Source organism: Camellia sinensis, chromosome 7 (genome assembly GCF_055761805.1).
Source record: "Camellia sinensis isolate YWXY chromosome 7, ASM5576180v1, whole genome shotgun sequence".
NCBI lineage: Eukaryota > Viridiplantae > Streptophyta > Magnoliopsida > Ericales > Theaceae > Camellia > Camellia sinensis.
Genome location: NC_138967.1, coordinates 49,766,056 through 49,838,144, shown reverse-complemented (window position 1 = coordinate 49,838,144; position 72,089 = coordinate 49,766,056). Strand labels below are relative to the sequence as shown.

Here is a 72,089-nt window from a genome sequence, read left to right as displayed (position 1 = left end):
TTCAGTAGAAGTTATGAAGATAAACCTCATCTTGACAATTATCAATAATCTTTTTGATCCTCAAGACCTCCCAAAAAATTTGACTCTCTTCTTCAATATCATCAGTCAATGCCTCAGCTTCTCCATAGCTGTAATTGCTCACTTGGTTGATATTGAATCTTATCATATGCTTCTCCATAGCTGTAATAGGTTCGAAAATAACCCAGAAATCAGAATTTTTTCTAGGAGAAATCTATGTGCTAATTCCAGGAATACTATGCCAAAGAAATAGTGAAATACAGGGAAGGAAAATAAACTCTCAGGATTCCAGCATTGTTTCTAACGCTTCAAGAATTAATTACCACAACAATTGAGTAATTGATGCTGAACCTAAAGGTTTTGCATATGGATAAACCTAAATGCCGACAAACATATGCTAGATAAGGAAAACTTAAGACATATATAGACAAAATGCACAATTCAACATCCCAAAAACACGAGAGAATAAGTTCAACAACCGGACCTAAAAGCAGATCAGGGTATAAGTAAATAATTCCTCAATTTTTTTTAATTTTTTACGTCTACCTTCCGTTTGAGAGCAGCTAGGCTCTTGGTGTGCATCAGAGACTGTGGGATGACCCCATTTGAAGGAGGAAGTCCAATCAGTCCACAAAGCAAAGTCTGATAACACATAAATTAGAAGAAAACATAAGCTCTAGGTAAAGCAAAGCAGATAAGAACAACTACTAGGAATAGGAGAAGTCCAATTGTATATACCATGAATCCCAACAAGATGATGTCATAATGGTAAGCAGAAGAATTCTTGAGATTGAACTCTTTTTGTTGCGCCATCTGTGAAGCAACACTGTGGTCAAAGAAGTAAAGCCTTGCTATCATTACAGCTGGAATAAAGGCAGCAAAGATGTAAGCGAGAGGAACTTTGGCCATATCCTGCAGTTATGGTGTAAAAATAATCATCCAATGTACAAAATGTTCAGAATGAATAGATAACATTTGGTTAAAGATATAGACTAAAAGGGGACTTGATGGACAGTCATAGATTGGTTGGAAGTTCATGAAGGCCATTATTGGATTTGGATTGGTGGCATTATTCTCCATTAGGCCTACACTATAGGCTATAGAGCTTTACCTTGATAACAGTCCAATGGTACAAAGATGCAGATACCCAAGGAAAAAGGCTAAAGAGCCTCACAAAGATGCAGATTCACAGAATAATAATAATAATAATAATAACAATCGAAGCAAAACCAAAAGCCTCACAAATTGTAAGACTAAAGTTTTGATAAGAAATGAAGAAAAAAAAAAATTGCAACCTTGGAACGATCAAAACCCCAGATGAAAAACAACATTACCTGCATATAAACTCAAGTTAAAATATCAAATAGTATGTAAAGCCCCAGAGGCAGCATTTTCAAATTATGCAATTAGCTTTCCAACAACTTCAAAACAGAGAAAACCACCTTGTTTTATTTGTGAACTCTTGGATGAGATATGTCCAATCAAGAGCAATTGAGGACAGTTAATATGGTCTAGCAATTGATTATGTTTCTAAATTTTACATTAAAACAACAAATTAAGATCTTTAAAAAAATAAAAAAATAAAAACTACTTCTACCACACTCTTCCAAGGAATTCTGCAAATTCTTTGAAATTTTAGAGTTTATCACAGATCAAAGGATAAAAAATTTAATCCTACATGACAAAATTTTCAGAACAGTGTAATTATATAAATCATTGTGTTTTATGATTTGTAACAGGTTCAGAGTATCTAAATATATCCACATACCATAACAATATCTTGGGGATCCACCTGCCAAGAAAACAAATATTCAAATGTCATTTAACCAAGTTAAGAGATAATTCTAGTTTCTAAAAAGAAATAAAAATTCCAAAACCATTGAAAAATGAATTTATAATGAGCCATAACACGCTACTAAAATTATAAGCATAATGCTTGAAGATGATGTTCCTCATATAATCATTTAAACTAAAAATTCCAGTAACCTGATCAACCAATCACTTTGAAGGCAATTAGTTGTAAACAAGTAAAGCTACCTGAAGATCATTGTGAAGGAGTGTGATGCCATCAGCCAAAATCATGTCAACATATGGATTGCGCAAACCCACAATAATTTCAAAACAACAATACAAAGCAATCACACTTCTCTGAAAAATAAATAAAGATCGACCGTACAAACAACCTTGGAGTTGTAGAAACATTACGTTAATAAATTTGATGGGACAAGTCACAAGAGGATCAAGATACATTCTAAATATCAAACCTAAGACTTTGACTTCGAAGACCACCAACTCTCTCAAACCCTTATTTACATCCTAAAAGTTAACTCTTAATCAAGATACATATTCACCTGCATATACTGAGGATCAAGATTAGATATATACTCTTGTATACCATAATCTCCTTGAGTTTTCATCATTTCAAGAACATCAAAAAAAATTGATGAATCCTGGAAAATTTGATTCAATGCAAACGCATTGTGCTTAGTTGGTGTTACTAGTGAAAAAGAAGATGCAGAGTCAGGGAATTATTCATCGTAAGATATCTAAAGAGTTGTGGGTGTTGATATTGTTCCTACAAATCTACAAGGGCAACTTTCTCTTCTAGAGCCTTTTACTAACTTAATTTGTCTTGTCAAAAGTTTAAAAGAAAAAGAAATGACAAATTTTTGGATACTCGTGAAAATTAATAACATTACCAAAAGTAAATTATACTAAAATTCTTAGGAAAAAGTTCTACAGATTGCTACAACACTTATGTCCACTAAATGGAAGAAAAAATAGGAAGTATAGTGTACGCACCATCACTGAGGACCAGAACTAGATCACTGTCAATAACAGTTGGGATACGATGAGCAATAGTGCACACAGTGCAGTCCCGAAACTCTGTTCAGATGATCTTCTGGATAAGATTATCTATAGTTGAATAAACTAAAGCAGTGGCTTCATCAAGAACCAAAATTCTTGCCTGTTTTAGTAAAGCTCTCAAAAGTCCTGCTAATATTTCATTGTTTACTCCTGAATATCTTAGATTGTAAAGAGTTGACATCTAGAAAACAGAATACCAAAATGGCCAATATAAAAGATTGAGCTCAGCGTTCAAAACTAGCACAAAAAATCATATATAAAAGCGTACATCTCAACAGCTGAGCGGACATCTTCGATCCGAGCTGTGCTTGAGGGTTTTAAGCAAACTTTGACTAAAACAAGAAAAAAAGTTGAAACTTGAAGCTTGAAAACACCATGAAATTGTTCGATTAAACAAACAGAAATTGAGGGATCGAATCGTATGTGACCTGAGACAAGAACTTTGTCTTCGGCGAGTGGTGGCGGCGGCGGCCCTGAGACGATGCCGTTTTGCTCTGAGGTATCGGCGCCGCAGTTGTCAGTGGCGCTCTGCAGAGAGATCTCCATCGGCGCCACAGAGAGACCTCTACTACTTTTGCGATTCTTCTCCATCTACAATAAGATACACATTAGATGCATTATGGTATAAAAAATGTTAAAGGAATACATGAGCAGTAGACACCATTGACAGATACAAGTAAATAAACGATGAATATTCATCCCATTGACATGAACAATGACCTACCGTGGATGATCTTGATATTGTGATGGGTTGACTTTGAGGTCTTCCCCTCTGAGCAAGTGTAACCAGAGGCGTCTCATCATCCAGAGAAGGGAAGAGAGGGGTGTCAGGAGGAGTTAATAACCTTTAATTTAACAACACCAGATATTAGATCAAAACTCAAGAACAGTGAGGTAGTGAGATCAGCTACAGAACAGTGAAAAAGGATTAAAGGAATTTATATAAGGATTAAAGATCAAACCCAAGAACAGAAAAGTAGGGAGATCGCCTCCCGCCTCCGTGAGTGAGAGTGAGAGAAAGAGAGAGAGAGAGACTGTGTTGTTTCGAAACTTAGGGCTCTACAAACCTGAAAGGAAATGAAAAAAAAAAAGAGGGAAAGACGGGGAAAAAATTGGGGGAAATTAAGGTTTTGTTTGGCTTAGATTTTCTCAATATTTTTAATATTTTGATTTTTGAAATATTCTTAATATTTAATTTTTGAAATATTTTTAATATTTTAATTTTTTTAAATATTTTTAATATTTATACAGGCTTAAAAAATTAATTGACAAAAAAATTAATTGACAGAAAATAATTAACATAGAAGTTGTTTGAAAAAAAAATGATTTGAAAAAAAAAATATTCAAAAAAAATTATTTAAAAACAATTAATTGAAAAAAAAATATTTTTTTATTTGAGTATTTTAAAAATAGTTTGGTTATGACTGTTGATCAAAAATACGGATATCGAATTATGAGTTGTGTGTTTGATTATCAATTATAAGTTGAATTAAGTTTTGAAAACTATTTTAAAAACTTATCACTACACAAATTTTCTTATTTCACATGTCACATCAAACTTTCAAAACTCAATTCCACATACAATTCAAAACTCAATTCAACACTCTATTAAAAAACCATAATCAAACAAATTTTTTGTAGTATAGGAGAGGGAGTGGCAGTAGTGGTGAAGGTGGTGGATAAGAGGTGGTGGTGGTGGTGGTGGTGGTGGTGGTGGCGAAGGAGATTAGTGATGAAGTTGTGGTAGTGGTATGGGAGATGGAATGGTGGCGGTAGATGAGAGGTAGTAGTAGTAGTAGTAGTAGTAGTAGTAGTAGTAGTAGTAGTAGCAGCAGTAGTAGTAATGGTAGTGGTAGTGGTAGTGAAGTGGTGGCGATGGTAGTAGTCATGGTAGTCATAGAGGTAAAGTGGTGACAGTGGAAGTAGTGGTGGTGGTGGAATGGCGTTTGCAGTAGTGGTGAAGGTGGTAGAAGAGGTGGGTGGTGAGAGAGAGAGATGAATGCGAGACAGATAGAGGAGAGAGAGAAAAAGAGACAGAGTGATGAGCAAGAGAGAGACAAAGTGGTCGCTAAAAGTGCATTTTCTTATAGTGGACCGATAAATCGAGAGGGAGCTCAGTAAATAGAGAAAACGGGAGGGAGAGGGTGAGCAACGTAAACATAGTGGGAGAGAGAGAGAGAGAAAGAGATAGAGAGTGAGGGACAGAAAAGAGACAGAGAGAGAAGAGAGATGGATGAGGGAGACAGAGAGAGATAAAGAGAAGAGAGATGAACGAGAGGGACATAAAGAGAAAAGAGATGAACGAGAGAGACAGAGAGAAAGATAGAAAGAAGAGAGATAAGCGAGAAAGTTAATTTTTTGTCATCAATGAAAAATATTTTTATGCGACCCATATTTTTTTTTGTTACTAAAAATCAAGAACTAATTTTTTGTGGTAGAGAATAGGGAGCGGCAGTAGTGGTGAAGGTGGTGAATAAGAGGTGATAGTGGTGGTGCTGGTGATAGCGAATGAGATTAGTGGTGAAGTTGTGGTAGTGGTAGAGGAGATAAAGTAGCGGTGGTGGATGAGATGTAATAGTAGTAGTAATGGTGGTAGTGGAGTGGTGGTGATGGTGGTAGTAATGATAGTCGTAGAGGTGGAGTGGCAAAATGTTTGGTAATTGACAAAATGTTTAAAAATTTTAAAAATATAAAAAAATAGTGAGAAATGGCAAGTGGCGGCGGAATACGGTGGTGAAAAGTAGTGACGGTGGGTGGTGGGTAGCTGGTGGTGGGTAGGTGACAGTGGCGGGTAGTGAGTGGTAGGGAGTGAGTGGTGGTGGTGGTGGTGGTGACGGGTGGCTGGCGGATGGCGGGTGGTGGTGGCGGGTAGGTGGCGGGTAGGTGGCGGGTAGTGGGTGGTAGCGAGCGGTGGTTAAATAAAAAAATAAAAAATGTTGAGTTTTTATTTTAAATATAAAATAAAAAATTTAGAAAATTTAGATTGGAATATTGAAGCTCCCACAGACCTTGGGGGTTAAAAACCCCCTTTTGCTTAACACGGAATAATTATAAATATTTATATTTGTATTAGATTTTTTTAATATATAAATTATGTTTTTAAGATTTTTTATAAAAATAATTTAACAATCTTATCACTAAGCATAGTGTATGAGAGAAGTTAAAAAGGGTACTGCAGTAACTATATACGGATTGTATCTATAATTATTTGTATGAAGGGATTTCAAATGCTGATCATGGGATTGTATCAATAAATGCAGGCATGTGGAAAAACATGTGGATTGAAAAAAGTTAATAAATGTTAATCAGGGGATTTTGACCAAATCAATAAATGTTGAGTTTTTCTTTTTTTAATAAAAAATATAAAAAATTCAGATTCGGATATTGAAACTCCCACAGGCCTTGAGGGTTAAAAACCCCTTTTTACGTAATATATAGTATAGATATAGATAGATAGATAGATAGATAGATAGATATATAGATAATATAATATAGATAGATAGATGTGTTGAAATTTTCAAGAAATTTTGTTTATGCTAGTTTTTAATGCATTAAAGTTTAATTATGAGGGGGTTTTGAACAAATCTCCCAAAAGGTATGGGGATTGGAAGAAATTAATAAATGCTGAGGTTTTTTTTTTTAAATCAAAAAATTAGAAAATTAGGATTGAGATATTGGAGCTCCCACAACCCTTGGGGGTTAAAACCCCCTTTTGCTTAATATATAGTATAGACTAGCATATCACCCGTGCTATGCACAAATTGTGTTTACAATTATCTATATATGTGAATTGCGATTTTTAAATGTCTTCTTTTTTTTTTCTTTTTTTTAAATGTCTTCTTTGTTTCCTTTTTTATATTATATTAAAGTTTAATATTTTGATAATAATCATATGTGTTAGACTTTTCAAGGAATTAAATGTCTTTTTTTTATTATTATATTATATTAAAGTTTAATATTTTGATAATAATCATATGTGTTGGACTTTTCAAGAAATTTTTTTTATGCTTGTTCTTAATGCATGAAAGTGCTATTCTGAGGGATAATAATCATATGTGTTGAGACTTTTCAAGGAATTCATGTGTTGGATTTCAAAGAATTTTTTATGTTTGTTCTTAATGCATTAAAGAGTTATTATGAGGGTAAGACTTGGGGTTGAGAGAAGTTAATAAATGCTAAGGTTTTTTTTTTTTTAAATAAAAAAAATCAGGAAATTTAGATTGGGAGATTGGAGCTCCCGCATGGCTTGGGGTTAAAAACCTCATTTTGCTTAATAGATAGATAGATAGATATAGACATATAGATAGATAGATAGATAGATAGATAGATATAGATATGGCACATACCATTTATATGACACAAAGACCAAAGTACCGGGACAATTGCTGCAATTTGCCCTCATCTAAATTAAAAGGATTTAAAAAGTAAAAAAAAAAAAATTATAATATTAAAAAATGTTTACTAAAAAAATATAGATTAAAAATTAAAAATTAATTATAGAAAACTCCATACTAAACAAGGTAATGTTTTCTATTAATTTTGAAAATTAAAAAATTATTATTAATTTTTCCTCTGTTTTTTTTTTCTCACAATTTTTTTTTTTTTTTTTTTTTTTTTTTGTGGAGAGGGGTTTTGACCTGCGATTTTTCTAAAATGAGTCTTCTAGACGGAAAGGGTAGAATTGGTTCAGACAATGAGAAAAGTGCTTATGCAAGGGGCGCCTTCACTATGAGAAAGAATAGTCGGTTTTGCATAGGGTGCCTTCTTGGATAATAGCTTCAATACTGGCATGCATGAAGGGCTTAAGTGTGAGACATATGAGAGGGGCTTTAGTGCGAAAATAAAAGAAATGGTTTACAGAGTGTCTTCTTGCTTCACGACTTCAATACTTGTGAGAGAGGAGTAGGCTCAAGTGTGAGAGAGAAATGAGGGTTTCTAGGAAGTGTCTTCTTGGGTCGCGACTTGAGTGTCCGTGCACATGAAAATGAGTGATAAAGGTCAGAGTGTGTCTCTTGGGGTGACGGTTTCAGTGCTCTGAAACACAAAACCATAGCATTTTAATAAAGAGAAATAATTAGTGATAAAATATTTTTGTCTCCTTAAATACAAGAACAAAGAATTTATTATTGGTGACGAAATATTTTTGTCTTCCACAACATAACCTTATGAGACGAAAAATATATTCATCGCGCAATCAATCAGAATTTATTAGTGGCGAAATATTTTCATCTCCCACAACTTATTCTTCCAAGACAAAAATATATTTGTCGCCCATTTAATAGAAAGATGAAACGGCATCGTTTGTTTGATGGAGTGTTTATTGGTGATGAAATATTTTCGTCTTCCATAACTTATCATTCCTAGACAAAAATATATTTGTCGCCTAATAAATGGAAATATGCAACGACATTGTTTAATAGGTAGGGAATTTATTGGTGACGAATTACGTTCGTCGCAAAAAATATATATATTTTGTGACAAAAATGTTCGTCTCCAATGAGCTAAAATAATTTGCGCCAATGCAAATGAAATTGGCGCCTGAATTTTGTAGACGAAATTTTTTTTCGTCTCCTATACGTTTGAGAAAAATTAAAACAAACGACAAAATTAATATTTTGTCATCTTTGGGTTAAATTTTAAGTCACCAAATTTTGTCACAATAGCCTAGATTTCTTGTATTTTGTTTCCTTATTTAATTATTATTATTATTTTTTTCTTTTTGTCGAGAGGGGTTTACTGTGAGAAAGAATAGTAACTTTGCACAAAATGTCTTCTTGGATAACAATGTTTGCATGCACAAACGGCTTAAATGTGAGAGAGAATAGAGAACTTCAGTGCGAAATAGAAGAGATGGTTTATAGAGATTGTTTTCTCGAGTCACAGCTTCAATACTTGTGAGAGAGGAGACTCAAGTGCGAGAGAGAAATGAGGATTTGTAGATGGTGTCTTTTCGGGTCACGACTTTAGTATTTGTGTGTGTGTGAAAGTAAGTGATTAAGGTAAGAGTGTCTCTTAGTTTCTGACGACATTTTAATAAAGAGAAATAATTAGTGAGAAAATATTTTCATCTCAAACTCATATGTTCGTTGCCTAATCAACAAAAATACAAAAACAATGTTGTGTGGAGATGGAGAATTTATTGGTGATGAAATATTTTCGTCTCCTTCAACTTAACCTTATGAGACGAAAATATATTTGTCGCACAATCAATCAAAATGCAACAAGACACATGGAGAATTTATTACTAACGAAATATTTTCGTCTCCCAAAACATATCCTTCCGAGACAAAAATATATTTGTCGCCTAATTAACAGAAAGATAAAATGAGCATGAAGGGTTTATTGGTGATAAAATATTTTCGTCTTCCATAACTTATCCTTCCCAGACAAAAAATATATTTGTCACCAAATAAATAAAAAAATGAAACGACATCGTCTAATAAGTTTGGAATTTATTGGTGACGAATTCCTTTTGTCGCAAAAAACTTTAAATTTTGTGACAAAAATGTTCGTCTCCAATTAGCTAAAATAATTGGCGCCAACAAGAAAAAAAATTGGTGCCTCTTTTTTTTCTGACAAATTTATTTTTTCGTCTCCTATAGTTTTGAAAACAATTAAAAGAAACAATAAAAGTAATATTTGGTCATGTTTGGGTTACATTCTAAAACGAAAATAAATTTTATCACCAAATTTTAAAAATTAATTATTGAAAACTCCATACTAAGCAAGGTAATGTTTTCTATTAATTTTGAAAATTACAAATTTTTTATTATTTGTTTCTCTGTATTTTTTCTCACCAAAAAAAAAAAAAATAGCTACATTAATTATCTTTTTTTTTTTTTTTTTTTTTTTTGGAGAGAGGTTTTGACCTTCGATTTTTCTGAAATGGGTGTTCCAGACGGAAAGGGTAGAGTTGGTTTAGACAATGAGAAAAAGTGCTTGCGTGCAGGAGGGGTCTTCACTGTGAGAAAGAATAGTGGGTTTGCATAGGGTGCCTTCTTGGATAATAGCTTCAATGTTGGCATACACAAAGGGCTTAAGTGTGAGACAGAAGAGATAGGCTTTAGCACGAAATAGAAGAAATGGTTTACAGAGTGTCTTATTGAGTCACGACTTTAGTAGACTCAAGTGCCAAAGAGAAATGAGGATTTGTAGAAAGTGTTTTCTTGGGTCACGACTTCAAGGTCCTTGTACATGAAAATGAGTGATAAGCATTAGAGTGTATCTCTTGGGGTCACAGTTCCAATGCTTTGAAACACAAAACCACGACATTTTAATAAAGAAAAATGATTAGTGATAAAATATTTTTGTATCCTTCAATACCAGAACAAAGAATTTATTATTGGTGATGAAATATTTTTGTCTTCCACAACTTAACCTTATAAGACGAAAAATATATTCGTCACACAATCAATTAGAATTTATTAGTGACGAAATATTTTCGTCTCCCACAACTTATTCATCTGAAACAAAAATATATTTGTCACCTATTTAATAGAAAGATGAAATGACATTGTCTGCATGATGGAGTGTTTATTGGTGACGAAATATTTTCGTCTTCCATAACTTATCCGTCGCAGACAAAAATATATTTGTCACCTAATAAATGGAAATATGCAACGACACCGTTTAATAGGTATGAAATTTATTGGCGACGAATTACGTTCGTCACAAAAAAAATTATATTTTGTGACAAAAATGTTTGTCTCCAATGAGCTAAAATAATTCGCGCCAATGCAAATGAAATTGGCGCCTCATTTTTGCACACGAAATTTTGTTTTCGTCTCCTATACTTTTGAGAAAAATTAAAACAAACGACAAAATTAATATTTCGTCATCTTTGGGTTAAATTTTAAGACAAAAAAAATTTCGTCACCAAATTTTGTCACAATAGCCTTGATTTCTTGTATTTTTTATTGATTTTAAGCATTTGGTGACGAAATTTGGTTTTCCTCTCTAAAAATAATACATTTGGAGACGAAATTATTTCCTCTCTAAAATTTTTTACAATGGTGACGACAAATTTCGTCTCCAAAATGGCGCCACATCTTCCACCAAATTTTCCAAGGGCGGGAAATTGTTTTGTGACGAAAAATAAAATTTAGAGACGAATAAAATTTTCGTCACCTATTGTTTTATTTGATTTTAAGCATTTGGTGATGAAATTTGGTTTTCGTCTCTGAAAATAATATAATTGGAGGCGAAATCTTATTTTCATCACTAAAACATGCATATTTGGAGACTAAATATTTTTTCGTCACGCGTTTTCGTCACCATAGACCTTTTTTGTTGTAGTGAAAAGTAGGATTTGAGTGCGGATTGTATTTTGAAAGATAAATTTTTAAAATGAGTTTTGAAAAAGGAAAACTTGTTTGGTTATGAGTTTTGAAAAGAATTTTGAGTTGTATTTTAAAATTATTTTGGATTTCAAATTTTACGGTAAATATTTAATATTGTAAATATTTTTTTAATGTACGTTGCATTTATTACATTTGTGCGCTGTATTTTTTTATAAATATTATAAATATTTTTTTTAATATATAAAAATTTAATTTTTTTTATTTTTTGATTTTAAATATATAATTTTGATTTTAAATATTTTCTTATTTTAAATATTTTAAATTAATTTTTTTTTTGAATCACCGATATATATCTAAATCATAACAAATTAATTGGCCAATATTTAAAAAAATAACAAAATATTTCATTCAAAAAAATAAAAAATATATTTTTCTTCAAAAATAAAAATAAAAAAATTTTGAAAAAATATTTTTTCAGAAAATAAAAAATAAAAAATAATTTTAAAGAACAAAATAAAAAAATATATATATTTTTAAATTTTTTTTAATAATAGAGTTTTGAAAAGAATTTTTTTTAAAAAAAATTGGTTATGAGTTTTGAATTGAGTGTTTGATTATGAGTTTTGAAAAAAAAAATAATTTTTTTTGATTAGAATCATTATTTCAAAACTTAACCAAATGCTATGTCACACCCCAAATCCAGGCATGACCAGCCGTGGCCTACAGAGACTTAGCCCAAGGCACATGTAAGCCTAAACATGAACCCAAAATCACAAAAAATAATGTGACGATAACCCAGAAATAAATAAATCAAAACCCAATCCAGTGAAAAATCACAAGTATAAATGGTAAAACCAGCTATGACCAACTTCCAAAAATATATACTAAATGGAATACAAACCGCCCATAAAATAAAATAATTCTAAATAAAATCTGTCACACCCCAAACCTGGGTATGACCGGCCGTGGCCCACAGGGCCTTAGCCCAAGGCATACGTAAGCCTAAACACGCATTCAATATCACCTTGAACAATTAAACCATAGTCCAATAATAAATAACCAAAACTCAATCCAGGACATGCCACAAGTGAAAAACAAGTCATAACCAACTTCCAAAAAAATATATATATATAGTAAATGGGACACAAACCGCCCACAAAATAAAATAATTCTAAATAAAACCCAATCACAATGTATGCACAAAACTCGACAAAGCAACCTAAAAGAAAATTAAATAAATGCCCTAGAGGTCCATGCAATTGAGTCCCCGCTACGCCATGAATCCACTCTAAGTCCTTCTAACACTTGGAAGTGATAAAACTAAGTCAGCTGATAGCTCAGTGAGTAGCAACATGGATAGTAAATACAGTTTTGAAAACAAGGATAAATTCCAAAATAAGATATATATCACAGAAACTAGATTGACATACAGTTTGGTAAATACAATCTGTTTCAAAAGAAGGTTCTACAGTTCAACACTTAAAATACTCATGTCTCACAAGAACATGATAAACGACATTTTCCACTTAAAACAGATTATAACATGAACACCAATAATTTTCTGGGTACCAAGAAAAACAAATAATCTGCCACACAGTTCTCAGGCTATAAGCCTCGTTGGATCCAATACCAAACTAAGAGTCATCCTCAGGGTGGCACCTGGGCCTTTTCTCAAAGACGATCCGATTGAAGGTCACCTAGTTGTTTTTAAAGGTCTTTTCCTTAATATCGTTGAGCACTAGAGTCATCACGGCCCAACCCGGATCTGTTCCCTAGTGGCCAGAGTCACCACACACAGTGGAATAATTTCCCTGGACTAAATACACACATGGTCCCAATAATCAATACACATCAGTTTTCGCAAAACATGGTGGTTCATCATTATAAACATGAGACCAAAACAAATAGTTTACAGTATGCCAAGTTCACACATGTTTCAGAAATAATTTGATTCAATTGATAATATAATAATTTATCAAAACAGTTTAGTCTTGAAACAACAATTTAATTTTCCAACAGTTCAGGGTAGGGGAACATTTATAAAAATACGTAGCATGAAACTACTCACCTGAAACGAAATGATATAATCCTTGAATCGAATAGAGTGTAAAAGTCCAACTAGTGCCCTGAACGAAGTATAAAAAAAAAACTACACGTCACAACTAATTTAAAATACTACAAAATAGGAACTAAGTAACCTCAACTAAAGCGCACTAACACGGCTCAACCCAACTCACCGTTACTCTTAAATATTAGCTAAGTTCATGTTCTTCAACGTTTAAAATCACCCAAGACATGGGTTCCGGTCAAAACTTAATTAATTGTGACTTTAAGATAAAACAGAATTTCAAACAAGCCTTCTCAACCTATTCGCTAACTTTGAAAATTACAAAACCCACTCCACGCTATTCAAAAAATTCCAATAACCTCCAGATATGATCTAATGTATCCTAAGTTTCAAACCCAATTGGTTTCACTTGATTTGCTTATCAAAATAATTATCTACAATTTATTATATCCAAACAGGTTGTTTTCTGCAGCACTTTAAAGAAATTGACGGTTCTCTTAATATACACGAGCAATCAATGCAAGGCCAAAAATGTACGAAACTAGACTCGTAACCGGTTTTAATGACACTAATTTGATAATTTTTGGATTTATACCCAAAGAGAACAACACTCCCGAATTTACTATTTCGGACTGGTTTCCTGGACAGATTTGAATACCTCAATTTATATGGATTTTGACTCCCAAAAATTATGAAAAAATTCAGATATGCAATTCAGTATGTAATTAATCTACTGTAAAAATTTCAGATTAAAATTCATTCGTTTGGTATGGTTTCTTGATTTTTAAAGTCTATGATTCTGCACAGAATTTTTCCTTGAATAATACCCAATCTTTATGCATGAATGTGTTGAACCTTAAACATTATATCTAGACCTATACCAAACAAGGGCACCAGTCCACTGCCAACAAAACACACAAAAAATAATGTCACATCTCTTCCACAATGAGACTCACGCAACCACACAGCACCTCTTCTTCCATCATTATTTCCCATAACCCAAGTTTGATATACTAAACTTCCCTTCACACCAGCCCATAAATTAATATATACCTGAATGATCAAACCATGGATTTCACGAACTCAACTATAGAAGATCAAAAATAATAATAGAAGTGAGAATAAACAATTAAATTACCCACAAAGTATTGGTTACATAGAATTCCTCTCCCTCCTTGTTTGCCACAAGCTTCTTCGTCTCTCTCTCCCTCAATGATTCACGGCTGCTAAGCCTAAAGTGGCTGTTGTTGCGTTGATTATAAAAAAGAATTGATATCTCACCATTAGGGTTTTATCCACCTAATATAAATTTCCAAAATGACCCCTTACTAACTAGTTTATTATTATTATTATTATTATTATTAAGATTATTATCAAAAGTCTTAAAAAATTGTGAACTTCCATAAAAATTTATTTATACTTTAAAAATTAATTAAAGATCCCCCAAATATTTAATTTGCACTTTAGGATTCACCATCAAAATATTTAAGATTGTAATATTATTATTGTTATTATTTAATTATTTACTTAATTTTTATATTTGGGTCTTCACATTCTCCCCCACTAAAAGAAAAGTTTCGTCCTCGAAACTAACCTGAGTAAATCATGTGAATAGATGTGGGTACTTCTCGCTCATCTCGTCCTCGCGCTCCCAAGTCGCCTCTTCAACTAGATGATTACGCCACAATACCTTAACCAATTTAATGACCCTTGTACGCAACATTTTCTCTTTCGAATCCAAAATCTGAACAGGTATCTCCTCATATGAAAAATCCTCTCTAATCTGAAGCGGCTCATAATCTATCACATGCGACGGACTGTGCACATATTTCCTCAGCATAGACACGTCAAACACATTATGCACTCCTGCCAACCTAGGGGGTAGAGCAACACGGTACGCAACCTCACCAACCTTCTCCAATACCTCAAATGGACCAATGTATCTAGGACTCAACTTTCCTTTCTTTCCAAACCTGATCACTCCTTTCCATGGTAATACTTTCAAGAATACCATATCCCCCTCATGAAACTCTAAGTCTCTCCTACGATGATCAGCATAATTTTTTTGTCTACTCTGGGCAGTCAATAATCTCTCTCTGATGGTGATAATTTTCTGTGTAGCATCCTCCACCAAATCAGGTCCCAACATTTGCCTTTCACCAACCTTATACCAACACAAAGGAGACCTACACTTCCTCCCATACAAAGCCTCATAAGGAGCTACTCCCAAACCAGAATGATAACTATTATTATAGGCAAACTCCATGAGCGGCAAATAATCATCCCAATTACCTCTCCACTCCAAGGCACAAGCCCTCAACATATCCTCAAGGGTTTGAATAGTCCTCTCTGATTGCCCATCTGTCTGAGGCTGATAAGCTGAACTAAAATTTAACCTAGTACCCATAGCTGATTGTAACGCACCCCAAAACTTATACACAAAACGAGGGTCCTGATCTGACACTATTGACACTGGTGCACCATGCAATCTAACAATCTCCTTCACATACAACTGTGCAAATCGAGCTAGAGAATAGGTCATCCGTACTGCAATAAAATGTGCAGACTTGGTTAATCTATCAACAACTACCCAAACTGCATCGTGATTACTACTAGTACGAGGTAATCCACACACGAAGTCCATGGTAACATGATCCCACTTCCACTCCGGTATAGGTAAGGGTTGTAGTTTCCCCGCAGGTTTCTGATGTTCTACTTTAACCTGTTGACACACCAAACACTGAGCCACAAATTCTGCAATATCTCCCTTCATACCATTCCACCAAAAATGTTCATGAAGATCCCGATACATCTTAGTGCTTCCAGGATGAATGCTGTAACTAGAACTATGTGCCTCCGTCATAATCTCCTTCCTTAAATCACCACTAGCAGGAACACAAATTCGGCTACGGAATCTAAGCAACCCATCATCACTAACCACAAAGTCTACATGCTTACCCTCTGCCATCTCTTCTTTAATACGCTCACACTGGGGGTCAATCTCCTGTGCTATAAGAATCCATTCTCTCAAGGTCGATTGAACTGTCAATTGACTACAATAAGCCCAATTACCAGGTGTAACAACTTCAAGTCTCAAACGTTTCATGTCTTCCACCAAACAACTCTCAATAGACAAAGCAACTACATCTCCAATTGCGAATTTCCTACTCAAGGCATCTGCAACCACATTTGCCTTCCCGGGATGATATAAAATATTCACATCATAATCTTTTAGAAACTCAAGCCATCTTCTTTGCCTCAAATTTAGTTCCTTTTGTGTGAAAATATACTTCAAACTCTTATGATCAGCGTAAATCTCACATGACTCTCCATACAAATAATGCCGCCAGATCTTAAGAGCAAAAATCACTGCTGCTAACTCTAAGTCGTGCGTAGGATAGTTTCTCTCATGAATTTTCAACTGTCGTGATGCATAAGCAATCACCTTCCCCTGCTGCATGAGCACACATCCTAAACCCTGTCGGGAAGCATCACTATAAATCACAAAACCACCTCCATCTGTAGGTAAGGCAAGGATTGGAGCTGATGTCAATCTCTGTTTAAACTCTTGGAAACTACGCTCACAATCATCATTCCACTCAAACTTTACCCCTTTCCTGGTGAGATTGGTAAGTGGCAAAGCAATACGGGAGAATCCTTCCACAAACCGTCTGTAATACCCAGCAAGCCCTAGAAAGCTACGTACCTCCGTCACAGAAGTAGGTCGTGACCAATCAACAATTGCTGCCACCTTCGTGGTATCCACAGATACCCCATCTTTACTCACTACATGACCCAAAAAGGATACACTGCTCAACCAGAATTCACACTTCTTAAATTTTGCATACAATCTCCTCCCTAAGGATCTGCAGTACTACCCTCAAATGCTGCTCATGCTCCTCCTTACTCCTCGAATAAATTAGGATGTCATCAATAAATACTACCACAAATTTATCCAGTTGGGGCTTAAATACTCTGTTCATTAAATCCATAAATGCGGCTGGTGCATTTGTGAGACCAAAAGGCATCACCAAGAACTCATAATGCCCGTAACGGGTTCTAAAAGCAGTCTTAGGAACATCCTCATCCCTTACCTTCAACTAGTGATAGCCTGACCTCAAGTCAATTTTAGAGAATACTTGAGCTCCCTGTAACTGGTCAAATAGATCATCAATGCGTGGCAAAGGATACCTATTCTTCACTGTGACTTTGTTCAGTTTTCTATAATCAATACATAATCTCATAGACCCATCCTTCTTCTTCACAAACAACACAGGTGCTCCCCAAAGTGAAACACTAGGCCTAATAAAACCTTTGTCTAGCAACTCCTGTAACTGAGTTTGTAACTCCCTCAACTCCAACGGTGCCATTCTATAGGGTGCTTTAGAGATAGGTGTTGTTTTAGGGATCAAGTCAATGGAAAATTCAACCTCACGGTCTGGAGGAAGACCAGGTAGATCCTCTGGAAAAACATCAACAAATTCCCTCATTACAGGCAAGTCCTCTAACCTCTGCTCTGGTTGTTCAGTACTCACCACACAAGCTAAATAACCACGACACCCTTTTCTTAACATTCGGTTAGCCTGAAGGGAAGAAACAAAACAAATAGAAGACCCTTTTCCATCTCCCTGAAAGAAAAACTCATGTTGCCCTGGCATAGCAAAAACTACCCTCTTTCTAAAACAATCAATAGAGGTATGATGCTTCGTTAACCAATCCATCCCCAAAATCACGTCAAAATCCTTCATCTCTAAAGAAATCAAATCCACTGGAAAATTTCTACCATCCATCTCTATCTCACAAGATCTACAAATATCTCCTAACACTACTGTTTCTCCTAATGGAGTAGACACAACAATAGCTACATCCAAAGGCTCACAAGGAATAGACAAATGACGTAGAAACTTAGGTGCAGCAAAAGAATGTGTAGATCCTGAATCAACTAAAACTCTGGCAGGTACAGATGATATAAGGAGTGTACCTTGCACCACAGATGGAGCAGCCTCAGCCTCCTCTCTAGTGAGAGCGTAAACACGTCCTTGGGTAGCCGCTGACTTCTTATCCTGAGCCCCATTCCCGGATGTCTGCCCTTGGGTAGTCCCACTTTTGCCATTATTCTGCTTCTTGTTAAACCCACCGCTATAAAAAGTTCGTCTCTGCCCTTCCCCTTGAAATGACTGTGCTACTGACTGACCTCCCAGTCCCTTAGACCTACATTGTGCAGAGAGATGCCCAAGCTTGCCACACTTAAAGCATGTTCGAGCTGTGCCATCACAATTATACCCAACAGAATGTGACCTACCACATCTATCACAATTCCTCCGATTCTGCTGCCTCATGCCATTGCTAACCTGACCTTGGGTGTAAGGCTTCTTGCTAGGATTGCTACCAACACCACGATGCTCTACTTGTCTCTCCTCTCTAAGTCTCTTGTTTTGTGGTTCCTTAGCCTTTTGTTCCTCAGCTCTCTTTTCCTCTTCTACTCCCCTTTCAGCTAGTAATGCCTTGCTTACCAATGTAGAATATGTCTTCATCTCCAAAATAGCTACTTTTGCATAGATCTCTGACCGCAAGCAATTCTCAAACAACATCACTCTATCTTCCTCTATGGCCACCTGATGTGGGGCATACCTTGACAACTCCGCAAACTTGGCTTCATACTGAGCCACTGACATGTCATTTTGCTTCAAATTGAGAAAATCCACTTGCTTCTGCCTTCGCACTGCTTCAGGGAAGTATTTCTCATTAAACAATTCTAAAAACCTGCTCCACACTAGCTCTGTTTCTCTACCCTCATATTGACGCTTCACCATGCGCCACCAATGCTCTGCTTGACCCTTGAATCTAAAAGCTGCAAAGGCCACCTTCTGGTCTGCTGAACAACCTAGAACATCAAATATTTTCTCCATCTCTAGTACCCATGCCTCTGCCTCCGTAGGGTCCACTGTTCCGTGAAATTCTGGAGGTTTTTCCTTCATAAACCTCTCAAATAAGGAACCTCTATCCAAAGTTAAAGTTGGGTGAACTGCTGGTTGTGGGGCTACATGATTGTTTAGTAATCCCAACAATGATTGTAAAACCTGTGCGGCTGGTGCAGCAGGAACAACTCCTGGTGCTTCAGGGACGGCTGGAGCAACAGGTGGTGCGGTAGGGGGTATAGGAACATGGGGAACTCTACAATTAGCGGCTGGTTGTTCAGTTCCAAGAGCATTGACACTTCTTCTCTTAGGTGCCATCTCTTAACCTTCAAAATGAAATTAAGAAAAGCTCAACACAAGCTTAAACAAAACTAACTTAACCAAACACTACTAAGGACTATAGGGACTCGGACCTCGTCTAAATGATGAAATGCAAGATATGTAACTTGATAAACTATAGCTCTGATACCACAATTGTCACATCCCAAACCTGGGTATGACCGGTCGTGGCCCACAGGGCCTTAGCCCAAGGCACACGTAAGCCTAAACACGCATTCAATATCACCTTGAACAATTAAACCATAGTCCAATAATAAATAACCAAAACTCAATCCAGGACATGCCACAAGTGAAAAACAAGTCATAACCAACTTCCAAAAAATATATATATATATAGTAAATGGGACACAAACCGCCCACAAAATAAAATAATTCTAAATAAAACCCAATCACAATGTATGCACAAAACTCGACAAAGCAACCTAAAAGAAAATTAAATAAATGCCCTAGAGGTCCATGCAATTGAGTCCCCGCTACGCCATGAATCCACTCTAAGTCCTTCTAACACCTGGAAGTGATAAAACTAAGTCAGCTGATAGCTCAGTGAGTAGCAACATGGATAGTAAATACAGTTTTGAAAACAAGGATAAATTCCAAAATAAGATATATATCACAGAAACTAGATTGACATACAGTTTGGTAAATACAATCTGTTTCAAAAGAAGGTTCTACAGTTCAACACTTAAAATACTCATGTCTCACAAGAACATGATAAACGACATTTTCCACTTAAAACAGATTATAACATGAACACCAATAATTTTCTGGGTACCAAGAAAAACAAATAATCTGCCACACAGTTCTCAGGCTATAAGCCTCGTTGGATCCAATACCAAACTAAGAGTCATCCTCAGGGTGGCACCTGGGCCTTTTCTCAAAGACGATCCGATTGAAGGTCACCTAGTTGTTTTTAAAGGTCTTTTCCTTAATATCGTTGAGCACTAGAGTCATCACGGCCCAACCCGGATCTGTTCCCTAGTGGCCAGAGTCACCACACACAGTGGAATAATTTCCCTGGACTAAATACACACATGGTCCCAATAATCAATACACATCAGTTTTCGCAAAACATGGTGGTTCATCATTATAAACATGAGACCAAAACAAATAGTTTACAGTATGCCAAGTTCACACATGTTTCAGAAATAATTTGATTCAATTGATAATATAATAATTTATCAAAACAGTTTAGTCTTGAAACAACAATTTAATTTTCCAACAGTTCAGGGTAGGGGAACATTTATAAAAATACGTAGCATGAAACTACTCACCTGAAACGAAATGATATAATCCTTGAATCGAATAGAGTGTAAAAGTCCAACTAGTGCCCTGAACGAAGTATAAAAAAAAAACTACACGTCACAACTAATTTAAAATACTACAAAATAGGAACTAAGTAACCTCAACTAAAGCGCACTAACACGGCTCAACCCAACTCACCGTTACTCTTAAATATTAGCTAAGTTCATGTTCTTCAACGTTTAAAATCACCCAAGACATGGGTTCCGGTCAAAACTTAATTAATTGTGACTTTAAGATAAAACAGAATTTCAAACAAGCCTTCCCAACCTATTCGCTAACTTTGAAAATTACAAAACCCACTCCACGCTATTCAAAAAATTCCAATAACCTCCAGATATGATCTAATGTATCCTAAGTTTCAAACCCAATTGGTTTCACTTGATTTGCTTATCAAAATAATTATCTACAATTTATTATATCCAAACAGGTTGTTTTCTGCAGCACTTTAAAGAAATTGACGGTTCTCTTAATATACACGAGCAATCAATGCAAGGCCAAAAATGTACGAAACTAGACTCGTAACCGGTTCTAATGACACTAATTTGATAATATTTGGATTTATACCCAAAGAGAACAACACTCCCGAATTTACTATTTCGGACTGGTTTCCTGGACAGATTTGAATACCTCAATTTATATGGATTTTGACTCCCAAAAATTATGAAAAAAATTCAAATATGCAATTCAATATGTAATTAATCTACTGTAAAAATTTCAGATTAAAATTCATTCGTTTGGTATGGTTTCTTGATTTTTAAAGTCTATGATTCTGCACAGAATTTTTCCTTGAATAATACCCAATCTTTATGCATGAATGTGTTGAACCTTAAACATTATATCTAGACCTATACCAAATAAGGGCACCAGTCCACTGCCAACAAAACACACAAAAAATAATGTCACATCTCTTCCACAATGAGACTCACGCAACCACACAGCACCTCTTCTTCCATTATTATTTCCCATAACCCAAGTTTGATATACTAAACTTCCCTTCACACCAGCCCATAAATTAATATATACCTGAATGATCAAACCATGCATTTCACGAACTCAACTATAGAAGATCAAAAATAATAATAGAAGTGAGAATAAACAATTAAATTACCCACAAAGTATTGGTTACATAGAATTCCTCTCCCTCCTTGTTTGCCACAAGCTTCTTCGTCTCTCTCTCCCTCAATGATTCACGGCTGCTAAGCCTAAAGTGGCTGTTGTTGCGTTGATTATAAAAAAGAATTGATATCTCACCATTAGGGTTTTATCCACCTAATATAAATTTCCAAAATGACCCCTTACTAACTAGTTTATTATTATTATTATTATTATTATTATCATTAAGATTATTATCAAAAGTCTTAAAAAATTGTGAACTTCCAAAAATTTATTTATACTTTAAAAATTAATTAAAGATCCCCCAAATATTTAATTTGCACTTTAGGATTCACCATCAAAATATTTGAGATTGTAATATTATTATTGTTATTATTTAATTATTTACTTAATTTTTATATTTGGGTCTTCACAAAATCCAACCACAATATATGCACAAAACCAACATAACAAGGTAAAACAAAATAATGAATATCTTAGAGATCCATGTAATTGAGTCCCCGCTACGCCATGAGTCCACTCTAAGTCATTCTAACACCTGGAAGTGATAAACAACTAAGTCAGCTGTTAGCTCAGTGAGTAGCAATATGGATAGTAAATACAGTTTTGAAAACATGGTTCAATTCCAAAATAAGATATATATATCATAGAAATTAGATTGACATACCGTTTTGATAAAAATAATCTATTTTAAAAAGAAGGTTCTATAGTTTAACAGTTAAAATACTCATGTCTCTCAAGAATATGATAAAGGACATTTTCCACATAAAACAAATTACTACATTAACACCAATAATTTTCTGGGTACCAAGAATAACAAGTAACATGCCACAAAGTTCTCAAGGCTATAAGCCCGTTGAATCCAATATTGAACCAAGAGTCATCCTCGGGGTGGCAACTCGAGCCTTTTCTCTAAGACGATTTGATTGAAGGTCACCTAGCCTAGCCTAGGTCTTTTCCTTATGTTCGTTGAGCACTAGAGTCATCACGGCCGAAAGCAGATCTACTCCCTAGTAGCTAGAGTCACCACACAGAGTGGAATAATTTCCCTGGACTAAAATATACATATGGTCCATATAATCAATACAATTCAATTTTGCAAAACATGGTAGTTCGCCACTATAAACATGAGACCACAACAAATAGTTTACAATATGCCAAGTTTACACATGTTTCAAAAATAATTTAATTCCGTTGATAATATAATAATTTATCAAAACAATTTAGTCCTGAAATAACAATTTAATTTTTCAATAGTTCAGGGTAGGAGAACATTTATAAAAATATGTAACATGCAACTACTCACCTAAAAACGAAATAATATAATCCTCGAATAGAGTATGAAAGTTCAACTAGTGCTTTGAACCAAGTATGAGAACTACACGTCACTACTAATTTAAAAATACTAAAGAGAATAATAAACTAAGTACCCCACACTAAAGTGTACTGACATAGCTCAAACCCACTCATCGTTACTCTTAAATGATACCTAAGTTCATATTCTTCAAGGTTTAAAATTACCCAAGACATGGGTTCAAATTGAAACTTAATTAAAAGTAACTTTAAGAAAAAACAGAATTTTAAATAAGCTTTTCCAATCTATTCACTAACATTGAAAATTACAAAACTCACTCCACGCTATTCGAAAATTCCAAAACCCTCCAGATATCAACTAATATATCCTAAGTTTCAAACTCAATTGATTTTACTTGATTTGCTTATCAAAATAATTATTTACAATTAATTATGCCCAAACAGATTGTTTTCTGCAGCACTTTAAAGAAATTAATGGTTCTCTTAGTGTGCAAGAACAATCAACGCAAGGCCAAAAATCTAAGAAACTAGACTTGTAACCAGTTCTAATGACACTGATTTGATAATTTTCGGATTTATACCCAAAGAGAACGACACTTTCGAAGTTACTGTTTTACACCAGTTTTCTGGACAGATTTGAACGCACCAGTTAATATAGATTTTGACTCCCAAAAATTATGAGAAAATTTGATATGCAATTCAATATGTAATTAATCTACTGTAAACCTTTAAGTTCAAAATTCATCCGTGTGGTATGATTCCTCGATTTTTAAAGTTTGTGGTTCTGTATAGAATTTTTTTGAACTAAGAATTACACCCATTATTTCTTATCACCAACCACTGACTTGGCACCCAAACAACACACCCGTTTCTCCTATTCCTTCCCAACAAGAAGCAAATCACACACATGAACCATCACAATATATAGATATAATAAAATAGGACAATACCTTAGAGTTGTTGACCACCAATGTTCCTAAAAGTTTCTCTCAAATCTCTCTCTCTCTCTCTCCCTCTCTCTCCCTCACAGCTACTGCTGACTTGTGATGAACAAATAAGAAGGTAGGGTTTTGTGTATATTTTATTTAATACTAGTGGTTGGGCACATCTAAAGCATGTGTAGGTCAAATAAATAAATAATGGTCTTACCATTTGAGTGCTATCTTAGTTGTTAACAGGTAAATTAGCACCAATGAAAGAAAACCTCCCCACTCTTGGCAAAGCACCTAAATGCTTGCACTCTCTTAATTTAACTCCTTAAAAGGAGTTGAACTCGTGACCTTCCTAGGGACTAAGTCCTAAAGAAGGCATGGTGGTTAATTGGAGCTAACCTAGTTGATTGTTATAAAAGGTTACATTATCCTCAAACAAAAACTCATAATCTGTCAAATCAATATCAATTGGTGCATTGTTTAGAAACCCAAACCGGACCGGATGGACCGGGAACCGGGCCTTGTTCCGGTCTGAAAGATCCTCTAAACCATGACTAAGGGCAAAATCAGTGTAAAATTGAAAAACCGGCAGACCCGGCAGTCGAACCGGTAAAACCAGCAAGGGTCTGCCTGTTTTTTTTTATTTTTTATTTTTGTCTTTAACTTTTTTTTCTTCTTCTTTTCTTTTCTTCTTTCTCTTTATTATATATACATGTTTCAAAATTTTGATTAAAAATTCTTACTTCAAAAGTCTCCTCTCATAAGGATGAGTCTCATTGGAAGCTTGAGGAGATTATGAAAGTCTATTGCTATTTATAGGAAAAGATTTTTCAAAGAGAACCTACAACATTCTATGTGGGACTCAATCAAATTATTTGAATCATATTGATTGGAGGGAGAGTTGAAAATTTTAGTTTTCTCCAAAATTAAATCTAGCATTCAATCAATTTATTTGGAGAGAATGTTAAAAAAATTTAATTTCTTTAAAACAAGTGACTTTTTTTTTTATCAGTTATGACTTTATTAAATATTATTAATAAATACTATGCAACAAATTTTATTTTTATTTGAGTATTTATATATATTTTTATTAATTTATAATTTATAATTATATTTTTTAATTATATAATATTAATTATGACGTCACGGTTCAATCGTTTTGACCTGACGGTTGAACCGGTGACCTATCCACCCTGTCCCTTTTCTGGTTTGCTCACCGGTCTGGTTTTCAAAACATTGAATTGGTGCACTAACCTTGTCCTTTGTGTCACCCTCACCAGCAACCCCTTTATCTCCTTGAACCTCATCCCCTATGTCATCTTCAACACATATTGCTAAGATCTCATTATAACCTTATTACTTGAGAGTATTTCACTTTCTACTGAAACAACAATAAGAGGATCATCACCCTTTACTACATAAATGACTATTACTAGAAATTCCTCATATAACTTAATTTGATGTCATTTTGACCACACCAATGGCGATTTGATTTGATCTCGACTTGATATCATTTTGACCACACCAATATCTAAAGGATACCCAACGACCTATAAAACATTTCAATATTGGTCCCACTTCTCCCCACTGTTACATATATGTCTCTAATATCCAAGAATGATATTTTATCTATGTCAATTGTCAATGTAGCTGAGCACAAAGGGAGACACCTAGTCTTTCTATGGAGTCTGAGGATTCATGTAGATGGGTGGCAAATCCTGAAGGGTCATTCACAGTAGCAGCAGCATGGAAGTGGTGGGTGTCTTCAAAAGGTCCTATTCTCAGAGTAACTAATGAATTTTGGAACAATGTTGCTCCATCCAAGGGAAAATTTTGTGGATGGTTAGCATGGAGAGGTAGACTTAAAACTGCAACTATTTTGAAGAGCTTTGGAGTGTTAAATGAGGAATCAAATTCACTGTGTTTGTTTTGTAAAACAGAGGAGGAGTCAGTTCATCATATTATGTTGTTTTGCCCTTTAGCTTGGAAATTATGGACTGATATGACAAAGTGGTGGGATCTAGTATGGGTTCTGCTTGGTTCAGTTGAGGACCTATTACATTGGTGGTCAGGAATCATATTCAATAAGGTGGTTCTTAGAATGTGGAAAGTGGTACCTTTAGCAGTTATGTGGTCAATATGGAAAGTAAGAAATGAATGCCTTTTTAATGGAAAATTAGTTGATCGGAATGATTTATCAGATTTGGTGAAAGTAAGAGTAGCACTTTGGAGTAAATTGAATATTAAGGGGATGCAGTATTCAGTGCAGGAGGTAGTCAATAATCTTCAACATATCAAGACTTCTGTTTGTAACAAAGGTTGGTTTCCAGTTGATGTCAAATGGTTGTGCTAGCTAATGATTGGGGGCCTTGGCTGATATTGCTGTTTGAGAGTGTCTGTGATGGTCTTGTACTCTTCTTTGCTGTCTTGGTTGGCTTCTCATCAACATGGGGTTGTTTTCATTTCGTTATGCTAGCTTTCGGTGCCAACCTGGTTGTGATCGATAGCTGACTTATAATGCATGTAGCTTCCCTCCTTCTGTTTTGATGTATGTAATACTTTTTGTATTTTTCATATCATCAATAAAGTATTTTTTTTGCTTATAAAAAAATATATATATAGCTGACCACAATTCCACTACCACATTCATAAAATATGCTGACATTCATAAAAACCAATATGAAACACAATCTGGGGATCACAATCTAACTACTAGTGATAATAAATGGCAAAAGATTACCCTAGATGCAAGCACTCAAAAATTGTAACAATAGATGCAAGCAAAGCATATAACTATAAAATAGTCGCACACAGCCGTGGTCATTAAAATCCGAATATTACATGGGATCGTTGGAAGGGATTCGTAGATTGGATCGTAGAATCTGATCAAGAATCGTAAGATTATACTTTTAATGTAAAATAAAATAAAAAATTACCGATAATGATAATATATGTTACATAATATTAAAAAGGTTAAAGAAAAATGATAAATTTGATACAATGCATTTTTTAAGTTAACATAAATTAGAAAGGACGCTTGAAAAAATAGTTTATAGTCAATTTTTTTTATATATATACACATATACATACATATATATAAGAAACAAATAATAACAAAAAAATATATAGGATTGAGATCGTAATGGAATCGAAATCATATGTGATTTTACACAATTTTATGAATAGGATCGTAGTCACTTTAAAATTGTACTAAATTTAAGATTCTAGTGTGATCCGAATCGTTTGACCCAACTGAAATTGTAGCATCGTAAGATCCTACGATCCAGATTAAGATTTTGATAACCATGCACACAACACATGCAAAACCTAGATGAAAAATAACCATTCAATTTTTTACCTTTTCCCTTCAATATTTTTATAGATTGTAATCACCACTGATGAGATTTCACTATTACCAAACCTCTGTAGTGATCTTGGTTGTATTACTCAAAATCAATTCACTTTTGGAACCCTCAGATTTTCTCCAAATTTTGATCAGTAGAACACCAAGTGGAGAAAATAATTTTTTTTTTTGGGGGGGGGGGGGGAGTGGCTACTAATAGTTAAATATTTAAATGATGGTACAATTGTCTTTTTTATGTGACGATTAACAGAGTTATGCTTTGCGGTTTAATCCAAAACTATGAGAGTCCATTGCACATTTTTTCCACCCATTTTTGTAACTCCTTTATCAATAGGGAATGAAAAGTTTCTTATGACATGTGGCAGTGAAGTCAAAATGAAATCTTCAACAGTCAAGGGGCTATGTGGTGTGAAGAACTTGATCATGTGCATCAATTGGCTAAGAGGGTCATGAGCTAGTTATCAATTGGTTAATTGGCTTGGTGGACTGATTTATAGGGGACCATATTTGTGAATTGGAAAGTTTTTCTCTGTCGATCACTTTCATTAATTGAAGGGAAATTGTGTGATGATGTGGCTGGAGGTTTAAAAGTGGAGTTAAGATAAAAAGCTTAAAAAAGCAAAGGAGGTTACAAGTAGTTATGGGCCTTAGTAAAATGTTTTCCTCTATCGAAGGTAGTGCTAGAGATCATGGGAGACATGTGGCAAGTTTGTGTGAAGTGTTGGAGGAAGATGAAGAAGCAGTTGCGGCAATTGAGAAAGGATTGGCCAGCAAACTTCAAGGTGTTCCAATCAATTTGGGACATGTGGCCAAGTCTAAAGTAAATGTTTGGCATCAGAAGAAAAAGCCATCAACTAGAAGTGAGGTTTGCATGTGGGGCTAGCTTGGAAGGTGGAGTAGTTACTGGCAATGTACTCATGGACTTAGTGGGCTGCCTTCAAGAGGAAGTATGAACAAAGTGGGAGTTTTCTTCTGTCAAAAGAGGGATAAAAGAACACAGGGACACTTGTTAACTTAAAAGGAATGAAGTTTGACAGGTGGAAGTGAAGGCATGATGTGGTTTGAAGACTAGGAAGTGAGAGTGCAGTTGTGACAATTACACATCAGCAATTGCAAATTGAGGAGATCATGGGGTCGTGGAAAAGAAGAACTATAAAAGGCCAAAAGTTTGCAAAAGGAAAGGACATCAACAACAACATAACAACTTAGCTTTTAGACTTAGAAGTAGTTTATTCCACTGTAATTCATACTTGTTGAATGAACATAGGTGATTTCTAAAGAGATTTCAAAGAATCAAGAGTTTCTTTATTAGATTAATAGAATATCAGTACACAGATTTATACACTTGAGTGTAACAACCTAACTCAACTATAGTTCTAATCAACTTACAACTAATTCTAACATAACTATGGTTTGGTAACTAAATGCTGACTTGACTTCTTTTCCCTTGACTTTGGTTGGGCTTCTAACTTGGACTTTATTATCTCATCATCCCCCTGCAAGCTGATGGGAGAAGATTGAACCAGAAGCTTGGGTTGTAAAAATTGAAATTGACTAACAGAAAAACGCATGGTAAGAATATCGGCAACTTGATCAGAAGTGGAAACATAATGGATGAACAACTACTTGGAAGCAACCTGCTCACGAACATAATGGTAGTCCACTTCAATATGCTTCGAACGAGCATGAAAGACAAGGTTACTAGATGAAGAAATAGCCGAAAGATTGTCACACCATAAGGTGGGAGGAGGAACAACAAGATACAGATAAGAGATGAGCATAGCTAACCAACTGAGTTCAGCAACTGTTTGAGCCAAAGCGCGGCATTCAACCTCGGTGGAGGAGTGAGAAACAGTGGGTTGTTTCTTAGCAGTCCAAGAAATCAAATTGGAACCCAAAAGGACACAGTTGCCAGTAGTAGAACGGCGATCAAGAGAATCACCAGTCCAATCAGACTCAGAGTAGGCATTGAGAAGAAGAGGACCAGAAGAGAACTGAAGACCATGAGTAAGAGTACCTTTAAGATAACGAAGGAGACGTTTAACTGCAGCAAAATGGCAATTGAGAGGCTGATGCATGAATTGACAAGCAAAGTTAACAGTAAATGATAAGTCAGGATGAGCAATAGTGAGATACTGAAGAGAAGCAACAAGAGACCGATAGAAAGATGGATTAGAGAAAGGAACAACAGAATTTGGAGTAGAGGTGGATTTAACAGCCAAGGGAGAGGAATAAGGCTTACAGGAGGACATGCCAGCTTTGGCAAGAAGTTCTATGGCATATTTAGTTTGGGACGAAAAATAGCCAGAAGAAGTGGTGTGAATAGAAATACCAAGAAAGTAGTTAAGAAGACCAAGTTCTTTCATGGAAAAGGAAGAATGCATTTGGGTGACCAAGAAAGAGAGAAAAAGAAGGATCATTACCAGTCAACAAGATATCATCAACATAGATTAACAAAACAGTGAGAGAAGTGAAGGTATGATGAATAAAAATAGAGAAATCACAATGACTAGACTTAAAACCATGTTGAAGAAGAAAAGAGGAAAAAGTAGAAAACCAGGCCCTAGAAGCCTGTTTAAGGCCATAGAGGGCCTTATGCAACTTGCAAACGAACTAAGGATGATTAGGATCAACAAACCCTTGAGGTTGTGCATATATACTTCTTCATTAAGAGTGCTATGGAGAAAAGCATTGGAGACATCAAATTGCTTAATAGTCCACCCAAAATGAAAAGCAAGAGAGAGCGAGACTTGGATTGTAGGTTGCTTGGCCATGGGACTGAAAGTTTTCTGATAATCAACCCCAGCCTCTTGAAGATAGCCCTTGGCAACTAAACAAGCCTTATAGCGAGCAACAGAACCATTCGAATTCTTTTTCAACCGATACACCCATTTGCAACCGATGGCATGCTTATTAGAAGGGAGACAACCCAAACTCCAAGTGCCTTGTTATTGAAGAGCCTGATATTCCTCAAGCATTGCTTGAGACCAAGTAGAAAACAAAGAAGCCTGAGCATAGGTAGTAGGTTCAGAATCAGAGGAAGCAAGAAAACATAAAGGTTGAGAGGAAGATTTAGAGCAAATTGTCATAGGATGGTGATTCAGAGGAGGGTGTGGAGGCAAAGAAGGTAATTGAATAAAAAGCGAAGAAACAGGAATAGAAGAGGATGGAGGGACAACAGAAGGAGAATGAATAGGACTGTGTGAGGCCAAGTCTGGCAAGACCTGTATAGGTGATGGCTGAACTGGTGGGAGCGGAACAAAAGAGGGCTGGATGGATGAACCAACACTTAGAGGAACAACAGAACGGGAAGAATGGACAGAGGTAGACTAGAAAAAGGTCTGAAGTTGAGGCATAGAAGGAAACTGAGAAGAAGAAGATAAAGAGGGGGATGGGCAAAGGGAAAAGATATTCACCACTATTGTCACTACAAAAAATTTGAAGATGAGTAGAAAATTGATTTTCAACAAACATTTTAAACTCAAGAAATATGTTAAAAACCTCACTCTCATAGGAAAGAGGAAACAACCAAGTGAATTTACTATAGTCATCAATGACAAATACAAAATAGCGATATCCAGCAACAAAGGGAGAAAAAGGCCCCCAAACATCAGTATGGATCAATGCCAGAGGCTTATTTATAGTAGAATTTGATAGATTAAAGGCAAGCCTGTGACTTTTAGAGACACAACAATGAGTACACAAGGTGCTGGAACTAGTATTAGGAAAAGAAATATTAGCAGACTTGGAGAGATGCTTCTGCTTCCAAAGAGAGGGATGGCCCAATCTGAAATGCCAATTAGGGGAAGAGGACATGGTAGTAGAACTGTGAAAACAATATGAAGAAGATGGAGATGAAGATAGCATAGAAAAATGATATAGACCATTAATATGATGGCCTTGAAACAACAGTTTCTTGGTGACTTTGTCCTGAATAACAAAGGAATGTTCATCAAATGTAATAGTACAGTTGTTATCAGCAGCTAGTTTTTGAATAGAAAGAAGATTAGAAGAGATAAAAGGAACATGAATAATATCATGAAGTTTAAGAGTAGTCGAAGGAGTGGGAAGCAAACCAGTGCTAGTATGACGAATAGCCAATTGATTCCCATCACCAATGGTAACATGATCCTCACCTTCATATGGTTGATAGAGAGATAGATTGTTGAGATTATTAGTGAGATGACTAATAGCCCCAGAATCAAGGTACCAATTCACATTGTTATTGTCAGCTAAAGAAGAGGCAACATAAGCCCTAGAGAAAGTACCTCTCATAGTGGATGAAGGAGCTTGAAAACTTTGATCCATTCTGTACCAGCAGTCAAGAGCCATGTGATTAGCTTTGCCACAAATTTGACAAATGAGTAAACCGGTAAGAGAAGCAGAAGAATGAGAAGCAGAGGTAGAATTTGGAGTACAAATTTTGCTGCCTCCACCATTGCGGTTATGATTGCCCTTAAAAAATCGACCACCTCTGTTGGAATTTCTAAAATAGCCACCACGATAACCTCCTCTATTAGACTTAGCAAATGGAGAAGAATTTTTCCTATTAGAAACATACGCAAAAGGCACATTAGCAGAAGCAGAGTGCTTGGCTGAAGACTCAACATGAACAGCTTCAGAGCAGAGCAACGAGCATAGACAATCTACAGAAATGGACTCAGCTTGTGCTTGAATGGTAGTCTTGAAGGCGTTGTTCTCATCTGGCAAACCATTTAGAATGAGAAGCACTAAATCTTCATCACCAATTGGAGAGGAGACCAGAGTTAACTGATCTGAGAGAGCCTTTACTTGACCTAGATAATCCTTCATAGATTGCCCTTTCTTGGAGAGACGATTCAATTGATTATTGTGTTGATGTATATGAGACCGAGAGAGAGAGAGAGAGAGAGGTAAATCATTTTTCCAGTGATATCCATACCTCAAAGCTTGATTTGCAAGAGCGAACCAATGTGAAGATCGGTGGAGATAAAGTTGCGGTGATGCAACTTAACAAATGTGCATCAACAGTTAACCATTGTTGATGTTTTGGATTCACAACCTCTTTGTTCGAAGAATCAAGAACAATCGATGGTGGACACGACAACGATCCATCAACATAGCAGAGAAGCTTCGTCGCTCGTAAAATGCCACATGTCCGTCATCACCAAAGTTGCCTTGGCTCGGGAACTTGGGTACGAGAGGGGAAGGTCCTGAAATGAGCACCCCTGCTCGCCTGATCAAAGGATCGGCCTTTACTAAGCATGATATGTTGTTTTATAAACCTTATGTGTTCTTATCCGGTTATTAACTGACTTTACTATGTGATGCACACAAGAAAGTATAGACTAAGTTGCAAGACTTGGAACAAATCAACTCATGTTTGTTTTTGAAAATGGTTTGAAAGTGCCACTCACAAGTGAGCTAAAGCGCGGATTTGCCACCCTCAAGTGGGCTTTGAAACATGATTTTGCCACTTCGCAAAGTGGGCTTAAAACTCACACTTGTCGAATTGTCCAATTCAAACAACCAAGCTTTCATCCACAGGCATTCATGCAGTTTAGCATTTAAGCGAATAGCCTCATGGCAAGCATGCTATCATGGCAACACTCACACTCATACAAGTATGCTAAAGCATAACACTTACAGTGTACTCCACAAAAGCTAGTTAGAAATCATGCATGATGCTAACTATGTAAGATGCCTAATGCAACACATGCAATAATGCAACTAAATAGGCTCGGCTACCTAAGATGGCATATGAATGCAACAATTTGACAACATGCTTTGAAACACGTATTCAAATAGGTATTGAAATACGATGCAGTTTGAATAATGCGCCGAGCCTCGGTGCATGCAAGACAAATGAATGATGCAAACATGCAAGCACAAGGTATGCTAATCAAAACGTGCCCTAAAACTAACCATCGAAAGTGGTTAAACAAAATGGAGAAAGAAGTGGGGTTGGAAGACATGCACACACACACACGCACGCTTATTACAACATTATGCCCTCTCGAAGGAGGGTCCAAATAAATAAGCTAAGCTACACTAAGCTAAGCTATTTATTACAAAACAACTAATTAACTATTCTAGCTAATTAATTACAACATATTGAATCTAATTAACTAACTTATTCCAAGCTAATTAATTACAACAAATGAAATTGAATAACTAGTTAGACAAACTAATTATGATATTATAAAATGAATTAAATAACTAGCTACGCTAAGCTATTTAAAATAGTTTAAATAAAGCGAGTAATCGGCCTCGTAGGCAAGGGAGACATGCATGCTTAGTTGCGTCTTCCCAAAAATCCATCGCTATGATCTCTGTTGCCTCTGTTTGCACTCGCCTTGATCTTTGAACACTATACTAGCTTCTAGACTGCTTTTGCCCTAACTCAGATACACGTTTGCACAAAAATGGACTGGTGGCCGGTTGGCCACAAAAAGCGGCTGCCGGCCACAACAACTGGCCGGTCGGCCACCCACACTGGTCGGTCAGCTACTGCAAGTGGCCGGTCGGCCACCCTTTTTCCAGGCTTCTGTTTTTGCTGCAGCAGAGACCAACAGAGGCACAACAATGTATTTTTCAAGGAATGTGTGTACTGCCACTCTCCTTATCATTTCTTAAGCTCAAAGGAGTGTGGCACTTGGCTCTCAAGCCACCAATCAAGCATTTTCAATGCATGATGGCTAAAGAGTCAAGCTTGTACAAGCTTAGTGAATGCACAAATAGACTCAAATGGCCACCACCCTATCATGCATGATCAAGGGCGACGACGACCAAGAAACGTGGCACGTTTCATCACTTTGAGTATGAAACGTCCCACATTTCTTGTGTTTGGATTAACGTCCGATCCAAACACAATGCAATGCAACACACATATGTTTATCTTTGCTCAAGTTTTACTTGACTCATTTTGTTTACACATTTTGCATTACTGATTAATCCTTTAACCAATTAAGTCCAATGTGATTGTCCTCTAATGAGAGAGGGGTCAACCAAAGGATGGTTTAAGACATGAGAGAGATCATGCCTTTGGCCAAGAGGAGCTCTTAAAAGAGGGTTAAAGCCATTGAGCACAAGCTCTATCTCATGCTCAAACACAATCATAAGGTTAACCAACTCTCAAAACGAATAGAAAAATGAAGAGATAAGGGAGGTTGCAGACTTTTTGATGCTGAAATGGCGTGCTAAAGACCTTAAATCATGCAAGCAACACATGCATGACATGTTCAAAAGCTAAAAGAATTATATTAGTGAAGAGCATTACACTAGAGGCATGCAATATCAAGCTTAAATGACCAACCGGCTCTAGAAAAAACTTAAACATGCCAAAATAGTGGCTAAATTATGCTGGAATTGAATCACAAAAAGCTATAAAAACATGCTTATGTGTTGGCTCGCAAGCTAGGCTCAAAACACAACTCTCAAAAGTAATGAAAGAGTGAAGTATGTGAGAGTGTGACAAGGCTATACGCACTGAAATCATATAAAAAATGATGCTATATCATGCAATCGTCTCATGCACAACATGTTAGAGGCCTTAAAACACAAAGCTAGTGAAGGCAATTACACTATAGCTATACAAAGCAAGCCTCATATGACCAAGGCAGCTCAAAAAAGAGCTAAAGCATGCTAAATCAGTAGCAAAAACATGCCGAGATAGAGCCACAAAAAGGTAGAAAAACATGCTCACATGTTAGGCCATCTACACTTGTAAACAAGACACAAGGAAGGGAGGCCACCCCCTCCTATTTTGGACCTCAAAAATACTTTTTGCCACTAAAATTCTCCTGGAATTCAGTGGTTAAAAGGCCAAAAAAATTTGTTTTAAAACTTTGAAAAAGAGCATAGCACTTTAGCAAATAAGCTACAAAAGAGGATGGACCACCCCTAACTCCAAAAAGGTCTTAAACCACCATTTTTAAACCTTAAAAAAAAAAGGTTTTTGTAGTTGAAAACTGGGCCAAAAACAGCATGCAAAGGTGGCTAAACAAGCAACTAAAACAAAATTTAAAAGAGGTAAGCCTTTACCTCTGAAGCACAATAATAAAATAGGTGCAAGTCTGAGCTCAAACCAACCTTGGGAGCTCCAAGTAGGCCTCCAAGAACCTCAGCTCCAAGATGAAGGTATTTGGTCAAGGGTCTTAGTGCGAATGTGTAGAGAAAACTCACTTTCAAGCACAAAATAGGGAGAGAGAGAGAATTCTAGAGAGGTAGAAATTTTGTTCACAAAATTTTGTAACCCTTAAAATATGGGAGAGACCTCCCTTTATATAGAAATTCAAGCCAAAAGCTTGCTTCCATCCCTCTATACAAGTGTATGGAGGAGGCTTTCAGTGATCAACAGCTGGCACAACTGGCACATAAAATATTTAAAAAAGGAGAAAATTGGCCGTTGGCCACTTTAGGTGGCCGGCTGGTCACCTCCCCTAACCGTCCGATCACATCAAGTGGTCGTCAAGGAGGAAAAGTGGTCAATAAGTGCCAAAAGTGGCTGACAAGGCCTTTCCCCTCTCCAGGCAAGAGGCACCAAAGTTTGGCCCAAAAACAAGGCCAAAACACAGAGGGTTTAGAGGCTCAAAAACAAGGCACTCAGCCGAGAACTTCGGGCACTCAAAACGAGCACAAACATGCACGATCATCAAGTATGCAAACGATGACGTCTGAGTCTTAAGGTCGGTCAAAAATGGGGTGTCTACACAAGGTTATTCTTAAAAATAGTCTATGGTCTTAATCGACAGACCATAATCAAACTTGACCATAATCAATCAGGCCATAATAGACAGAAAAATAAAATGTGATGCCAACAACTATGAAAGTCTAAATTTAATGAATATATTAATAATTTTAATTAAAATTATTTAAAAATTATGTTACGACCTATATAATGTAATAGAATAATCTTTTATCTATAACAAGTTGAATAAAACATATATTGTGACATTTGTTTAGTTCAAAAGAAAATTCTTAACATTATGCTATAGAAAACGTAACTGTTAGAAATTGGGCGCCCATGTGGCATGACCCTTTCAACCTTATCCAAGTAAATTTGAATTTGAATTCAAAACTTATTTGGATAACCACTCATGATATCTATATCTATCATATCAACTGACATGGATAAATTGATATATATGGTTATATATCAGATTATAGGGTTAAGATATAGATTGATATAATATACGTTTTGTGGTTTTTACTAATAACCTTTTTTTCCTAGACTCCCTCTCTAACTCTCTCCCATATGAGAACGATCCAGCCTCTGCACCGTGACTTGTGTGAGTGATACTCATATTGTGGTATCACTCCACTGCTGGGTTTGTTGTTCGCATTTTTGAAGCACGTGATTTATCCACAAGATTCTTCGCTTCAGGTTTTATCACTTAAGATATGATATGATATTTTTACCTGTTGCGTTATACTCTATTTTACATTGGTATCAGAGCATATATGGGTATTTTCGTGTTTATTTTTTAAATCATGTTTATAATTTTTATATAAATATATACACATTATATGCATGAAAATTAATGAAGGAGGAAGATGAAGTGCATGGTTTTTGCACTTCAACTCTCATTAGATTGAGAGTGTGATACACCTCATCTTTATGTTCATTAAATGTCTTTTTTGAGACCATAAATGTTTTTATTGTGAAAAATGGAGTCCGGTAGTACTGAAATTGGACTAGAAAACACCCCGGAAGGCGGCACGTGTGCCTCACGCGCCAGATGACACCGTCACCGGCGGGTACGCGCTGCCACGCGCTTCTACGCGCGCGCTGTCGGCGCCATTACGCGCGCGTCAACCGCGCTACTTTGAGCTGCCTGCTGAGCCGCGCCGTTTTTTCTCCGCCGTCTTAGCTGGCTTGGCTGCTGGTGCTAAGGCGCTGTTTGTTTGTTTTTTTTTTTTTTTTAAATTCAGAATTGCTTTAAATGGCCATAAGTAATTCATTATAGATTTGTTTTAAGCGTGGTTGGTACTGTTAGACTCAGAATTAAATTTTCTCTCTTCTGTAAAATTTTAGAAATTTTATGAAAGTAAAAAATATTTTTTCTGAAATAATAATTCATTATTTCTACTTTAAAATGCATCTGGTGTTGCATGATTAAGTTTCTGGAGCTGAAATTTTTATTATAGACCACTGTAATGGTTTAATATTTACTGTTATGGTTGTTATTTTTTACCAGATTCTGGAATATTTATTTCTAATTTTATGTGTGTTTATTAGTTATTTAAAATTCCAAAAAATTTCAGAAAAATTCTAGAAAGTTTGAGAAGTGATATACTTTCTGTTATGGCATAATTTGAATATTAAATACAGCATATTATTATTTTTGTCTAGAATTTCTAATATGTTGTGATTCGAATAGCATGATTAATTTTTTATTTGTCTAAATTCCATTATTAATTGTAACAAAAGCATGAATTGATTGTGAATCTACATTATGATGCTATTGTATGGAATTAGAATATTTTATCATGCTTTTAGACATGCCATAGTCAGTGGGAGGTTGTTTGGTTAAGAGAAATCTTTGTAGATTTACTCTCGAAAATCAATATTTTGCGCATAAATTAAATTAAATTTTGGATAATTGTCACCTGTGGCGCAAGAGATGATTACGAGCATAGCGGATTTTTGATTTTGCGACTTATGTAATATTGTCACTATTTAATTTAGATTTTTTGCAAAAAAATTATATTATGCTAATCAAAATTAATCCTAATACAAATTTCTCTCTAAATTGACTTAGCTTATGGAAGTTAATTTCGTTGACCTAGACTTAGTAGAGATGTTCAAATGTGAACAATGTAATCCTATTCTTTAGATAAGCAAAAGTCTTGGAGACTTTAGGTCAGACCTTAATTGAGCCAAAGGAAACATGACTCAAAGTCACCGTGGTTTTGTTGCCTTGTTTGGCACAATAAAACTAATGTGTGCGCTATGGTTAGCGGCATGCTACGTAGTTTTGGTTGGCGAGTTTTGGAGTTATGAAATTAGTAAGCCCTCAGTAGTTCTGTATATGATCTTGACTATTGAGCTGCGCGAATTAACTTTCTGATTTGACTTGTAATGATGTTGCATCATTGGATGAAGTAACATTCAAGAGTTACGTCATCTAAGAAATGCGAGCTTAAATGAATTAGTTATTAAGTGTAAGACGAGTAGCTAGTATAAGCAGTGTTTTTGCTTTCTACCCAATTATTGGGAGTGGATGGAGCAAAATTTCATGCACTATAATAGTGTGCATTGAAGTATCACTTGAAGTTAAAAGATTAGCGCTTGGTAGCATCAAAATCTATTAACACTAAAGTGAAAAAATTAGCGCCAAGTGGCTGGAAAATCTGTTAGCATTGCCAACTTGTCCAAGTCTGGGCACTTACTGTTTCCACAGTTATGTGTGAGACATGAGGAGGTGCTTCTTTGTATGATTCCTTAGCTAGGCTAACGTTTTTTGAATAACGTTTACCACTAAGCACAGACGTTGCAGCATAGTAATGAAAAGGTCAAGGCTGACAAGGTTGTTATGACTCTAAGAATTTGACGCATCGCTTGTGAGAGCATTGTGTTGAATTAGACTCTTTAGCCTAATTCGAGCTTAAGTTACTTCAGGAGCTGTCATAGTTGATAGCTTATTCTCTCCTTCTTGTGGATAGTAGAATTAATTGCAAGTAACTATGAAGCGAGAAATAGATATGGCAAGAGGAGTATCGTCATCTTTCAACTAGATGCATTAAAGTGTATGGAGAATAAAATTGACTTGAAGGTGCAGGGGATTAGCACTTACTAGTTAAATTTGCGACTTAGGCGCACTTGATATCTCTATGACATCTTTTTATGATCTAGTGAATATGAATTAGTCGTGAGTCATTACCTAGTTGGGCCTAAACCTTTAAAACTTGTCTTCAAGAACTCACACATTAGATGATTGGAATTAGTTTATGACATTGGTCATGAACCGGTGGCGTATTATACTTAATCACATTAATGAGAAGATGCATGGATGTTTTTGAGTAGGCCCTCTTGGGCCCACTCGCTTGTGACATCCTGTTCTCATATGAATGTGTAACTTTGTTCGCAATGGTTGTGCACAAGTAAGTAGGAAAGCCATAGAAGGTCATTTGTTTTGGCGTATTTGGTCCACTATGATATTTGTGACTGGATATGTGTAAAGGTATGATAGCTAGCCCAAAATCTCGACACATTTATAGATTACGATACGCATCTTAGTCAAGACTATTTGATCTTCCATAAGTCAAAAAGTTTTGAAATGATTTTTGACATTACACATATGAGGTTGAGATCAATTAGATAACAGCTTTCGTGATTTTAGTTTTTGACCAAGGTGGCGAGTATCTATTTGATTTATTTTTTAGAAAGCTCTCTGAAGAGAAATGGATGCTTATTGATTATTCCTAATACTCAACAACACAATGGTGTAGTAGAGATAAGGAATTAAGTATTGTTAATGTTAGGTGGATGATGGCGTAAAATGTTTCCCAATTGGGAATTGCACTTTAGTTTGTTTCCTATATCCCTAACTAAATGCCCTCCATATCAGATTTTACACTCCATTTGAGTAATGGGTTAGCGAAGAGCCATCTATGGGCGATCTGTAGCCGTTAAGCAGCTTATCTTTGTTTTACTTCTCATAAGGTTGCGAAGTTAAGACCTAGGGTTCTATGGCGCATTATTGTATGTTGTCTTGTAAACATATAGGGTCACGTGGTGCATTATCGTATGCTGTCATGTAAACCCTCCGGGTCATGTACATATAGGTAAGCAACTTTGTGGGAGTATAACTAAGTCACATAAAGTTTTCTTAGTAAAGGTGACGTGAATAGAGTTTTGGAACTCTATAAGATGGAGAATTCTAAGCATAGCGCTTTATGTAGCCTAGTTGAGAATGGAAAGAAATTTCCAATATCCTACGGACAGTGGGAGCGATGTGCCTACTAATGGATTACTCCATTAAAGAAGAACACTCTACATTCTTAGTTGCGAGATAGAGAATGTGAAAAATTTTCCACATCATCATTGGGTGATTGAGAAGGAAACATTCATGATTGCTCCGCAAGATGATAAAGAGCCTAGGATAATGCCAAAGGCTCTAGTCCCCTATTTTTAGAAAGTGGATCAATGTTGCGCAGTTTAAGACAAAGTCTTTGAGGATTAACAATTTCTATAATTTGGTTGACTTTCCATTATGATGCGAAATTGTTCTAAAGTTATGCGCAATTTGGATAGTCATTGTTGAGGCATAAGGCTTGCAAGATACCGAAAAGTCGCACCATTGAGAAAAGTGTAGACCATGAGAAGACTTCCTCCTGGGGAGTGAGGTTATTTTGACTTAGGCTATGATTGACATAAGTTCGGAACGTTGATTTGTGGACATTGTGACCCAACTTCTCGTTGGAGAATTGAATAAGTAGATCCGTAGGGATTTACGTTCTGCTTTTATGGTGAAAAGTTAGGAGCGCAAAAAGGTTGCTAGTTCCAATAAATCTTTTACAGCCTAAAACAGTTATCCAAATAGTGGTTCTTAGATTTCGTCAAGCCATGATAGGCCGACGATGATCGATGAAGACCATTGAGGCATGATCAATGGTCCAAAAAAAACTTTTTCCTTACTTAGTCATTATGAGTCAGGAATTTATAAGGTTGTCACCACCTAGGGTGGGCAGTCCTCTATTTTAGATATGATGGACATGGGTGATGTAATTTATATGCTCGAATGTACGATCCTTAGGGATTGTTTTGGGAAAATTCTCGGTTTGTCTTCGATGACTTACATAAGGAATATCCTAGAATGATTCTAGATGCAAAATTTCAAACCCATTGACTTACCTATCGGTAAAAGCCAGAGCCTTAGCTATTGAGTGAATCCTCGGATTGTCTTTGGAAGACACAGATGACCTATATTCCTTGATCTTTTTTGTTGTGGGAGCCTGAAGTACGCTATGCGGGCATATTCGGCATGATAACTGTTATCTTTGGTAAATGGTCAACTGAGTTGTTTAGACATTGACCATGCTCATTATATTGTGGATAAAATGCTTTACTAGTAGTATATTAATTTGCTCCTTGTAAGATTCAATGCGCTAGTTGGGCGCATCTGTGCTAGTTGGGCACATCCATAATGAACGCAAATTGGTCATCAAAATATCTTTAGAGAGGTTATTGCGCAAGAGGTAGTGCTCTTGAATCACTTCATATGAGGCGCACATGGTGGATTCCGTTGTATATACTTATCACAAGAGGTGCTGATAAGGCTTATGTTTGGAATCTAGAATTGCACAAGCTGTGGTCATATTTTTTTAAAAAATAAAAAAATAAAAAAATTGATCACTTATTTGTTATGAGATGATGGGATGTTGACACTATTATGGTTTGTGTCATAATGATTAGCAGATAATGATGTCAGCAGGCAAGAGTGGCTCACTCACACGAGCAATCGCCCTTGGCGCTTGCGAGCGAGCAAGGATGAGACTAGTGGTTTATTTTTTATTTTGAGCCAAGAGAGGCTTAAATTATCCACTATGTATGTCGCCTTGGTTACAACCAAGATGAGGTCGTGTTGAGGACCAAACATGGATGTTAGTACCCACTTTCCATGTTGTGCCTGTTATGATTAGTCAGATGCGAGATCTCATTTGGTGCCTGAAAGGCGAGTAAATAGAGAATTCGGGTTAGGCGCTAGAAAGCGACTAGACTAAGATCTGTACGGTGTATCGAGTATGACGCCACTCTTTTGGAAGAGCTACTCCACCGTAACATGTATTCATACTATATGTGCTTGGCGACCGAGTAATGAGGTGAGCGAATGGATCCCTGTTTCCTCACCGTGTGAGTCTTATGTGTCATTATTGTTTTGACTTTCATTTATGTACCCTTTTGTGACTTTTGACTATGTCATAAGGTAAGGGGTTGATGTTCTGCTACTTTGGTATGTTGCTTGAGGTCATGTATGATTTGGCCTTAAGGGACATCACTGGGAAAGCGGTCAATCCTAAACTAAATGGCATGAGGACAAAGGGAAGATCATCTAGTATTACACCACTGCTGTATATTCACTGCTGACAACTCACATCGCTCTGTATGAGAGGCGGATTGAGTGTGAATATATTGCAAGAATTGAAAGGGTCAAACATGCTATTTTAAGGGATTAGAGATGTTTTTTGGACCGGTGTAATTAGATGGGTCTGGGGTATATGAGACACTATTTCTATTCTTTTTGGGTTGATGTCTCTATGCTGGCTCATTTTGAGTTTCTAGTATAGAGCTCCACAGGTAGGTGTTTCTCAGCGGTCGCTCGGTGCATTGGCTAGTATGAGATTGTTCATTTTTTTTGGAGATTGAGATAGAGATATGGCAGTGTCATGCCAACTCATGTGCGAGTGGGAGATGTTAGAAATTGGGCGCCCATGTGGCATGACCCTATGAACCTTTTGAACCTTATCCAAATAAGTTTGAATTTGAATTCAAAACTTATTTGGATAACCACTCATGACATCTATATCTATCATATCAACTGATATGGATAGATTGATATATATGGTTATATATCAGATTATATGGTTAAGATATAGATCGATATAATATACGTTATGTGGTTTTTACCCATAACCTTTTTTTCCCAGACTCCCTCTCTAGCTCTCTCCCATATGAGAACGATCCAACCTCTGCACTGTGACTTGCGTGAGTGATACTCATATTGTGGTATCACTCCACTGCTGGGTTCGTTGTTTGTATTTTTGAAGCACATGATTTACCCACAAGATTCTTCGCTTCAGGATCTATCACTTAAGGTATGATCTGATATTTTTACCCGCTGCGTTATACTTTGTTTTACAGTAACTAAAATGAATAGATATGATACCATTATATAATATTAAATTATAACGTTGTAAGTTTTATTAACTTGCAATTGATTAGTTCATAAAATTAATGTTTAAACAAAAAATTAAATATATGAAAAAAAAGGCTTCAGTACATGGGAATGAAAACTTATTAACAGAATTAAATAATTTTAGTTTAATAGATGGTTAGATTAGGAAAATTGTTAGGTTCTTCAAAATTGGCTATATTTATATAAATAGAAAACTTAATTTGATAATGTTAGGTCCCTTGTTCTTGTCAATCCCGTGAACAATTTTGTTAATTGAGTTGTAAAATTTCCTTAGTGTTTTGCCTTCCTCGCTCGAGCGAAAGACTGCGTCTGGCAAAAACCTGAAAGAGATGAATGTGCGCTCGAGCGAAGCATGTGTGGCTTGAGCAAAGACTGCGTTTGCATAAAAACCTGAAAGAGTTGTTTGTTCGCTCGAGCGAAGGATGCGTGGCTCGAGCGAGCCACTTATGGAAATCACGCGAGTTAAGTTCCTCGCTTAAGCGAGAGAAGCTTCGCTCGAGCGAGCTTCAAAATCCAGGATTTCTATAAGTAGTTGTTTTACTCCAAAACTAGGATTAGGTTTTTTAGATCTACTTTGAGGTTTTCTAAGGTTTTCTTCTGGAGGAATTTTTGTGAGTTTTCCCTGATAATTTGAGTGAGTATTAAACTCATGCATTGACAAGCATAGATCAAGGAGGTTGATTGAATACATACAAGAGTGTTATTCTTCGGTGGATTCTGAAGATTCAAACGTGGAGTTTTAAAGGAGTTTGATTCTGTACGTAGTCGTTGATTCGACAAGTGAAGTTGTGGATTCAACTTCAGATTAATCAATTCCGAGACGAAGGCTTTGTGAAAGAGTTACAGAAGGTTTGAAGACAAATTGACTGAGTTGGGTAATTTGTGTGGTATCTTTGCAATCTTTCTTTCTTCAGTAGTGGATTGATTAGTGCCGTTTCGTCTGTGGTTTTTGATTACAATTGAAGGTTCTTCAATTGTGGTTTTTCCATGTAAAAATTGTTTATGTCGATTTATTGTTTATTTCGAAAACAACAGTCTAAATCACTTTCGTAAGTGTTTGATGATTTAGATTGTGTGTTTTGAATGATAGGGAATTAAAATACTTTAATCTTGATCTAATCACGAATCACTAGGTTTTTCAATTGGTATCAAAGCGGGTCACTCTTTATTTTTTATCAAAACTATAGGAGTGTGATTTTGTGGGATTGGTGATATGGATTCAATTCGTGAAGGAACTTGACCCATAGAGCTCCGTTACTCGATGGTACAAACTATTCTTATTGGAAATCTCGTATGAGAGCATTTTTAAAATCCATCGATGAGAAAGTTTGGCACTGCGTGATCTATGGGTGGAGTGAACCTATTGTCACCATTGATGGTATTGATATTCCTAAACCCCTTGATAAATGGGACACAACTACTTATCAAAACTCGAGTTGGAACAACAAGGCTCTCAATTCTCTTTTCTGCTCTGTCACACCTGAAGAGTTTCGTCGGATCTGCACGTGTGAGGTAACAAAAGAGGCTTGGGACATTCTTGAAATAATTCATGAAGGTACTACTTTTGTCAAAAGGTCAAAACTTCAACGTCTCACCTCTGCCTTTGAAACCCTTTTTATGCGAGATGATGAGACGTTTGATGATTTCTATGCAAAACTCAGTGACATCGTGAATTCCTGTTTCACACTCGGTGAAAAAATCCTTGAAGCTAAAGTTGTTGGAAAAATTTTGAGGTCTTTACCCGAGAGGTTCTAATCAAAAGTGATAGCCATTGAGGAGGCTCAGAATGTTGATACCCTCAAGTTTGATCAGTTGGTTGGAAACTTGCAGACTTATGAAGCCCACCAGATTTCTAAGAAAAAACAAAAAGATAGTGTGGCTTTCACTAGTGCTCATGAGACTGTAAAAACTCCGGAGACTGAGTTTGATTTAGAGTCTAAGATGACGGTTATGTTTACTAAATAGTTTAAAAAAATTTTGAAGAAAAAGAAGCCGAATTTTAGAGACCCTATTTCAAAAGACAAGAGTAATGAAAAACCCAAAACTTTTCCACCAAAACTTGCTCCAAAAACTGAAAAGAAGATTGTAAAGGGGCAAGGGATCAAGTGCTATGAATGCCAAGGGTTTGGCCATATTGCCCTTGAATGTCCTTCGAAAAAGAATCAAAAGAAAGTCTACACAGTGACTTGGGATGATGAAAGCGGGTCAGAGCAAGAACCCGAAGAACCTGAATCCGGTGAAGACGGGGATAGTGCTTTCATGGCATTTTGGTCCAGTTTCACTCAACCTCTTCCAAAGCTAGTGGAATTGGGTCATGGTTAGAACCTGCATCATGCTCCCACCTTTGATGGGAGTAACTACCTGTATTAGAAGATCAGAATGAGGGCATTTCTGAGAGCTTTTGACCCAGAAGGCTGGCAAGCCATTGAAGAAGATACAGAAAGTGCTAACAATTTGAGAAATCAGAGAGCCCTGATTACTATTCGTGGAGCAATTCCTGATGAAGAACAGCAACGGGTTGCTCACTGCACAAAGGCTAAAGATGCATGGGAAATTCTGAGCCAATTTCATGAAAAAAGAGATTCACCTTCACCTCCATCCAGAAACTTTCCTGCCTTAGTTGCTAGATTGGATGAGGTCAAGGAGAATGAAGAGCAAAAACAGGATGATGAAACATTAGAAGACAATGATGAGATTAATGGTGATGAACTAGAACAAGCTTACGAAAAGCTTTACGAGGAATCTCTGAATTTGTCCAAAATCAATGACGAACTCTCTCTCAAGCTCAAAGCACGTGAAAGCGAGAATATCAAGCTAAAAGGAGAACTTGTAGCAACAAAACAGAATGTCATCAAGATCTCAAGTGACAGGCAAGACCTATGTGGAAAACTTCTATCCTGTGAAACTGAAAGGAATGAACTTCTGAACGTGTATTCCACATATGAAGAAAAACTTGAAAGCCTTGAGATGTCACAAGCTACATTGGAAGAGATAGTCAGTCAAAAAGATGAAGAACTCCGCATTGCTAGAGCCACAATTGCCATGTGGAACAAAGGTTCCAAATCATTAGAAGACATCCTTGGATCTTAACAAATGGGTTGTGACAAAAGTGGGCTAGGCTATGGTGTGACAGCTCACAAGGGACATGCCTCTACTTCACATGACCTGAAGACCCAAGCAAAGGGAAAGCTGAAGGTAGACCAGGGTGATCCCCCTCTTCATCTACCTAAAGGGGGTAAGATCAACAAAAAGGAGGTAAAACCTGTTTTTATTTGTCATCAATGTGGTAGGTATGGCCAAATTCGTCCTTATTGCTTTGAATTGTTTGGTAAGGTGTCTCAAAAGGGTAGAAATTCGAATACTTTTTGGGTTAGGAGACAACCTTACATGTCTAGGCGGAATACCAAGATTCATGAGGGTGTTCACAACGCCAAGACATTTACCAAGACCAAAAAGATTTGGGTAAGAAAAGATGATTTGCCTTGTTTAGTTGTTCACACTGCTCTAAAAGCACGTGACTCACACATGTGGTATCTTGATAGTGGGTGCTCTTGTCACATGTTCGGTGACAAATCCTACTTCACCTCCCTTGAAAAATATAAAGGAGGAATTGTTACCTTTGGAGATGGCGGCACTTCTAGAGTCATTGGTAAGGGCTCTATAAGTGTTGCCGGTCTTCCCAAGCTAGAAAATGCTCTACTTGTTGATGGTCTTAAAAAAAATCTTTTGAGCATTAGTCAAATGTGTGATTCCCACCATGAAGTACTGTTTTCAAAAAATAAATGTGAAATTTTGGATAAAAAGGGAAATACTGTCTTGCATGGGGTTCGCACATCTGATAACTGCTATGGGATTGTTATTACTAATGATCTCACTTGTCACTCTGCCATCATAAGTAACATTGATTTGTGGCATCAAAGATTAGGTCACATGAATTTCAACGACCTAACTAAGATAGCCAGCAAAGAGCTTGTGAGAGGAGTACCTAAACTGGGTAAGAATCTGAACCATGTGTGTGGACCATGTCAACTTGGAAAGCAGACCCGTGCCCCTCATAAAAACGTGAACAACTTTACAACCAAACGTCCTCTTGAATTGGTTCACATGGATTTAATGGGTCCTACTCGCACTGAAAGCATTGGAGGTAAAAGATATATTTTTTTAACTGTTGATGATTTTACTCAATTTTCATGGGTAAATTTTTTAAGGGAAAAATCCGATACGTTTGATGCTTTCCAGGCTTTAGTTCTTAAAATCCAAAATGAACAGGGTGTTTCCATTGGGCGTATCATAAGAATCCGAACTGATCATGGTCGTGAATTTGAAAATAGCTCGTTTTCAGATTTTTGTGATATGCATAGAATTAAGCATGAATTTTCTGCACCTATTACTCCACAACAAAATGGAGTGGTTGAGAGGAAGAACATAGTTGTTCAAGAAATGGCTAGGGTCATGCTCCTTAGTAAGAAACTTCCTTCAAAGTTTTGGGCTGAAGCCGTAAATACTGCTGTTTATGTCATAAATCGCGTGTATTTAAGGCCCGGCACTTTACAAACTCCATATGAATTGTGGAAGGGTTTGAAACCTAATGCAAAATACTTCAAAACTTTTGGGAGTAAGTGTTATATTTTCAAAGATAGAGAGCCTTTGGGAAAATTTGACTCCCGAAGTGATGAAGGTATTTTTCTAGGGTATTCAACCACTAGTAGGGCTTTTCGAGTCTATAACCTGCGAACTTCTTCTTTAATGGAATCAATCAATGTGGTTATAGATGACACAAGTTCACCTACTCCAGCAACAAATGAGGATGACAATGGTGAGTCTCCAATCTTGGATACTAAACCACAAAGTCAAAGAGAAGCTGAGGTCCAAGCACAAGAAGTTGAGACAGCACCATCCTCACAGGTAAGTCAAAGTCCAAAGAGTACATAAAGAGGCATCACTCCTGATGCTTCTGTCACTGTAAGTCCTGAGTTCAAACCATCAGCAAGGGTGAAACTGAATCACCCAGCTCAACAGGTGATTGGAAGTGTATCGGATCGAATGAAAACTCGAAGACAGACTCGGGATGAGATATCACATATGTGTTATGTTTCCTTAATTGAACGTAAAAATTTTAAAGAGGCCTTGCTAGATGATAGTTGGGTCAATGCTATGCATGAAGAATTAGGTCAATTTGAACGTAACAATGTTTGGACTCTTGCTCCCAGACCTAGAGACATGAATGTGATAGGTACCAAGTGAATCTGTAAAAATAAATCTGATGAAAATGGTATTGTGGTTAGAAATAAAGCCAGGTTGGTTGCTCAAGGTTACACACAAATAGAGGGTGTTGACTATGATGAGACGTTTGCCCCAGTTGCACGTCTCGAATCTATTCGTATTTTACTTGGTGTTGCATGTTTTCGTGGCTTTAAATTGTTTCAAATGGATGTGAAAAGTGCCTTTCTAAATGGGTACTTGAAAGAAGAGGCATATGTTGAGCAACCAAAAGGGTTTAAGGATCCTAAATGTCCTAATCATGTCTACAAGTTAGACAAGGCTTTGTATGGGTTGAAACAAGTCCCTCGGGCTTGGTATGATAGACTTACTACCTTTCTTCTTGATAATGATTTTCAACGAGGTAGTGTGGATAAGACTCTATTTGTGAAACATACTAAGTCTGATATTCTTGTTGCTCAGATTTATGTTGATGATATTGTGTTTGGATCCACTGCTGAACATCTTGTGAAATATTTTTCAAATTGCATGACACATGAGTTTGAGATGAGCATGATGGGAGAGCTGTCTTATTTCTTGGGTCTTCAAATTAAACAGTCTCCTTTGGATATGTTTTTTTCTTAGACTATGTATGCTAAAAATCTTGTGTCAAAGTTTGGTCTTGAGTCTGCCAAACATGCACGCACTCTTATGAGCACCAGTCTTCACCTCTCCAAAGACTCCTCTCGTATTGATGAAGATCCTACCCTTTATAGGAGTATGATAAGGAGTCTTCTGTATCTCACAGCCAGTTGTCCTGATATTTCCTTCAGTGTCGGTGTTTGTGCCCGTTACCAAGCCAGTCCTAAAGAGTCTCACCTTCTTGCGGTCAAACGCATCATCAAATATGTTAATGGGACATTGGGGTGTGGGGTTTGGTTTTCTACTGATACTACAGCCGAAATTACTGGTTTTTCTGATGCCGATTGGGCAGGGTGTGCTGATGATAGAAAGAGTACATCTGGGGGGTGTTTTTACCTCGGGAATAATCTGGTTTCCTGGCATAGTAAAAAGCAAAATGCCATCTCTCTTTCGACTGCTGACGCTGAGTACATTGCTGCAGGAAGTTGTTGTGCACAAATGCTGTTGATGAAGCAAATGCTTCATGACTATGGGATAGAACAAAACATTCTCACTTTTTTTTGTGATAATACAAGTGCCATAAACATTTCAAAAAATCCTGCCCAACACTCTCGCACCAAACACATTGACATTCGTCATCATTTTAATTGAAAGTTAGTGGAAGAGGGCCTTGTTGTTCTTGAACATGTACCCACTGAGCATCAAAAAGCTGATATTTTTACAAAACCCCTTGATCTTCTTCGGTTTGAGTTCCTTAGAAAGACCTTGGGTGTCATGCTCGATCACTAGAGTGTTACTTGTTCCTTGAGTGGGTGTGAGTGTTTGGCTTTATGTGTGCTTGGATGCTATAATCTGATTGTCAATGATTCCTATTTTACTTGCATACATCTTTACATGCACACTACTCATGCTGCTTACAAGATCTCATTGTTCTTTGTTCATAGCTCATTTTGAATGCCCATGCTCATTAACCTCATGATCTCATTCTGTACACATTCTTGAGATAAATTGTTGCAGGGGTTTCCGCACAAGTGATCAAAGTTCTCTATGGACTACTAACAGTGTTTCTTGTACTTTTACAGTGGAATTGAACGATACTAGTATATCATGGGTGATGTTGAGTCTCTTGACCATCTACCATCATTTTTCACTTCCACGGTTTCTCCCTTAGTTTCTTGAAGTTCGGGCATTAGGAAAAGGCTACCTCAGAGGCACCAACCAGGGCATCCTTTTTGATTTCATTCTTCTCTGGTTTGGTTTCCATACTCTTGACCGTGAATGCCACCAGTGAGTGCCCACAAGAAAGAAAAAGTCTAAAAAAAATAATAATAAAAAAGGAGTAATTGACTGAGGGGGAGCCTCCACATTTACTCAACAAATACCCCGTGATTCCTAATGGTTTGACTTTTCTCTGTATTGTTAAGTTACTCTTGGTGGAGGTCCAGCCATCCGATCACTATGAGGATTAACTCTAGCTCAGTGGCCTCTCAAGGACTGCACACACACACCTTAATTTTGTGAGCCCTCATATTGGATTTTGAGTTGTACATTCACTTGTAGCTTCTGTATTGTTAAGTTACTCTTGGTGGAGGTCCAGCCATCCGATCACTATGAGGATTAACTCTAGCTCAGTGGCCTCTCAAGGACTGCACACACACACCTTAATTTTGTGAGCCCTCATATTGGATTTTGAGTTGTACATTCACTTGTAGCTTATGATCACTGATTATATTTTATTTGCTTTGTTCATGATTTCAAGTGTCCTGTTTTCAAAATTGCAAGTTTACAGGTTTCATGATGTGCGGATTATTTCATCTTAGTTTCACTTTTGGCTAAATGTGATCATCCACTTGTGTTTCAGGTCTCACTTCATGTTTTGAGTATAGTGTTGGCTGCTCAAGGAAAAATAAAAAATAAATAAAAAAATAAAAAATTTGTGTGTGGTGTTTTTTTTCTTCTTGGCTCGAGCGAAGGATTTCTCGCTCGAGCATGCTTTTGCTTCTAAGTTAGACCCGAGAGTGTGTGTTTTTGGCTCGAGCGAACCCCTGAGCATAAGTGTATTCGCTCGAGCGACAGAGTCTTTGCTCGAGCGACCTGTCGCGGTTCAAATTCTAAAACTGTGTCTTTTCAGTTCATTGTTTTTCCCACCTCTTCGTGTTTCTTCTCTCTCTCTCCTAGGGTTTTTGTGCTTTCCATTGCTGGCCTCGTCTGAGGTTTCTCTCTTGGTTTTGGAGCATTTCAGTTCCCTCTTGTGCATTCTCCGTCGTTGGTAAGTTTTTTTTCCCCTTTATTTTTTTCTTCTTCGTTTGTCATGTGAATGTGAATATGCTCTGTTTTAATCTAGGTTTTATTATTGTTGCTTTTGGTTATTTCCTCCCGTTTTTGAGTCTCACTCTTGCATCTAGGGTTCCTAATTTGTCGCATTTTGTTAGGATTTCAGTTGGGGTTTTCTTTATTTTATTTATTTTTCTTAAATATTGTCCTGTGTTTCAATTCGAATATCTGTGAGTTGTTTCATTTGTTTAATTAATGTTTTAACATTTTAGTGTTTCATTTGTGGTTTTAGTGTATTCTGCTATAGTTTTATGCTTATTGGACTAATGGTGTTCTAATGGTTTCTTTATTTTGGGTATTGGTGTTTTCTGCTATTGTTATTGGTTGTCTTGGACTGGGTTTTGTGAATGTCTTGTTGTTTTTGGGGTTGTTTTAGTCATGGCTGAGCCTTTAGTTCCTTCAAAGCATCGCAAAAAAATTGTGTCCCGCCCAAGTTTCAATACCGAAAAGTTTGAGTCCAAAGAAAAATCCAAACAGTTTAAGGAGTTTTATGTTTCCAGAAAAGTCCATCTTGAGCGAAATGTTCTGTCTAGTGCCTTTGAGTTACTTCCTATCCGCTCCTTGTTTGACTCCTTAGGAGGTGACCAAGTTTTGATCTTTTCCGGGCCTCAAAATCTGAGTTTAGTTCGTGAATTCTATTGCAACATCCATTCGATTCGCAAAGAAATTCCTTGTTCTTTTCGCACTTGGGTTAGGAGGAAACCTATAGACATCACCTGTGAGGTTTTTAGATTGTTTCTTGATCTTCCCGAAGTCGCGGATTTTAGGTATCCTCTCCTTACTCGTTTTGGGATTGACTTTGATCAAGTAGCATCTGAACTTTGTGGTTGTGACCGGACTTGGATCGCCGGGGCTCTCATTTAGCAAAATGAGCTTATTCCTCAGTTTCGTCTCCTTAATCTTATTGTATGTGCTAATCTTCATATCACCTCCCATTCTTCACACATTACCCAGGATCAGGGTTATGTGTTGTACTGCATTGATCATAGGCTACCCATAGATCTTCTGGCCATGATCGTTTCCAAAATGATTGCAGTTTATGAGGGTCGTAAATCTTTGGGTCTTCCATATGGGTGTTTCCTTACTCATTTTCTCTCATCTTTTGATGTTCCCACTCTTGAGGATGATGAGTTTGCCCATCCTGTTAAACCCATCACAAAGCTCACAGTTTCTCAGAGTCAAGCACATGTGCCGGGGGGGTGTGTGTTAGGGGTTGGGAGTTCTGGTGCAGGTGATGATCCCTTTGCTGAGAAGGAGGAGGTTGATGCAGCCCATGCAGCTCCAGCAGGTGCCCATGATCTTCCTGAGCTGCGTCCTCGCTAATTTTGTGGTCAGCTACAGCACTTTGAGCAGACCGTTACTCGTCGCCTTGATCTTTTGGATGCCCGCCTCGATGTCCTTGATGGCCGACTTGATGAGCAGAGTACCATGCTTGCTCAGATCCTTTCACTTCTTCAGTTGCAGCAACCATCTTCTTCTGATTCTTAGCTTTTGGCATATGATTCTCTTGGACAGTTTTTTATTTTCTGGACAGTTTTTGTTATTCCCTTGGATAGTTTTGATTATGATGTATATAACTGTTTTTGAGTCACTCCCGGACAAAAAGAGGGAGTATGATGAGATGTTGATGTTTGGGGGGTACATATCTTTGTGATACTCATATGTTTTTGCAGGCAACATTGTATATTTTTGGGATATATGTTTTTGGTGCTCATGATGTTTTTTTTTTCCAGGAAGCATTTGGACTTATGGACAAAACAGTTTATTTTGTTTATATTGGACTTTAAGTTGCTAATGATGTGGATAATGGTTCTTTTTGTTTTTTTAAAAGTCTTGATGGTTTATTATGATGCATAATTTTTTTTTTTAAAATTTTCTTCTTGTTTATGCTATGCAAATTGTGTGTTGGGTCTTTTTCTAGTTTTTAGTTGGTTTGTTTAGTTTGTTCGTTTGTTTAGGAAATTTTGTTAGAAAGTTTTGTCCGGGTATTGACAAAGGGGGAGATTGTTAGGTCCCTTGTTCTTGTCAATCCTGCGAACAACTTTGTTAATTGAGTTGTAAAATTTCCTTACTGTTTTGTCTTTCTCGCTCGAGCGAAGGAGTCCTTGCTCGAGTGAAGGACTGTGTCTGGCAAAAACCTGAAAGAGATGAATGTACGCTCGAGCGAAGCATGTGTGGCTCGAGCGAAGACTGCGTCTGCATTAAAACCTCAAAGAGTTGTTTGTTCGCTCAAGCGAAGGATGCGTGGCTCGAGCGAAACCACTTATGGAAATCACGCGAGTTAAGTTCCTCGCTCAAGCGAGAGAAGCTTCGCTCGAGCGAGCTTCAAAATCCAGGATTTCTATAAGTAGTTGTTTTACTCCAAAACTAGGATTAGGTTTTCTAGATCTACTTTGAGGTTTTCTAAGGTTTTCTTCTGGAGGAATTTTTGTGAGTGTTCCTTGATAATTTGAGTGAGTATTAAACTTATGCATTAACAAGCATAGATCAAGGAGGTTGATTGAATACATACAAGAGTGTTATTCTTCGGTGGATTCTGAAGATTCAAACGTGGAGTTTCAAAGGAGTTTGATTTTGTACGTAGTCGTTGATTCGATAAGTGAAGTTGTGGATTCAACTTCAGATTAATCAGTTCCGAGACGAAGGCTTGGTGAAAGAGTTACAGAAGGTTTGAAGACAAATTGACTGAGTTAGGTAATTTGTGTGGTATCTTTGTAATCTTTCTTTCTTCAGTAGTGGATTGATTAGTGGCGTTTCACCCGTGGTTTTTGATTACAATTGAAGGTTCTTCAATTGTGGTTTTTCCACGTAAAAATCGTTTGTGTCGATTTATTGTTTATTTCGAAAACAACAATCTAAATCACTTTCGTAAGTACTTGATGATTTAGATTGTGTATTTTGAATGATAGGGAATTAAAATACTTTAATCTTGATGTAATCACGAATCACTAGGTTTTTTAGATAAGTAAATAGAATTGGCCAACTTTAATACCCTAACGTGCCATTTTAAAAGTTTAACCAATGGAGATGTTTTATTATATTATTTAATGGTGAGTGTAATAATTTTTTTTAAAGTTAAAATAATTATAATTTTGTATTTCTATTTTATAACAATTAATATGTAATGAAAATCTTTCATTAGATATAATGAATGGTAAGGATCAAAGGCCAACATGATATGCAATATCAAGTAGACACCACATAGGAAGGAGAGGGAGAAAGTGCTCAAAATTACTTTTCATAATATATATATGATTACCATAATTTTTTGGATCTGGATTGTCTCTAGTCTATAATTGGAGAGCATTGTTCAAGCCTGTGGGGTCTATCGCGTGTTCCGTTTTGATAATTTGAACTGTTCATTATGTCCAGTACTTTATGTATATTGTCCACACAAAAATTAACTCGATCCAATAATTGTAGTATATACAATTTATCGCAGTTGTCACCACAAAAATGAACGATAATTGTGTTTTCAAAAATAGTCCATTCATTTTTTTTGTGACAAATATGGTAAATTGAATATGTTACAATTATTGAATTGACTTAATTTGTGTGTGAATAATATACATGAAGTTCTCAACAAAACAAATGATTTGTATCATCAAACTGAAACATGTAACGAGTCCCACCGGCTCAAACAATACCCTAAACTAGAGGCTATACACCTAATTTTTTATATTTCATTCCTAAACTATTAATCTTATCTATTTAGTTTTTATAAATTTCTAATTTTAGTTCATGTAATCTAATTAGAGACCATTGTACCAATTAATAACTGTAAAAACCTAATTTAATAAGGAAAAGTTCCAAAATTTGAATAATTTAATCATATATTTAGAGACATTGACGTGAGTTAAGGTGATATTTTAGTATTCTTGGAGCTCACTGTAGTATCTTTGAGGTGGGTAGCATTACATGGCCAATCACAAAATCAACAAGCTCTAATCAACCATAAGTGAATCATTCATTCTTCAGGTGTTCATCAACTTCATAGAACAGTCAACCCAATATCGTAAGCATCTTTCGTATGATGTGCTACCTATCATTCATACACAAAAAACAACTAATATTAATAACATTAATGGGACCAGTCACTCTCTCACACATGCATTGCTCTAGACCAGTGTTGTGTTGTGGTGATAATATATGTATAATATATGGTTCGTCTCATTTTAATATATATATATATATATATATCATGTGTTGCATTCTATGATGTTTTTCATATATCATACACATTCTTTTTATGGTTTATGATTTTTTTAATTTTTGATTATAAGTTATTATGATGTATTAGTTATAATTTATGATGTTGGTTATGATATTCTGAAGAAAATATCTTTCTTTGATGAAAATTTTCTTTATAGTTTGAATTAATTGGTTGTACCTATCCAATAATCGAATATGAATGACCCGCTATTCACTCGGTTTGGGTCATAATCATGAAAAATTATGTACGAGAGATGGCTGAGTGGTCATAATTTGTATATGTACACCTTCTTTTAAGGGTATATAACTAACATGATGCATTTTTATATAAAATGTAAATATGTTAAAGGATAAGATCAAGATTAATTAATTGTATAATACGATATTAAATTGTATGATATAGAAACGAAAGGGAACAACACAAAACAAAGCGCATTAAGTTTTGAACCGGTAATCTCACACCATATAAAATGCTGCTACCTAACTACTAAAATAAAACCCAATACAATGATACAGGTTCATCATGCTGTAGACACCCTCTTTTTGACCGTCCTTAAAACTTGGACGTCATCGTTTGAACACCCGATGATTGTGCTTGCTCGTGTTCGTTTTGAGTCCCTGAAGGTTTTGGGTGAGCGCCTTGCCTTGGAGCCTCTAATCTTCTCTGTTTTGTACTTGGTTATGGACCAAGAGCTTATTGTTTCACTTCTAGAGTAGAGGGTGGCCTGTCGGCCATCCCACTAGCCTGCCAGCCATGACTTGTGCCTGTCAGCCACCAGTGGTGGCCAGTCGGCTATGTTTATGGCCGGTCGACTACATTGATGGCCGGTTGGCCATTGATGATGGCCGACAGCCATTTTTCTCCTTTTGTAGATATTTATTTGCCAACTGTGCTAGTTGTTGTTCTCTGATGCTCATCTCCATACACGTGTATGGAGGGATGAATACAAGCCTTTGGCTTGATTTTCTATATATAGGGGGGTCTCTCCCCCATTTTGGGGGGTTAGACAATTTTGAGCAAATTTCCTCCCCTCTCTCTAGAATTCTCTATCTCTCTCTCCTCTTATTTTGTGCTTGATAGTTAGAATTTCCTGCACTTTTTCACTAAGACCCTTATCCAAACACCTTCATCTTGGAGTTGAGGTTCTTTGAGGCTTAGTTTGAACTTCTAAGGGTGGTATAAGCTCAGAATAGTGACTGTTTTTGTGCTGTGCTTCAAAAGGTAAAGTCTAACCTTGTAAGCTTTATTTTAATTGCTTGCTTTGTCATCTTTTTACACCATTCTTGAGCTGGTTTTCAACTGTAAAAATCTCTGCTTTTCAATCCTAAAATGGTGGTTTGAGCCTATTTTGAGTTAGGGGGTTGTCTCCCTTTTTGCTCTTTGGCTTGTGAAGCCTTTTATGCCTTTTCTTACCATCTTTAAATCAAACTTTTTAGCCCTTTTAAACATTGAAATTCAGAGTTATTTCAGTGGTAAAAATCAACTCTTGAAGTCGAAAATAGGAGGGGTTAGCCTCCCCTCCTTGTGTCTTGTTTCCATGCCTAGTAAGCATCACATGTTAGCTTGATTTTGTAGCTTGTGTTAGCCTAGTTCAAGCATGTTTTAGGCTCTGTTTTTGCAAGTTTCAACTCTGTTTTGGGTTGGTTGGAGCATTTGTTGCTTGCTTTTTGCACTTGTAGTGCAATTGTGCTTACTAGTCTAGCATGCCTAATGGTTTAGCCAATTATTCTAACTTGTGTTAGCTTAACTTCAGCACGTTTTAGCTACTCTTTTGGCCTACTTTGACTCTATTTTGGGCTGGTTAAGTCCTTCGAGGCTTGTATTGCATGGCTATAGTGTAATGGTTTTCACTGGCTCATTGTTTTAAGGCTTTAAGCATGAAGTGTTTGAGTTGTTTGCATGTTGTAGCATCATTTTGCATGTAATTTTAGAGTATATAACTCTGTCACATGCTTATTTACTTCACTCTTTCATTGCTTTTGAGAGTTGTGCTTTGAGTCTTTTTTGCAAGCTAACATGTGGGCATGTTTTTCTAGCCTTTTATGCTTTAATCTCAGCATGTTTTTGCCACTATTTTCATTGGTCTTAGCTCTATTTTGAGTTGGTTTATCCTTTCGAGGCTTGTATTGCATGGTTGTTGTGCAATCTCTCTCACTAGCTTAATGTTTTTGGCTTTGTAGCATGTATTGCATAAGTTGCTTGCATGATTTAGTGTCATTTTGCATGCCATTTCAGCACTGTAATATCTGCAACCTCCCTCATTTCTTCACTTTTTCATTTTCTTTGAGGGTTGACTAACCTTCGGGTTGTGTTTAAGCTTGAGATTGAGATTCATGCTTAATGGTTTTAATCCTCTTTTGAGGGTTTCTACTAACCAACGGCATGATTTCTCTCATACCTTAAATCCTCCCTTGGTTGACACGTCCTTCATTACAGGACTCCCACCTTGGACTTAATCGGTTAAAGAATGGATCGGTAATTGAAATGAGTAAATAAAACATGACAAGTAAAACTTGAGCAAGATAAGCATGTTGTGTTGTATTGTTTGCGTTTGGATCGGACGTTAATCCAAACACAAGGGAAATGGGACGTTTCAAACTTAAAGTGATGAAACGTGTCATTTTTCTTAGTCACTGTCACCCTTGATCATGCATGATAGGGTGGTGGTTGTTTTTGGTCTTGTTTGTGCATTCATTGACCTTGTACAAGCTTGGTTCTCTAGCCATCATGCATTGAAAATGCTTGGTTGATGGCTTGAGAGCCAAGAATTACACTCATTTGATCTTGTGTAATGATAAGGAGGGTAATAGTACATATATTGTTTGAGAATGCATTGCTTTGCCTCTGTTTTCTCTCTGTTGCAGCAAAAGGAGAATTCCAGGAAAGGGGTGGCCAACGGGCCACCAATAATGGCCGACAGCCACCTTTTGTGGCCGACCGGCCATCAGTGAAAATTTTGCTCAGTATGTTCCTGCGATGGAGCAAAGGTGTTTTGGAAGTCGGTGCAATTTTCAGAGATCAACGAGGGCAAATAGAGGCATCCAAAGGCAAGGCGGTAGATTTTCGAGAGGAAACCAACCGAGCATGCATGCGTCCCTCACCCTCGAGGCCATTTTAATTGCTTTAATTAGTTATCGCAGCTAATTATTTAATTCAAGTGTTGTACTTAATTAGTTTGTGTAACTAGTTCTTCAATTTCAATTTGTTGTAATTAATCAGCTTAGAATAAGTTAGTTAATTAGTTTCAATTGGTTTGTAATAATTAATTAGCTAGAATAGTTAATTAGTTGTTTTGTAATAATTAGCTTAGCTTAGTGTAGCTTAGCTTATTCATTCGGACCCTCCTTTGAGAGGGCGCAATGTTGTAATAAGTGTGCGTGCGTGTGTGCATGTCGTCCAACCCCACGTCTTTCTTCCTTTTATTTATCCTCTTTTGATGGTTAGATTAGGGTCATGTTTCGATTAGCATACCTTATGCTTGCATGTTTGCATTATTCATTTGTCTTGTATGCACTGGGGCTCGGCGCATCCTTCAAACTGCATTGCAATTTCAATACTTATTTGAATACGTGTTTCAAAGCATGTTATGAAATTGTTGTATCATATGCCATATTAGTAGCCGAGCCTATTAATTTCATGTTGCATGTGTTGCATTAGGCATCTTGTATAGATAGGATCATGCATTCTTTCTAACTAGCTTTTGTTTTGGCTTGGAGTACTCGGTAAGTTTTATGCTTTAGCATACTTGCATGAGTGTGAGTGTTGCCATCATAGCGTGCTTGCAATGAGGCTATTTGCTTAAATGATTAACTGCGTGAATGCCTGTGGATGAAGGCTTTGTTGCTTGAATTGGGACAATTCAACGAATGTGCGTTTTAAGCCCACTTTGCGAAGTGGCAAATCATGTTTTAAGCCCATCATGTTTGGTGGCAAATCCGCGTTTTAGCCCACTTGAGGGTGGCAACTTTAAACAATTTTTCGAAAACAAACATGTGTTGAATCGTTCCAAGTCTTGCGACTTAGTCTATACTTGTATGTGTTCGTCACATAGTAAAGTTAGCTAATAATCGGAATAAGAATACATGTGTTTATAAAACATTATATCACGGTAGTAGAGGCCGATCTTTGATCGGGCGAGCGGGGGTGCACATTTCAAGACTTTCGCCTCTCGTACCCAAGTTCCCGAGCCGAGGCAACTTTGGTGATGATGGACATGTGGCCTTTGGCACGAGTCAGCGTTTCCTAAATTTTCCTAAAATAAAATATTTAGGTGGCGACTCTATAATCTGGCAAAGTAGTCCAGTTTTGGCATTATTTGATTCAAAATCGATTTTCCAAAATGATTTTCCGGATTGGACTCTTTGGGGTTTATCAGTCTCGCATTGCACTTTGTGAGATTAGATTCAGAACCGTGACAAGAGTCCGAACTGTAGGACTAATTCGAGCTCTTCAAAACGGGGTGCGAAGAAAGTCGAGTTTACAATTTTTGGCGACTCTGCTGAGGATTTAGAGAACTTGACTCGAACTCATGATATGTTGTTTTATCTACACTTATGTGTTTCTTTGCATTTGAATTTGTATTTGCATTGGTGTGCCTATGTCACAGTGTTTGCCATCTGCTATTCCTGAACGGTTTGCAGGAGGCTTGCTTGGAAAAGCTTGCCAAAAGGCTGACCGGTTGCGGGCTCTGCCACGATGGGAACACAAACCTTGGATCTGGACTACCACTGTATCGTTTGATCCTCTTTTCACTTCTCAGTGTTAGGTGCGAGAGGTATATTAGGTGGTCTTACTAAAGCACCCTTTTTGACCAATTGACCTAGTTGCATATCGAAAGCCTTAGAGACTGTTCCAAACTAGGACAGGTTGCTCACCCGAATGTAGGTTTGTTTGAAACCACTTGCTTGCATAGCGAACCCCTATTTCCTAACGCAATTAGGACAGGGTAACCCTACCCCACCATAGGGGTGTTTTGGCTCTTACTTGCTTGATATATGCTTTTAGAGTGTGACTCTGCAAGAATGTATGTATCAGTTGCAAGTCTGGGTATCAGTTTGAGGGTATCGGTTTGAGGATATCAGTTTTAAGGCAGAAAATTTGAGGCAGAAATCAGTGTCTGAGTACAGATTGTCCAGCTTATGATCTCAATTGTGTGTTGTCCTTGTCTAAGCCGAGGTGCTCTGCGTTTGCTACTTGTCGTTTCTTTTTTTTGCTTTATTTTCTTTTTGCAAGGTAGTATTTCACAATTGCTTCCGACGAGGCAGTTACTACCCGAGCACTCTGGACCAGAGTCAGGAGGATTTACCAATCTTAGGATCTTATTGGAGGACAACCAGCGTTTACTTTGCTACCCCCGGTTACGAGACGGAGGACAGTCAGGCATAGATCACCGGTTCAACAGTCGCCAATTCAGCGGTCACAATCTACGTCACCTATGCGCAGTCGGGCCCAGTTTTCTACTTCCACCTCAGAAAGAGATTATACACCTGTTCTGATAGATCAGCACATGTAGACACCCCATTTTTGACCGACCTTAAGACTCAGACGTCATCGTTTGCGCACTCGATGATTGTGCATGTTTGTGCTCATTTTGACTGCCCGAAGTTCTCGGCTGAGTGCCTTGTCTTTGAGCCTTTAAACCCTTTGTGTTTTGGCCTTGTATTTGGGCCAAACCTTGGTGCCTCTTTCTTGGAGGGGGAAAAGGCCTTGTCGACCACTTTTGGCACTTGTCGGCCACATTTCCTCCTTGTCGGCCACTTGATGTGGTCGGTCGGCTACAGGAGGTGGCTAGCCGGCCACCTGAAGTGGCTGACGGCCAATTTTCTCCTTTTTCAGATATTTTATGTGCCAGTTGTTAATCATTGAAAGCCTCCTCCATACACGTGTATGGAGGAATGGAAGCAAGCTTTTGGCTTTTATTTCTATATACAAGGAGGTCTCTCCCCTATTTTGAGGGTTACAAAATTTTGTGAGAAAAATTTCTGCCTCTCTCTCTAGAATTCTCTCTCTCTCCTTATTTTGTGCTTGAAAGTGAGTTTTCTCTATACATTTGCACTAAGACCCTTGACCAAACACCTTCACCTTGGGGCTGAGGTTCTTGGAGGTCTTGTTTGAGCTCTCAAAGCTAGTTTTAGCTCAGAATTGCACCTGTTTTAGTACTGTGCTTCAAAGGTAAAGGCTTACCTCTTTTAAGCTTTATTTTAGTTGCTTGTTTGGCTACCTTTGCATGCTGTTTTTGGCCTAGTTTTCAACTACCAAAACCTCTATTTTTAAGGTTTAAAAATGGTAGTTTAAGGCCTTTTTGGAGTTAGGGGTGGTCCACCCTCTTTTGTAGCTTGTTTGCTAAAGTGTTGTGCTCTTTTTCAAAGCTTTTAAAACAACTTTTCTTGGCCTTTTAACCACTAAATTCCGAGGGAATTTCAGTGGAAAAAAGTATTTTTTGAGGTCCCAAATAGGAGTGGGTGGCCTTCCTTCCTTGTGCCTTGTTTACAAGTGTAGATAGCCTAACATGTGAGGATGTTTTTCTACCTTTTTGTGGCTCTATCTCGGCATGTTTTTGATATTGATTTAGCATGCTTTAGCTCTGTTTTGGGCTACTTTTGTCATATGAGGCTTGCTTTGTATAGCTATAGTGTATATGCTTTCACTAGCTTTGTGTTTTAAGGCCTCTAACATGTTGTGCATGTGTTGATTGCATGATATAGCATCATTTTATATATGATTTCAGAGTGTATAGCCTTGTCACACTCTCACATACTTCACTCTTTCATTGCTTTTGAGAGTTGTGTTTTGAGCCTAGCTTGCAAGCCAACACATGAGTATGTTTTTATAGCTTTTTGTGTTTCAATTCCAGCAGGATTTAGCCACTATTTTGGGTGTGACCTGAAAAGACGGTTTGAATATATCAGCCATAGTATGTATATCAAATGCAAGTGTGGTGTGCAGAGTGAGTACATGCAGAAGTCAGATACAGTATGTGAATCCAACGTGTCAGATGTGATCTATGCATGCAGTGTATTAGTGCAATGTGGGAAAATGTTCAGTTGAGATGTCAGTTTCAGTATATCAGCAGAAATATGATAATCGAAAAGCAAGAAAACTGAAAATTACCTAATTGTCGTGGGAGCTAAACATCGTCTCTCTCCTCAAGATCATGTCCTCGAATGAGTCCAACACCTCAAGTAACCGCTTGACATATCCTATGGAGGGCTGCAAATGTGAATCGAAACAATCAGTGAATGAATGTCTGAGTATCTGAGTGATAAATGAAAGCTATAATGCATACCAGTGGTGAGTCCGGTGTCCTGACATATCTGTGACCAAGCAACGGGGGCTCAAACAGAATCTGATAAGGCACTCCGGAGTACCACCAACTTGTCAGCTCGGTCGAAAGTTCTGGCCATCCAACACTCTGCCGAGTATGTGGCATCCCTCTAGCCCCACCCTTCGATGCCTGGGCCCTTCTTGTCGAAAGGGTATCTGCTGCCTGGGCCCTGCTTGTCGAAGGGGCATCTGCTGCCCAAGCCCTGCTCGACGAAGCAATATCAGCTGTCCTCCCCGTATGAGTGCAAACACCTGTCAACGAAGGCATGTGATATGCGTGGAGATAAGTCGTATAGTCCCCCTCTCCGATGAACATGTATGCATTTATGCACCGCATGAAGCCAGTGATCTCCTAAAGGGAGAGACTCTCTGTGGCTTGCATAGAAGGGGGAGGCAGTAATGGAATTGACTATAAGGGCAGGCCTAAAGTCTGACGCATGAAGCGCTCTCCAAGAAACCAGGCTCGTCCTGCTAGCCCCTCAAGCAGGAGCTGATACCGGGAGGCGCCCCAAGCTCTGGCATAATGAAATCGGGCACCCTCTGGCATCATCGCCCAGGGCTGCCATGTGATCTACAAATAACAAGTGCATTGATTGATAAGTTGCCATTAAATATGCAAAATGAATTGAAGCTGAAAGCAGCAAGAACTGTGAGTTTTGAATTACCTCTACCGTCCTCACGGTGTCAAAATACTGGTGAAGGTACAAGAGGGTCGCCTGGGCCCTCGACTGGCACCGACCATCATATCGACGCGAGTACGGTACCTGAGGAGGCGTCACAACCTCTGGCTTGGGAACAAGCACCGGGAAATAGGCGTATACCCATAACTGTGAAAAGTAAGACAGCGGTGGTGAGAGTACAGATGAGCACAGATAATGCGGAAAACATAGTATGTGTGCAATGTCCAGAAAATACAGAATGTAGAAAGTACAAAATACAGAAAATACAGAAAGCAAAGTGTGGCATGGTGTATAGAAAGTACAAGTGCAGAGCAAGGATTAGGCTATGTGTGTGTAGTATGCAGTGTGCAGTGTACAAAAAGTGCAAAACAGAAAGCATGGCAGAAAATGTAAAGTTGAACAGTAAAGCATACCTCCCAGGCTCTCCAATAGCCGCCCACTCTGTTCTCGCTCCTGCGAGAGGTCAAACTCATGTAGCAGTAGAGGGTAGCGAGGTCGGCGCCCCCCCAGTCATAGTGTCGAACTTGAGAAAGGTCCACTAAGGCGCTTAGAAGATATAGCCCGATTGTGTTCGCCCTGTCGGCGAACAAGGTAGTACCAAAGAGGAACATCAAGAAACCTCGGGCGTACTGCTTTGTAACCTCGATCGTCGCGGGCTTAGTCCCTTTGAAGTGGTCTGAGAACCAGGTATATTGGACCAGGCCTGATCGGCAGATAGACGGGTGTGCTCCCAGCAGATATGTCCAAGCGGCAACCCACTCGCCCATGTCGGAGTCATATGGGATCGGCCGGCCTCCCACCTCAAGGCCTGTCAGCATGGCGAAGTCATACGAGGTCATGGTCATATCCCCTGTGGTAGAGAAATGGAAAGAGTTGGTCGTGTCCCACCATCTCTCTACCAATGTGCCTAAAAGGGTCCTGCTCGCCATAAGGCACGACAGCCCCATGCAAAACAAGCCAAACCCCGTATCATCAATCATCTGCCGGACGCCGTCGGGGAGATCCGTATACCACTCCCTCGCTGTGGTGGACCCATAACTGCGGGTGAAACGGGAGTCTAGTGTGGATGAGCAGAAATATAGTGTGTAAATGTGTTCAGAATGAGCAGATGAAATACAGTGCAAAAGTGCGAGCCATGCAAGAAATGTAAAGTACATCGCAGGAAATGTAAGATTGCAGTGTGTACCTCAGAGGTGTCATGGGACAGATAAGACTCTGGCTCCCGTAGTAGAAGATTTGCTGGTGCACGTCATGCAAAACTACTGAAGTGGCGGACTATGCAAGGTGGTAGTGCGTGTGCCTCAGGGTGGTACCTCTCTAGGTCGAAAGGCCGGACTCTGGGCGGGAACAGAATGTACTCGGGCTCCCCCTCCATCCCTAGAGAACCCTCATCATGTGGAGCATCGTTTGCCATTTGGAAAGAACGTGAGAAAGTAGGCGAAAATGAACAAAATGGGCAAAAAGTGTCAAAAGTCAACAAAAGTCAACTATCGGAGAGAGAAAATGGCAGAAAAAGTCAAAGCTTGGGAAAAGGCGTCAAACTCAAAAGAAACTTGAGGGAAACAAACCTTAAGTGGTGAAAATGGAGAAAAAAAGCTCCTAAAACAAGATTTGATTGATTCAAAGCAAAGGAAACCGAAAGGTTTTAGCGAATCAACTTCGCGAGGGGCGTTGGAAAACGTGTGTAAAGCATGGGTCTAAGAGGAAAAAGGGTCTAGAGACAAAGTGGAAGAGATTTTAGCACTGTATGTGTAAGGAAATATGTTTTGGGATGGTGTTTTTAAAGTTCTCTATGCAAAAAAACCAAACTACCTTGAATCTGCCACAACTGGCCGACCGGTCAATTTTTGTGGCCGACAGCAATGGTGAGTGGCCGACATGTCTTCAGGGTGGCCGGCAGGTGTCCAGTGTTCTCCCTGTGTGTTTTCAGACTATTTTGAGTCCTTGGCTCTCGAGAAAGTGCAAGAAAAGTCCGCTTTTTAGCTCAAAGTGTTTCCGCGGAAGTTTCAATTCATGTCTTCTATGCGTGTCTCATCGTCAGTCGGCATGAACAAGGTGTATCCTTTTTGAAATACATTGTAACTCCTCCGAGAGGTAAATCGGAGTTTACAACTGAATCGGTCTTGTTAAGATGCGCATTTCTTTAGTCGGTGTTTTGCATTGAACATGCTATGGACGTTGCATTGAATATGCATTGTTATCATTGTGCATAGAATGCGTATGTTGCGTTGCATTGTATTAAACATACTCTCATATTTGCATAGAATATGCATGTTGCATTGTATTGCATTGTGCATGCCCTTACATTCACATAGAATATGTGATTTTCGTTCGCGTAGAACATATTGCCAATCTTGCATAGAACATGCATTCTATTGTATTGTACATGTCAAAGTTTCTATCTTGTGCAGGCACGATATTGTATGTATGGTTCATTCAAAACTGGTGCAACTAGACAATATTGTATGTACGGTTCATTCAAAGGAATCCCGGGTAAGATCATTCATGTCCTTTGAGCACTCCCATTGGTTAGAAACCGGTGTTTACACCAACTCTTTTTTGGTTAGAAGCATTCGGGTACGCCCGATGCTTACACTATTCCTTCCTTTGGTTAGAAACATTCGGGTACGCCCGGTATTTATACCACCCCCCTGGTTAGAAGCATTTGGGACGTCTGTTCGACGCTTGTACCACCCATTTTGGTTAGAAGCATTGGGTTATGTGCCTGATGTTTATACCACCCTTTCGGTTAGAAGCGTTTGGGACGTGCGTCTGACGCTTAAACCACTTCCTTTGGTTAGAAACATTTGGGTATGCTCGGTGTTTACACCACCTTCCCGGTTAGAAGCGTTTGGGACGTGCATCTGACGCTTATACCACTTCCTTTGGTTAGAAGTATTCGGGTACGCCCGATGCTTACACCGACATCTCGTTGGTTAGAAACACTCGGGTATGCCCGTTGTTTACACTGACACCTCGTTGGTCAGAAGCATTGGGTTGTGTGCCCGATGTTTAGACCACCCCTTCAGTTAGAAGCGTTTGGGACGTGTGTCCGACGCTTATACCACCTCGTTGGTTAGAAGCATTGGGTTGTGTGCCCGATGTTTATACCACCCCTTCGGTTAGAAGCATTTGGGATGTGTGTTTGACGCTTATACCACCCCGTTGGTTAGAAACATTGGGTCGTGTGCCCGATGTTTATACCACCCTTCTGGTTAAAATCGTTTAGAACATGTTTCGATGCTTATACCTCTTTGTTTTGGTTAGAAACATTGGAACGTGCTCTGATGTTTATATCACCCTCTGGTGTTTCCACCACTCTCTTTTTCCCTCTCGCGCGCGGTGCGTTAGGACGCTTTGGTTAAATGCATCTGGATGGATTCCAATGCTTATATCGCTCTTCGCTTTGATTGCATAATAGTTGGATGTGTTTCACTTGTTATCACTCTTTCTTTCCTCGCTTGTGCCACGTGTTAGGATCTTGTTGCCGCCTCGGGTGCGCCCGATGGTTATTGCTCTTTATCTTTTCTGCATGAGGCACAGTTAAGATTGCATAATTTTCTTACATCCTTTCTGCATGAGATGTAGTTTGGTTCATGTTAACTTGTTTATGTACAAGTTTGCTGTAGCATTTCTTTGCACAACATTTGCATCTAGATGTTTCATTACAGCCCTCATTTCATGATCATAAGTTATGTTCTGCATCGTGTTTGTCATTTGCATTTTGCCCCAACCAGTGGGCGTATCTATATTGTTATCTTGCTTGTTTGTCTAAGTCTTCAACCTTGTCAAAAATGGGTCGTCTTTAGGCTTTGACATTCACTCCCGTCATTTCATGACTTCCGAGTTCTGTTAAAGAGGGGCAACTGTAGACACCCCATTTTTTACCGACCTTAAGGCTCAGACGTCATCGTTTGCGCACTCGATGATTGTGCATGTTTGTGCTCGTTTTGAGTGCCCAAAGTTCTCGGCTGAGTGCCTTGTCTTTGAGCCTCTAAACCCTCTATGTTTTGGCCTTGTTTTTGGGACAAACCTTGGTGCCTCTTGCCTGGAGCGGGAAAAGGCCTTGTCGGCCACTTTTGGCACTTGTCGGCCACATTTCCTCCTTGTCGGCCACTTGATATGGTCGGTCGGCTAGGGGAGGTGGCCGGCCGGCCACCTAAAGTGGCTGACGGCCAATTTTCTCATTTTTCAGATATTTTATGTGCCAGCTGTTGATCACTGAAAGCCTCCTCCATACACGTATAGAGGGATGTAAGCAAGCTTTTGGCTTGCATTTCTATATAAAGGGAGGTCTCTCCCCCATTTTGAGGGTTACAAAATGTTGTGAGCAAAATTTCTGCCTCTCTCTCTAGAATTCTCTCTCTCTCTCTCTCTCTCTCTCTCTCTCTCTCTCTCTCTCCATATTTTGTGCTTGAAAATGGGTTTTCCCTATACATTTGCACTAAGACCCTTGACCAAACACCTTCACCTTGGAGCTGAGGTTCTTGGAGGTCTTGTTTGAGCTCTCAAAGCTAGTTTTAGCTCAGAATTGCACTTGTTTTAGTACTGTGCTTCAAAGGTAAAGGCTTACCTCTTTTAAGCTTTATTTTAGTTGCTTGTTTGGCCACCTTTGCAAGTTGTTTTTGGCCTAGTTTTCAACTGCAATAACCTCTGTTTTTAAGGTTTAAAAATGGTAGTTTAAGGCCTTTTCAGAGTTAGGGGTGGTCCACCCTCATTTGTAGCTTGTTTGCTAAAGTGTTGTGCTTTTTTTCAAAGCTTTTAAAACAACTTTTCTTGGCCTTTTAACCACTAAATTCCAGGAGAATTTCAGTGGAAAAAATTATATTTTGAGGTCCAAAATAGGAGGGGGTGGCCTCCCCTCCTTGTGTCTTGTTTACAAGTGCAGATAGCCTAACATGTGAGCATGTTTTTCTACCTTTTTGTGGCTCTATCTCGGCATGTTTTTGCTGCTGATTTAGCAGGCTTTAGCTCTATTTTGGGCTACTTTGGTCATATGAGGCTTGCTTTGTATAGCTATAGTGTATATGCCTCCACTAGCTTTGTGTTTTAAGGCCTCTAACATGTTGTGCATGTGTTGATTGCATGATATAGCACCATTTTATATATGATTTCAGTGTGCATAGCCTTGTCACACTCTCACATACTTCACTCTTTCATTACTTTTGAGAGTTGTGTTTTGAGCCTAGCTTGCGAGCCAACACATGAGCATGTTTTTATAGCTTTTTGTGCTTCAATTCCAACATGATTTAGCCACTCTTTTGGCATGTTTAAGCTCTGTCCAGAGCTGGTTTGGTCATTTGAGCTTGATATTGCATGCCTCTAGTGTAATGCTCTTCACTAGTATAATGCTTTAGCGTTTTAACATGTCTTGCATGTGTTGCTTGCATGATTTAAGGTATTTAGCATGCCATTTCAGCATCAAAAGGTCTCTAACCTCCCTCATTTCTTCATTTTTCTGTTTGTTTTGAGGGTTGGCTAACCTTATGATTGTGTTTAAGCTTGAGACAGAGTTTGTGCTCAATGGCTTTAACCCTCTTATGAGGGTTCCTCCTGGACAAAGGCATGATCTCTCTCATGTCTTAAACCATCCTTTGGATGACCCCTCTCTCATTAGAGGACAATCACATTGGACTTAACCGGCTAAAGAATGGCTTGGTAATGCTAAAATGTGCAAATGAAATGAGCAAAGTAAAACATGAGCAAGATAAGCATTTGTGTTGCATTGCATGTATTTGGATCGAACGTTAATCCAAACACAAGAAATGTGGAACGTTTCATACTCGAAGTGATGAAACGTGCAATGTTTCTTGGTCACCGTCACCTTTGATCATGCATGATAGGGTGATGGTCTATTTGAGTCTATTTGTGCATTCATTAAGCTTGTACAAGCTTGGTTCTTTGGTCATCATGCATGAAAATGCTTGATTGGTGGCTTGAGAGCCAAGTGCCACACTCCTTTAAGCTTGAGAAATGATAAGGAGAGTGGCAGTACACGCATTCCTTGAAAAATGCATTGCTTTGCCTCTGTTGCTCTCTGTTACCGCAAAACCAGAAGCCTGGAAAAAGGGTTGGCCGACCAGCCACTTACAGTAGTCGACCGACCAGTGTTGGTGGCCGACCGGCCAGTTGTTGTGGTCAACCGGCCAGAAGAGAAAAGTTGTTCAAAAGTGTTCATGTTTTGGGGCCAAAGCATTCTGGGAGTTGGTACAATTTCCGGTGATCAAACATGTGCAAACAGAGGCATCCGATGGCAAGGCAATGGCATTTTCGGGAGGATGCCAACCGAGCATGCATGCCTCCCTCGCCCACAAAGCCATTTAATTATTTAGAATTGTAGCTAATTCATATTCTAGTTCTTCTAAGTCAGAGTCCGGTATTCCTGGGGTTGATAACCCGGATGTCGTTGTTTTGTCCAGGTCGTCTTTTTCCTTTTCTTTTGAGTCGGTTGTAACCATGGAATTAGACGAGCTGGAAGTTGTGAATAAGAATGGTACCACTATTGTTTCTGAGTACTTTTCTGTGCCACTTGTGTATTGCATTGGTCATGACTTTCAAAATTTTGATAAAAATGACGAGGAAGGAATTCCTTTGGTTTTAAAACATTTGATTGATCAAAAGGAGGAGAGGCTTTTAAAACCTCTGGTAGATGAAATCACTTCAATTAATGTGGGTACTGAGAAGGATCTGCGTTTGCTCCAGATTGGGTCCACGTTGTCTTTGTAGGAACGCGAGCGCTTAGTCACTTTATTAAAAGATTTCAAAGATGTTTTTGCGTCGTCCTACGAAGACATGCCTGGAATTGATCTTGAGATTGTACAGCACCGGATCCCTCTTGACCTTGAGGCCCGACCCGTCAAGCAGAAGCTTCGGAGAATATGCCCGGATTGGGCTCTGAAAATCAAGGAAGAGGTCACCAAGCAGATAGATACAGTGTTCCTGTTAGTATCTGAGTATCCTACTTGGTTGGCCAACATTGTTCCGATGCCGAAGAAAAATGGCAGAATTTGGGTGTGTGTCGATTTCAGAGATCTGAACAAAGCTAGTCCGAAGGATGACTTTCCTCTACCGCACATCGACGAATTGGTGGACTTCACCACAGGCCATGCATTGCTCTTCTTTATGGATGGGTTTTTCGGGTACAACTACATCTTGATGGCACCCAAGGATAGGGAGAAGACTGCCTTCACCACACCGTGGGGAACCTACTGCTATAGGGTGATGCCATTCGGTCTGAAAAATGTTGGGGCTACTTACCAACGGGCTGCGACCACAATTTTGCACGATATGATCCACAAAGAGGTTGAGGTGTACATGAACGACATGATTGTCAAGTCCAAGGAAAGAGAGGGCCACTACACCACCTTGAACAAAATTTTCCAATGGATCAGAGAATATCAGTTGCGACTGAATCCTCAGAAATGTACTTTTGGCATCACAGCGGGGAAAATGCTGGGGTTCTTGATTACACAAAGGGGCATTGAGGTGGATCCTTTCAAAATTAAGGCCATCTTAGAAATGCCACCACCAAGGACTGAAAATGAGGTGCGAGGCTTTCTGGGTAAAGTACAATTCATAAGATGGTTTATTGCAAAATTAACCTTGACTTGTGAACCACTATTTGGTCTCCTGAAGAAAGAAAAGAAATTCCAATAGGATGACTGATGCCAGGTAGCTTTTGGGCAGATCAGGCAATATCTACAGAACCCATACGTGTTGTCACCGCCAAAGCCGGGGAAGCCATTGATTTGTATATGTCAGTAACCGACACGACAATGGGCTACATGCTTGCACAAGAATCTGAGGATAGAGTGGAGAAGGCCATCTATTACCTAAGCAAGAAGATGCTAGAATAAGAGACCCATTACACTCCGCTAGAGAAGGCTTATTTAGCCTTGGTATGGGCTACCAGGAAGTTGAGGCACTATCTATTAGCTCACTCTGTAATTCTGGTTTCGAGATTGGATCCCATCAAATATCTCTTCGAGAAACCAGCGCTTACGGGTAGGCTAGCCCGTTGGTTGCTTCTTCTCTGCGAATTTGATTTGAAGTACATAACTTGCAAGTCTGTGAAAGGGAGAGCGGTAACGGAGTTCCTAGCCGATCACCCAATGCTGGGAGATGAAGCAGTAGAGTATCTATTCCCGGATGAGGCTATTCTGCAGGTCGAAGAAGAGATTTGGACTATGTACTTTGATGGAGCGTCTGACCAGCACAGGTATGAGATATGGGTGTTACTGATAGCGCCCGACAATTCCCACAT

The 72,089-nt window shown here is 37.8% G+C and overlaps 2 protein-coding genes across 10 annotated transcripts in view; both read right to left on the bottom strand.

The window, feature by feature from the left end:
* LOC114286123 (boron transporter 4) overlaps positions 1-3,965 on the bottom strand; it is an 8,426-nt gene extending 4,461 nt beyond the window's left edge. For 8 of the 9 annotated variants that reach the window (XM_082877887.1, XM_082877886.1, XM_082877888.1 and 5 more), the window contains exons 1-8: positions 3,849-3,965; positions 3,611-3,731; positions 3,315-3,477; positions 1,787-1,810; positions 1,314-1,352; positions 757-930; positions 565-660; positions 26-180 (exon numbers count right to left, since the gene is read on the bottom strand). In XM_082877887.1, the coding sequence (XP_082734013.1) occupies positions 163-180; positions 565-660; positions 757-930; positions 1,314-1,352; positions 1,787-1,810; positions 3,315-3,477; positions 3,611-3,690 (594 nt within the window). In that variant the 5' untranslated portion in view covers positions 3,691-3,731; positions 3,849-3,965 and the 3' untranslated portion in view covers positions 26-162. The remainder of the gene's footprint in view (positions 1-25; positions 181-564; positions 661-756; positions 931-1,313; positions 1,353-1,786; positions 1,811-3,314; positions 3,478-3,610; positions 3,732-3,848) is intronic. The other variant, XM_082877894.1, reaches the window with a different exon arrangement.
* A 10,372-nt stretch (positions 3,966-14,337) lies between these two features.
* LOC145795788 (uncharacterized) lies at positions 14,338-19,490 on the bottom strand. The gene is made up of 5 exons (XM_082880692.1): positions 18,024-19,490; positions 17,690-17,837; positions 16,768-17,040; positions 16,065-16,431; positions 14,338-14,341 (listed from the first exon to the last, which is right to left on the bottom strand). Exons 1-5 carry the CDS (start codon positions 19,488-19,490, stop codon positions 14,338-14,340), a joined length of 2,259 nt encoding a protein of 752 aa, XP_082736818.1.
* Between the last annotated feature and the right edge of the window lie 52,599 nt (positions 19,491-72,089).

What these genes read in the sequence shown, in the direction of transcription:
- LOC145795788 (XM_082880692.1), bottom strand. Translation starts at nt 19,490, where the DNA reads ATGGCACCTAAGAGAAGAAGTGTCAATGCTCTTGGAACTGAACAACCA. An exon ending in TGGATGGTAGAAATTTTCCA is followed by an intron (nt 17,838 to 18,023) that starts GTGGATTTGATT and finishes TCTTCCCTTCAG; the next exon opens with GCTAACCGAATGTTAAGAAA. An exon ending in TGCCTTACCTACAGATGGAG is followed by an intron (nt 16,432 to 16,767) that starts GTGGTTTTGTGA and finishes ATGTGGTTGCAG; the next exon opens with ATGCCTTGAGTAGGAAATTC.